Source organism: Quercus lobata, chromosome 3 (assembly GCF_001633185.2).
Source record: "Quercus lobata isolate SW786 chromosome 3, ValleyOak3.0 Primary Assembly, whole genome shotgun sequence".
NCBI classification, from domain to species: Eukaryota; Viridiplantae; Streptophyta; class Magnoliopsida; order Fagales; family Fagaceae; genus Quercus; species Quercus lobata.
In genome coordinates, this window is record NC_044906.1 from 59,297,320 (window position 1) to 59,369,408 (window position 72,089).

At 33.3% G+C, this 72,089-nt stretch overlaps 4 protein-coding genes across 5 annotated transcripts; 1 reads left to right on the forward strand and 3 right to left on the reverse strand.

Annotated features, from left to right (window-relative positions):
- Positions 1–9,888: 9,888 nt before the first annotated feature.
- On the reverse strand, positions 9,889–16,350 carry LOC115978963 (purine permease 3-like). The gene is made up of 2 exons (XM_031100892.1): positions 15,547–16,350; positions 9,889–10,537 (listed from the first exon to the last, which is right to left on the reverse strand). Exons 1-2 carry the CDS (start codon positions 16,258–16,260, stop codon positions 10,193–10,195), a joined length of 1,059 nt encoding a protein of 352 aa, XP_030956752.1. The 5' UTR covers positions 16,261–16,350; the 3' UTR covers positions 9,889–10,192.
- A 24,038-nt stretch (positions 16,351–40,388) lies between these two features.
- Positions 40,389–43,252, forward strand: LOC115982526 (axial regulator YABBY 4). Its single transcript, XM_031105149.1, has 7 exons — positions 40,389–40,611; positions 40,728–40,871; positions 41,030–41,150; positions 41,244–41,292; positions 41,369–41,444; positions 41,577–41,666; positions 42,602–43,252. Exons 1-7 carry the CDS (start codon positions 40,531–40,533, stop codon positions 42,677–42,679), a joined length of 639 nt encoding a protein of 212 aa, XP_030961009.1. The 5' UTR covers positions 40,389–40,530; the 3' UTR covers positions 42,680–43,252.
- Positions 43,253–43,286: 34 nt separating this feature from the next.
- On the reverse strand, positions 43,287–44,678 carry LOC115982527. Of its 2 annotated transcripts, XM_031105150.1 has the most exons (4): positions 44,417–44,657; positions 44,089–44,194; positions 43,857–43,934; positions 43,287–43,548 (listed from the first exon to the last, which is right to left on the reverse strand). In XM_031105150.1, exons 1-4 carry the CDS (start codon positions 44,513–44,515, stop codon positions 43,490–43,492), a joined length of 342 nt encoding a protein of 113 aa, XP_030961010.1. In that variant the 5' UTR covers positions 44,516–44,657; the 3' UTR covers positions 43,287–43,489. The 2 variants fall into 2 exon arrangements, with proteins under 2 accessions (XP_030961010.1, XP_030961011.1); XM_031105151.1 differs by lacking the exon at positions 43,287–43,548 and having other exon boundaries at positions 43,864–43,956; positions 44,417–44,678.
- Positions 44,679–49,736: 5,058 nt separating this feature from the next.
- LOC115982528 (DNA-directed RNA polymerases I, II, and III subunit RPABC5) lies at positions 49,737–53,590 on the reverse strand. Its single transcript, XM_031105153.1, has 4 exons — positions 53,445–53,590; positions 53,226–53,284; positions 50,098–50,192; positions 49,737–49,991 (listed from the first exon to the last, which is right to left on the reverse strand). Exons 1-4 carry the CDS (start codon positions 53,478–53,480, stop codon positions 49,966–49,968), a joined length of 216 nt encoding a protein of 71 aa, XP_030961013.1. The 5' UTR covers positions 53,481–53,590; the 3' UTR covers positions 49,737–49,965.
- Between the last annotated feature and the right edge of the window lie 18,499 nt (positions 53,591–72,089).

Genomic DNA, 72,089 nt, shown 5'->3' on the forward strand with positions numbered 1-72,089 from the left:
TCTTGGCACGTCTTCTGAGCCCTAATAATATGCAAGTAATTCAAGTTTCCTAATAATGCCAATCATGATCCTCCATATGCCAAGCAAATCAACTAACATCATCACCACATACACCATCAGTGACATAACCCCCTAAATCTCCTCAAGGAAATTTGCCATATAGCATTATTTTTGGAACAATTTAGTTAATTGTCAAGTTTGCAAAATATCAACTAACATCATCACCACATACACCATCAGTGACATAACCCCCTAAATCTCCTCAAGGAAATTTGCCATATAGCATTATTTTTGGAACAATTTAGTTAATTGTCAAGTTTGCAAAACTATTTTGCAAACTAACATCTTGAGAGTTTGAAACTCATGAATTTTTTTAGAATTGCTTAAATAGTTAAATGAGAAATGAAAACCCAAATGATTTTTTTTTATTACTTATGAATTTTTTATTATATAGAATTAAAACCTAGATGATGTTTCTAAAAAGTAACTAGTAGCTTTTTTTTGTTTGGAGAATAAACTAACTCATATCTAGGGACGAAATGGGTAATTAACCATAATTTCCTAACTATTCAGTTAGTAGTTTAAGTTTTCAAACTATATTTTTTACTAACATCTCGAGTCTAAGAAACTCGATTTAGGGTCTATAAATCGAGTTTTTGGGACTTGATTTTTATGAGTTGTTCACGTTTGATGTGACACTTTTTCCACGTGGCATTTACCTGGAAATCGAGTCTCTAAGACTTGATTTCTAACCCAAAAATAATAATTATTAATGACCCAAAATGCAGAAACAACAAAAACGCGGAAAGAAAGAAAAAAAGAAAGAAAGAGAGAGAGAAGAAGAAGAAGAAGAAATGGAGATGCAAGCTTGCCGACCCAGGCCGCGCCAAACTCAGGCCAAGCGCGACCCAGGCCTCTCTTACTGCAACCCCTTTTTTTTTTTTTTTTTTTTTTTTCTTCTTCTTCTTCTTTGATGAACACATATTTTCAGGAATTGCTGTTGCTGTTGTCGTTGTGGTTTTCTTTGTTTTCTTTTTAGATGTAAATCGAGTCTTAGAGACTCGATTTCCAGGTAAATGCCATATGGAAAAAAGTGCCACATCAGATGTGAACAATCTACGAAAACCGAGTCCCAAAAACTCGATTTATAAACCCTAAATCGAGTCTCTTAGACTCAAGATGCTAGTAAAAAAAATATAGTTTGAAAACTTAAACTACTAATTATAATGTTTGAAATTTAAGGTTAATTTCCATTTTTCTCCCATATCTTACATTGGTGCATAATAAAACTAAAACTGTACTAGTAGTTCACTTCTTATGTTGTGCCACATAAGTTTTAGGGTCCATTAAGTTTGGAGATAGAGAAAAGTGAAATTATGAAAAATATTTTAGTTTTCTTCATTTATGTTTGGTTGAGCGATGGAAAAGTGGAGGGTGAAAGATTTTCTTGTTTAGTTGAGAAGAAAAGTGATAAGATAGAAAATGGAATTCAAACAAATTAACTTGATGAGGTATGATATCAGTAAGTTGTATGCTCCAAACACGATGGTGAATCAACAATTTGAAAAGAGAGGAAAAGACTATCAGAGTGCACTAGTGTGGTGTCGGCCAAGGATCTTTTGATAGTTAAGTCAGTATTTCTCTCAATGACTGAAAAATAGGAAGTGGATGAATAGTTGTGCATGCCTTTGCTTGGGGAGGTCTAGTCCTTTATATAGAGAACTTGGAGTAGGTCTGCTAATTAGGTGCCACTACCATTGTTGGAGAGGTGTGCATGGTTTTGAAACTCGGACCATTCATCGAATCTTAAAAGGAAGAGGTTTAAGGTTTTTGAAGTTGGACTGAGGTTGAACCATGATGATGTCATAATTAATTTAATAATTATTTAAAATATAAATTAATATATTAAATTAGTATAAATATAAAATTTGACTAAAATAAACCAAATAAATATAAAGACCATCTTTCAAATGTATTTTTCATATCACAACTTCTATTATAGTGTTCAAAAATCAACACAATATTATCAATTGTTAAATAAAAAAACAAATAATAATAATAAAAGAAAAAGAAAAATTATTTATTTACAATATACTTTCAAGTTAAGATTTAAATTATAGATTAATTAAATGCTTACAACATTATACACTTTTATGCAAATATGTATAATATTGTACACTCATTATAAATATATACAAAATTTTTAGCATTTTTTAATCTACAATTACATTGATAGTACCAAAGCAATAAATAAATTTAATATATGAACTTACAAATCAGTGGGAATTGGGGGAGAAATTATAATGTTCTTATAGTAGACCACATCATTTTTGCCTAGCAGTCCACCATTCTACTAAGATACTCCCACATGTTTAAAATTCTTTTGACTCATTTTATGATAAAATTTGAAGTAAAAGATAAAAACATTAAATGCTATCTGTTTAAAAATAAAAAATAAAGAGAGTGCGAGGGTGAAACAAAATTTCTAAAGAGAGATACCGTTTAATTTCACAAGAGATCAAATTGAAATCTCTTCTTCCTCTTGATGATATTAGTTCTACAGCATCATCTTCTCCCTTAATCGGTAAGTTTTGGTTTTCCTATATGAACTTTAAGCCAACTCTTTATTTATTTATTTTTATTTTACGTTGAATCGTAGGTTTTTAGAAAGGGGTTTCCAGTTGATTTTTCTTGGTATTATAAAAAATAGTTTGGTTTTCATTCCTTCAGTTTTAAATGGATATATTTTTTTAAAGTTCTTATGGATGTAATAAATTTTTATTATTTTAAAGAAAATTAGAGTAGAAATTTAATTTGGGAAGAAACTGTTTGTAGATGTGGCCACGCAGGCCCAGATATATATTGGGCCTTAGGCTTGTCTGAGGAGCTAGGCACGGTGGACCGAGAATAGATCAACAGCAAGGAAGGAGCAAGACCAAGAACTTCACGAGCAAGCTATGGTCGCGAAGGCTGGGAGAGGTAAGCCAAGGAGGAGTATCACCTCTGCTAAACAAAGAAGGGGTTAGAAGGTGAGTTCCGCTATCTAGAGTGACATTCCAGGAGGTTCTGTTGATAAGGATACGCAGTGTGAATTACTGGACAAAGTGGGAGTTGAGAAATATCTAAGAAAAAACTGCTACCACCGCATTTAATGCTCTGCAGTTAACTCTCTAACCGCATTTATGTGGAGAAAACTCTTGAACAGTGCTATCTTGGTTACCCCAACTCACAGAGAGCCTATGAGGGTGTCCCATGGGACAAGCACTCAAGTGGTGGCTTGGACGATCGACAAGTGGAGGGCCAAGATCAATCGAAGGAAGATATATAATGGAAGAGACCCTTGAGGAATAGGGGAGGGAAAGAGAAAGAGAGAAACACTGTAGTAATCAGGAACCAAATTTGTAATCAAACTTGTGAGAAATATATAAGAATTGATCTCCTTAGACTATGCCAAGGACGATTTACTTTAGTTTAAATCAATTTTTCTTATTGTTCATGTCATTTGAACCCACATTATTTGTTTTCCAACTCATTTTAGCCCAGTTTTCCAATCCACTCTCTACAAATTCATTGTTTTGGGTTTTTTGGGCCTAAGTCCATCTATATTTTTTGCTAGGAACTGAAATCCGGTCCTTACAGTAGATATATGGGATGTTTTTCCTTAAATTTTTGTATATACCCTTTTGATTGAGTTTATGAACCACTCTTGTTCCTATTCAAATCCACTGGTGATTATTGTTTCTTTAAAGTTTGGTTATATTTATGAGGCTTTGAGTGTTTCTGCTGTGATTCAAACGAATTCTTTGTTGTTGGCCATTAAAATCTCTAGAGGCCAAAAAGGCTGTAAAATTTTCTATTAAAATCAATAGAAAGATCATATTAGATTCCAAAACTTTCATAATCAATAGAAAGAGATCAAAGAAAAATGGCCAAGAAAAAGCCGTATACTAAGAGACATGTTTTTAGCTAATTTAATTTTATTGTCTTTCTTCTTTGCACAATTACTGATATTTCTCTCAATTTCTTTTATAGATGCTGGCCCATATAATATGAAGCACAACACATTTAAGCTCAAGAATGCTGATATGCAACAGTATAAACTCTGTTTACAGAACAAGTGAAACTTAAAGTTGTTTATCATATTGTGGACCTTAAGGGTTAAAAGTGAGATCCAAAAGAGTTAAATGGATAAGGAGATTAATATCTGCATAGTCTGAGGCTAAGGATAGTTGTCTATATAAGTGCAATAGGGATGGTGGTTAGGTGAGAAGAGCAATGCAGTCTCCATGGATAAAAGCTGCATTTCTGAAGTGCTTTCTCTATTTACAAATTTGTCTAACTGTTCTTTCAAATGGATATGTAGAGAGACAAATCGTGCTTCTCATTTATTGGCTACCTAGTCTCTTAAACATAGGTTTTGGGGTAGTTTTAATATTGATTCTGGACCCAAGGCCCTTCTTGATGTAGTTTTTGAGGATAGCAGCGAGTCCTCTTCTTTTGTATTGCCTTGATGTTCACTGCTTTTTATTTTAATAAAATCTTCTTCTCTTAGCAAATAAAAATGACACAACACCTTGCCATGAGACAAATTTTTTGGCTTGTGGCAAAGAGGGCTTTTTAGAGTTGCTTTGTATATTTAATTTACATCCTTCACTATGCCACGTTATACAGATTGTTCGAATTGGCCAAGTATATATATATTGGTTGTTGAAACAACTACAAATGCAAAATCCATAGCTTTTGTTTTGTTACCAACCAAGAAATGAAACCATTGTGTTCTCAAAACTCATTGTAACATAATTTGTTGGTTTGGGTTTTTTATTTTAATTGTTAATTTTTTATCAACCATCAGAAATTATACTAATTGAGCTAACTGGAATACATATATATTAGTGGTTTTGTTTTATTTTTTTTGGTACATTTTGAATTTTCCTTTTTGATTATGTAGTTGTATCCACTGCATGCCCGATAACTTGTTTTATTTTAAATTTCAAAATGTTTGATGAAATTCTTGGAAGAAAATTGTTACTCACAATTTATATATTGGTAAATGTGTTCTCTCTCTCTCAAATGAATTATTTATTCTGTATTACTATTTAAGGGGGTTCTCCTGTTTATATTCCTACTTTTCAATGCCTAAAGTATCCTCAAATCTGCTAGTTTATAGAAAGTTTAAATAATAGAGTTACACATAAAAACTTCTAAATTTTAGACAAATTACAAAAATAAAAAACAGTTTCTTCCATCTACGTATTGTATAATAGTCCTAGCTTTAGAAAAGAAAAAAAAAATGGTAAATTACAAATTTAGTCCATATCCTTTTCACTATATGTATTTTGTGATTGGTATGATGAATTATTTAATAGTTGTGAGACGTCCTATTTTAGTACAGGAACATTTCAAAATAAATATGTTTCTTTTGAAGTAGAGTTAATGTATTTTATCAATGGTATGTTTTGTAGATCATTAAATAAAAGAACAGCATAGGATTGAGAATACAGAGGTCATGAAGCAATGAATTAAAATGAATTTCGATGTTTGAAATTTTAAAAATGAAGGAATAGAAAATATACATAAAATTTTAGGTTAAATTGCATATTCAAACCTTTAACTTTGCCTAAAATTTAATTTTATCCATTTATATTCAACTTCGTTCAATTCAGCCTTCTAACACTGAATTTTATTTTATTATGTTCTTCCGTTAGTGTTTGTTAAAATCACACTGATAGTGTATTAAAATCACTTGTTTGATCAAATTCCCCGCTGAAACCTTGTTTCTTGACCAAATACTTTCTTTCTTTCCTTTGGACGTTGAGTTCATAAGATTTCAGATTCATATTTGGTGGTGAGGTAGAAATTAAGATGCCAAAGATTTTGGGTATAGAGGTCACAACCTTGCAGAAGATTATACCAGTTGGGTTAATATTCTTTTGTCCAATTCAAAGCCACCCCATCTTTGATTTTCACTAAAGCACAAATCCCACTTCTGAAAATCTCCATTTTCTTCTGAATGCAATTCGTTCACTTTGTGCTTTTGCATTGCCCTTGATGCCATTTTTTTTTTTTTTTTTGCTGCTAGTAATTCACCTGGGTAGTTTCAAAGTGATTTGGGCATCTAAAAGAGGCTCTGGTGGCAAATAAATGGATTTCTATCTCCATTTGAAATCAGCAAGGGATTGACTCGCTGTGCTAATTTGATTGAAGGAAAGTGAACTCAGGCCATAAACACTGAAATCCGATTTGGGTGTCCTTAATTTTTTCTTCAGTTTCCCATTGTTCTTCTATTACCATTTTGTTATTTGATTTTTTTTAATGTAATATGCCATGTGTTTGAGTACATGGCAGAGAAATAATATTTTACACGTCAACAATGTCTCTTAACAATAGGGGTCAAATTGACACAGTTAAAAGATCAAGACTAAATTGACACAATGTGTAAAAGTTAGGGACTATTTATATAATTACCCTATTTTGTTTTAGTAATTTCTACTCAAATTAGAATGATTAATTTTTTTTTTCTTTGATAGTTGGGAGTCCTAGTCTTTCAAAATAAAAAGGATTGATAATAACACTTAAGGTAAATTTCAATAAACTATTCTAAGGTTTGGGCTAATCCCAACTAGGTTTAAGACTTTTAAAAAATGATCAACTTAGTCCTCAAAGACAATTTAGTCTTTAACTCTGTTTATCACCATTACTTTATTCTTATATTCTTTTCTCTCCCCTCTTTCTTGTCTTAGATCCCTCTCTTCACTCTATTCTCTCCTTCCACACACACCCACTGCCATTCTTAATATTGCTGGAGCTTGAGGCTTCTTCTTCTCTCTTTCTCATAAAAGTCTCATCATCTAATGGCTCATGGTAAGGTGTGTTGTATATTGCTTGTCTACTCTTTTATCTGTAACAAATGAATGCTAGTGAGTTTTAATTCTTATATTCACTTGATTTTGTGGATCTGGAACAAGTTTTTTCAGCATTTTATTGCCTTGGACAAAGCTCAAAGAACGTCCTTGTGCACACAAATATGTTAAACTGAGAGTAAGAATTCATTAGAGTAGAGATCTGGGTCCGCGATCTAGCTTGCTGATCTTCCTACTATTGTTGTGTAGATATATGGCCATGCTTGAACGAGCTTGTAAGATGCTTGCTGATCAATTTATTGGAGGTTCAATTTCAATTATTGACACGGAAGAGTTGGTGAGTAAGACACCAAGAAATTCTTCCATAGACCCACTTGGCTTTCTACTGTTTACACTCAAATGCTGCATCTTTGATTTGGCTGAAGCCAAGATGAAGTACCAAGGCATCAACATTGAAGAGAGGGGTTTAAATCTGAGATGAGAAAGAGGAGTGATAATAGAAAGTGAATAAAGTAACGGTGATAAATGAAGTTAGGGACTAAATTGTTTTTCAAGAAATAAGTTGGTCATTTTTTAGAAGTCTTGGACTTAATTGGTATTAGTCCAAATCTCAGGATAGTTTATTAGAATTTATCATAACATTTATGACAACCTCTAGAGTACTCACATCAGTGCTTGTATAATAGAAAAAGTAACACATTGTAGCCAATCAAATCCAAAATTCACTTAATTCTCAAAAAAAAAAAAAAAAATCCAAAATTCACTTACATCAATTTATGCAAAGTTGTGTAAAAATATAAAGTTGCTACATTAACCATGTAAATTTATATTGACATTATTTATTTTGTATTTAGTTTTTTATTCTTTTTTTACATATCTCAAGGATGAAGGAAGTGAGTAGATAGTGGTTGTTGTGTGTGAAGCAAGAGAAACAATTTAAAAAATAATAAAAATTGATATTTTAATGAAATGTAGTGTAAAATATATAATTTGATATGAGATATTTCATTGTTTTGAGATGTGAATATGTAAAATAGAAAAAAAAAAAAGGTTTTTATGCTAAAATAAATATGAATTTTTGGACAAGTTGATGCGAATGTTCTTACGTAATCAATCAAATAAATAGAGATACTGGATTTAAAAAACTTTTGATCAATTGCATAGAGATATTGTAAAAATAGTTTGCTATCCTAGAAACATTTACACTTTGTATCATTGGTCATTAAAAACTACTCTACTACCAATGACCACCTGCAGGGATATTTATGAAGTACTTGCGGCATTGTATGTTGTTATGACGTTAACCCACGCCTTTGCAAGGTCAGATGTTTTTCTTTGGGTTCGAGTTGGATTGTCAGGTCCAGGCCAATTTTGTCATGTCTAACAAGTATGTTGCCAACTTGTAGTATTTCTTTCTCTCTCTTCTTCTTTTATTTGTGGAAAAAATTAACGGATACTTTAAAGGTATTAGTTTATAAAATATTTTTAGAATTTTCATGGAAAATGGAAAAAATATTAAGCTTGATAATTTATGTAAATGGGGAATGACCTAGTTCTAAAGTGACCATCGAGAGTCTTATAGTTTAATTGACACTCTCCCACGCACAAAGTACTTAGGAGGGGTCTAAGGAGAGTGAAATAATTCGAGTTCCAAGATTGGCAGCATATTGTAATTATCTTAGCAAAAAAAAAAAAAAAAAAAAAAGCTTCCAAAGGGAACAAACAAACTTAGAACGTTACCTTAACAAAGTAAAAAATATTAATAAATTTCTTACAATTGACAAGAGTATAAAATTTTTTCCTTTTGAATAGGACTGCCTTATTCCAACTTTGATTGTCCTTTGCGAGACTTCTAGGTTGAGTTGGAGGATTGCAAAATTTCATAAGGGAGATATTTACGATAGAAACCATGATAGAAGGGTATCCTACCAAAGTTCATGGGATCACACTTTTGTAATAATAAAAAAAGGATAAATTCCATTAAGCTACCTTGTGGTTTGGGGTAATACTAACCAAGTTCAAAACATTTCAAAAGTGACTAACTTGGTCCTTAAAAACAACTTATCCCTAGACGGACCAAACACTGTTACTAATTCTCTCTTCTCTCTCCTTCATCCCTCTTTCTCCCTCTAACCTAACACTGGCTACTGATACACTTAGAAAAACCTACAAGAACCCTTAAATAATCCTAAAGTACCAAAAAGAAAAACAACACAACAACAACCCAAAAATACCAACCATCTTTAAATCCATAAAAACAGTACCAAAATCTCACTTAAGGTGCTCTATAAAGGCTAAAAAAGAGCATATAAAAATCTCATTCAAAACCCATAAATCCCTTTGTAAACCCCAATTGAAATCTCCTTAAAAAACCCAACAGAAACTCCAAAAACCTAACAAAAATCCCAGCCGAACAACATATAGAAAATCAACACAAATAGCACTCAAGACCATTGAGTGACTGAGAAACTAGAAAAAAAAAAAAAAAAACATGAGATCGGCGTCAACATCCTATGAAGAACACTGTCCAAATTCGAAATCCAAGATGAGGAGAGAGTTTGTTGATGGCAAGATCCAGATTGAAGCACCACCATGTGGGTTCCGATGTGAGATAGAGAGAGGGACGAGAGTCTGTTGATAGCACTGATGGCATCAAATTTGTAATGGGAATTGAGATGGTCCTAGCGTGGTGGTGTTTCTGATGCCGATTTCACCAGTGACTAGGGCTTGTTTAGAGAGAAAGGGAGAAGAGAAAGAGAAGGACATGAGACAGAAGAAGAAGAAGAGAGAAAGAGCAAATAATAAGTAACGGTATTAGGTCTGTTTAGGGACCAAGTTTTCTTTAGAGACTAATTTGGTTAGTTTTGAAATATTTTGGACCTGATTGGAATTAGCCTAAATATCAGAGTAGCTTAATGAAATTTACCCTAAAATAAATGAAGAACAAGAATTTTGTTTCATCAAATTTGAGTGAATGGACATAATACACATTTACAAACAAGCAACCATACTTAAAAGAAAACCAACATGCAACAATGCAAGCATTCATCATGTATTCTTAAATCAAAAAAAGAGTATAACAATTTCCAACTATATTCTTCATCTTGATCCTATTAACCACTCTTGCTCCCACATGAATTTGCATATTAGATAAACAAGTAGGACATCCCGAGTATCTGCTTCAAAGTTTTCCACATGCAAGCCAAATTTAGAGCTTTTTCCCCCTGTGATATTATCGGATTCAAGTGAAGCGAAGCCATGCTTAAATACCTTCAAACTTCAAACATATCCTACTATATGTGAAAAATCAAGAAATACAACTAGTTTTGTTATCATGGACTGGGAATATTCATAGGTACTTGTGTCTCTACCAGATTCTGCTTCTTTTTCTCGTTATCTTTTATCTCACCATAAAAGTATGAAACAAACCCCCACAAAGAAAGTGCAAGAGCAACTCCTTTTTCTGCTTGAAATTTTTCTCTATAGAAAATAACGGCTAGGATCTCTATCACTGGGAGATGAACCGCAATAACAATTCCAGATAGCAAAGACGAAGCACAAAAGATGATTCCCGCTGCTCCCATGAAGAAACACTGCCAAAGAATTGCACTAAACACTATCACCACGTAGTACTTTGTTTCCCCGAGCTCAAATGCCCTCGCTTCTCTTGGAATTGCCTACAGAATTATAGAATTCACACCGCATGAAATATTCGTAGCTACAATATTATGAAATTAAATCATTAAAATTTCACTTGGGTTGGATTTAAACTACATGTTGTGATATACCATCACTGTGTCTTTACATAACATACAAGCCACAACTCTAGACAGTGTTTTATTAGGAGAATCTATTATGTTTCTAGCATCCAAATTTTCAAGAATGTGATGTTTGAGAATGTAATTATGTTCATGTTTGGCTTAATTAGGAATTTGATCCAGTTGAGCAACCGCCACTAACTACCTCCGTACACAACTATAGATCCATTATTCATACATGATGCAACTTCACAACCTTCACATTGAACTGTCTTGCACTCATGAACACTGATCATAATTGATCAATCACCATTGAAATTTTTAGGTACATATCTCTATATTTGAGTTATTCCTAAGAATTCTAAAGGAATTATTTTTTCTTCTAAGAATATTTTTAGGCTTATAAACCTCTCTCCTTTTTTTTTGAAAAAGCATATAGATACTCATGGAAAAAAGTTTTTAGTGGATGACATAATGGTGCTTTCTAATTAAATATCAATATAAAAAGCCCACCGACGTAAAGCCCTTTTTAGAATCTTATAGTATTGATGACAGTGATTTTTTTTTACAAGTAGTAGTGCCACCCATTGACCCGTGATAATCAAGGCATATTGGACCGACCTTATCCACATATTTAAGTACGGAAAAATATTACTCATACATGGTACATTAGACTATTCATGTAAAACTTCTACATAAAGAGGTCTCAACGCCACTCATTAAAGGAAAAACATTGTCTCACATTAGACTACTCAAGTAAGACTTTCTACATAAAGAGGCGGCAGTGCCACTCATTAGAAATGCCAAACTAGGGGTAATTTAAAAAATTGCAGTACCAACCAAACCAACCATGCTTACAACAGGCTCATGACCGCTTCAAGCAACGGTTGGTGACTATTTTTGCAAATACAATGCTGCTAATGTAGACATTGGCAGGGGGATTGAAAAATCAATAAAAACCCCAAGGGGTTAGCTTAGTGGTTCTTAAGGTCTCATGATATCCATGAGATATTAGATTCAAAACCTCTTGTCAACATTTTGGAGCTACCTCCATGAGATTCCTCTCTATAATAACCTAGTGTGTGTGGGATGGGGGGATTGCATACACCTGAGGGAATAGTTAGATAGTTGAAGAGGTCTAGACACCCTCGTTTGTAAAAAAAAAATGATAAAAATCACATTGAGAGAGAGAGAGTGAGAGAGAGAGAGAGAGAGAGAGAGGCATGTGGTCATAAGGGGGGGGGGGGGAAGAGTAAACGGTTACCCAATATACTTCATGTAGTTTGCTTAATAAACGGTTGTATTGGGTTGACACAAACATGATTCATTTCAATTTGTTTAATAAATTGTTGTATTTTGTTTACACATACAAAACTCATTTCAATCCATTTTAAAAATAAGACATAAAATAATAAACATATTTTTATATTTTGTAAGCACATAAATCTATATATATCTAAAAGCTGAAGTGCAACATTTATTATTACTATGCCCCAGTTGAGCCACATCAGCGTCCCTGTCATTTTCATTTTTCCTTTTAATTTTTCTATAATTGTTTTTAACATTTATTTTTTTAATATTTACACTTCTCAAACCTTTCTCATTCCCTTACCTTTTCACCTCCCCACCACTTCTCCAATCTTTCTCCCTCCTTTACCTTTTCATATCCCTACTACCCTTTACATTAATATCATTCTTCCTCTTTCCCTTTATCTTCCTCTATTTTTGTCTCTTTTTATTTACACCCTTTTACTATAAATTTGTCACTATCTTTTGCATTTTATGCATAGTTTTCCCTCACAATAAAAACGTTCTCTCTCTCTCTCTCTCTCTCTCTTAGTTTTTTAGTCGAATTTTTTTTTTCTTGCATCTTTGCTTTAGATTGATAATTTTTTATATTCTTTAAAACTCTTCTTTGGGTTAATGCGATTTAGTTTTGTTTTTAAATTTTTTTTGTTTTTTGTTTTCTCTCTGATTGTTAAATGTTATCCTATTGTGTTATAAAGAATTAAATATAGCATATAAAAATATAATATTATTCTATTACATAACATGGTTTGGATAATTTGGTATTTATTCTATTACATAGCATGATTTTTTATAGTGCTCAATTTAGATGTTAAACTATGAAACTTGACTAATTTTTGTTTATTTTATAGTCATTTGTGGTGGACAAAGTACTAGAAGTACTCTATAATGCCATTTATTTAGAGAAAAGCTTAAAAGTTAGAAAAATTTTAGAGGGTGGGGAAACCTTTCTCCCTTCCTTACCATTTCATCTTTTTGTTACCCTCTACATTAATATCATTCTTCCTCTTTACATTTTCATCTCTCCACTACCCTTTTTCCCTTAATAATTAGATGGGTGACAAATTTTAGTTTTTGCAATTTTATTTTAATTATTATTATTACTTTATAACAATGCATGCATATATAGAAATTTAATTCTTAGATTTTGCTAATAATTGTTTATTTGGTAGTAATATGTTTTGGGTGGATGAAATTACAATTTTTGCAAAGAAATAACCTTAATAGATTATCAACAACAAATTGTTTTCCTAATTGGCCCAATTAATCACTGTTAAGTTTTATTAAATTTTTTAGTTACGTTTTTCAGTGTTTTGGATTGTAGGCAAAAGAAATAAGGTTTGAGATTTTTTTTTTAAACTAAAAGAATAATTTTCAAATTTTATATTCTTTTTAATGATTCACAAAAATGTTATAAATAACTTTTATTAAAAAATGAATATTCTCGTCAACTTGCATTTTGAATTTCTGAGAAAATTTTGATTGTTTTCATTTTGGTACAAAAAAAATTTATATTTATGATTTATGATTGTTCATATAATAAATAAAAATATGATTACAAAATACATTACTCTTTTTTAAATTACTTTAAATTGTTAAAAAAATCAATAAAACCACCATAAAAATAATTATCACATGCAACGCACAGGTTCGCGACTAGTTACAATTATTAACAAATAAATTCTACTTGTTAATAACATTAATTAATAGAAGTGCAAGCATCATTCAATCTAAAAGGTTTTTGTTTAACCTAACAAAATTCCACCCAAATTTACAAATACAGAATTTGAAGAAAAATAAAATGAAATAAGCTTTTATTTATTTTTCTTTGTTTTCAATAAAAAGGTTAGAATTTTTATAATTTCAATGATGAATTTTTCAATATTACCAATAAATTATTTTAATTACTTAATTCCATATATAAAATTAAAAAACTTTTGAATAAAAATGACATTTATTTACATAAATTATGAGAAATTACATTTTACTCTCCTAAACTTTACTACTTTTTAAGCTTATACCCCTAAACTATGAGAATGCACATTTTACTCCTTAAACTATTACCCAGGTAACAATTGCTCCCTAATCTATTACTTGTGCAACATTTTACACCCCATTCCATGGGTTAAGTTTTGTGAAATAAGTGTGCATCCTCATAGTATACGGGGTGTAAAAGGGAGTATAGTTTAGGAGGTAAAGTGCATTCTCATAATTTATAAGGATAAGTGTAAAATAGGTCATAATATAGGGGGCTAAAGTGTAATTTCTCCAATAAATTAAATAGGTTGGTATCAAAACCGGTCAAGCCAATAATAATTTGAGTTATTTTAGGCTGTAGGATATACAAAATTTACCCATTTTTTAATCAATTTGCATTGAGTCAACCAACTTTGACATAAATTTATTTAGACTATACATTAAATAGCAAAAATAAAAACATGTCATATTTATATTAGTGGATTAAGTTAAATATTGTCACCCTTTACGAAGAAATTTGAATATGAAATGATTTTTCCCCCTTTTTTTAATGGCGACAATCAACTAATCACAAATATCGAGAACAATGCTAGTATCCTAACAAAACTCACAATTTTGTAACAATTTGCTCAAATGATAAGTTGTGAATAGTGGAGTTGTAAAACAACCACTTTTACTCTACTACTCATAAATTGTAGCGTAGACAAGTTGTGACAAAAACTATAAGTTTTATCGTGACACTTGCATTATTATTCTCCAGTACACTATCCAATACTTAGGGCACAGAGGAGATTTCCAATTTTGGGGAACTCATTGCATTGATGTGATAGAAAGGTCCCTAACCCATGGAACACCTCTAAGATTGATAAGCACAAAATTACTGCAATGTTTTAATATTGGATAAAGTCAAAAAATAGTGATAGAAGTTTGCATTACAGTAGAAAAAGAATAGTAGTCTTTTTAAGGCTTCAGTTAATGTATACCCTTAAGGTATTCATTAATAATTCATTTTAAGAAAGTTTTTATAAAAAATTGAAAAAATTGACAAAAAAAAAAAAAAACTCTTTCATAAAAGTTTTTTAAAATAGTTTAGTAATAAATGCCTAAGAGGATATGTTAGTAAAATATTTTTTTTAATCATAGGATAGTAAATTGAAATATTATTGTCATTTTAAAAAATTAACATTTTGAAGCCACGACAATTGTATAAGACAATTTTTGCTAAAAAAAAGTATAAGACAATTTCTATTATTATTATTTCTTCGATGGATGTGTGTATATATATATATATATATATATATATTAACATGGGATTAATACTTAATTTTTTATTTATTTATTTTTTTGGCTGAAGTGCAATGTATACTTAATTATTCTGCCAAAGAAATTTCTGACATAATCTAAAGTTAAAAATATAGAAAATTAACTTGTCCTATACTTTAATAATAGAAGAAGGAAAAAACTCCCTTGTCCTATTCTCAAAAACTATTGGTCAATGAAAATAATTAGGCCAGCGAAGAAAGAGAGAGGCCAAAGATGTATAATCCATTATAATACTATTATAAATTAAGGATTATTCTAAAATTTTAAACTATTAAAAAAAATAATAAATTCAATTATTTAACTTTAATTCCATCACTTACCTCGAAGTCCTTGTTAATCAGCATCCCTATGGTGCAAAAAATAGTTGCAAACAAACTCATCACCATCTGAATCTCCATCACCAATGAATAAGTGATGGCCTGCTTGGCCTTCTTGTAGGTCAATTCCACCAACGGCAACACAAACCCATATAGTGCTGAAGCACCTATTGTCATGAAGAACCCAGCAAAGTACTCCTTGTTTGATTCACCGTTAGGACGATCATTGCTCGTATGTAAAGCCAAAACACCAGCTCCAATGGTGAGCAAAACCACCGCGTTGATGGAATAGGAAGTGAACTTTTGCTTCACTAAAAGGAAAGCAAAGGCAGCAGTGAAACCAAGCTGTGAGGCAATGATTAAAGCAGTTGTTGAGACAGGAAGGCGAGCCACGCCATAGGCGTAGAGATAGTCATCAAGGCCTGTGATGATTCCTATAACTGCGGAGGCAATGAACAACGGTGGTTTCATGAAGAAAAGCTTGGAGCTTGAGCCTTGTTTGGCTCGGCGGTAAAAGTATGTGATTATGAGAAGGAAGAGAATAATAGGCCAGCCACCAGTTTCAAGCCAACTTGAGAGCCAAACTCTTTTTCCGCCATGGATGAAGTAAAGTCGCATTATTAGAGGGCCGCCACAATTGCCTATAAATAATAGGATGCAGTTTAGTATGAGAAGAACTATGTTCATGGTGGGCTTTCCTTGAGCTTCCAGTTCCATGATTGTAGAACTCTCTTTCTCGCTCTCCGTGTTTGTGTGTCCCTAATCTCTTTTACAATAATAAATAATAGAGTAGGGGTGAAAAGGCAGACAAAAGACATGTCAACAATCTACGAATTTTAAAGGGGACAATATATTTGGATATTTGAGTATATATTTTTGAGACCTACTAATGGCTTAGTTTTTTTTTTTTTTTTTTTTTTTTTTTTTTTTTTTTTTTTTAATGAACTATTTTAAAAAAGTTTTGGTATCATTTTTATTGAAAATATAAAATATTGTCAAAAATCAGTTATATTTTTATTTTTACATAATTTTTTTTTAAATATTTACTAAATTAACTCCTTTAAAGTATTCATTAATTTTTTCCTTTATTTTTATATGTGGGTTATTCAAAAAATGCACGTGATCATCTTCAACCATAATTTGAACAAGTTGGTTTTGTTCAAAGTTACCATCTATATGTTCAGCTAAAAAAGAGTTATTATATATATATATCAAGCAATAAATTTAAAGCTATCGTTAATTTCATAACATGTTGAAGTGATTGACTAGTGACTAGCTACAGTAACATTTATTCCCTATTTTTAATGGGACTCTTCATTTTTTTTTTTTTTTTCCTATTACTTATAATGAATCATTTCAATGTGAAATTAGGTATTTCTTAGTATTATTGATATATCCAACATGATTAATTAGGATCGAAGAGTTATTGGTACAAAAAAGAAACGACTATGATGTGTGGCTAACAACAATTCAAGATTCCCTTGGGGCTTCTTGCTGTTAGGTGATAACTAGTCTTCTGACTAAAGCAAGATATATTGTGGTCCATTCTTGGGATATTATCGGTTGTTTGTGCTAGCCAGAAAAGCTTTCGGAAAGTTAAAATAATAATCGTAATGCTTGTCCTTGTCATTATTTAGGGACTTTCAGATTTTTAAGACTTTGATCCTTCTCCTTGTTTGTATGTTAAAAATACTTAATATTAAAAAAAAAAAAAGAACACTCAGATTTTTTTAATTAATTTTTCTGTAACATTACCTTCCTACTATATATCGATATGTATTAACTTTCATTCTTTTTAAAATTGACATGGATTTGGATATGGTAGAATGCTTTCACTCCATCTTTAATTTCCATCAGATAATTTATCATGAAACTCCTAGAATTGTTGTCAAGATTATTGAGATTGAGAAAAAAGAGAGAGCAATTATAGAGCATAAATAGAATTAATGTAGAATTGGCTAAGTCCACAACACAAAAATTTGAGTGTATATTTTTATTATGTTGAACTATATATGACAATAGAACCTAATATTATAATGAGATGGGTACATCATCATCATCACGGATCTTCTTTTTGTTCTTTTCCGTAATTTTTTAAAATTACTTTAGTGAGTTGTTCTTCTTTTCTTCTCAATTATTATAGTACAAATGTATTTTTGTACAATGATATATAGACTGATGTGGGTATATTTTGGATTGATTGGGAAAATTTACATAATTATTTTTTGTGACATTCAAAATTTCTATTTATTTGGAATGAAAAATTTACAGAATTTAGGCGAAACCGAGTATGGTTTTCACTCAAGCAGATTGATGGATATGGTTTAATTTTTATTGTCAAATAATTTTTGATATTTTTATGAAATTTTCTTAGTCTTAGAAGTTATTTTTTTTATCTCCTTAATTGTAGATGTTTTTAGTACTTTCTTAATCTAATTGGAGGTTTTTTATTTTTTATGGCACTAAATCAATTAGTATATGTTTTTAAGAATATTTTTACTTGGAAAATAAGTTTCTAAAACTTTTAAAGAGGCTTGCAATCTATGAAATAAAAATAGAAGTTAAGAATATTGTGTATGTAGATGTTAACAATTATTCATCTCATCCTCTTTAATTGAACATTAGGATTCCAATCTCATAATTTTCTATCCTTGATATGAAACATTAAATTACGTAATGAAAAATATAAATCAAAATTAAAATTAAGACTCCAATCATTAACATCCTCAATTATCCAAGAAATATATGAAACACAAATTTAAAGAACTACTTAATTAATATTTGAAATAAATTGAAAGTCAACTTTAAAGTATTCTCTGTATCTTCTTCCTTTGTTTCTTCATAGTAGTCAATGAATAATTCCTTTTGCTTTCCTTGATTACAGATATTTGTGTGAGTTGTACGTTCAAGGATGAAGGGAGACTTGGACTAGGGGGACAATACCCCCCCCCCCCCCAATTTTTTTTTTAATTAATATATACATAGGTACTAATTTTAACAATTTTGTTCTATAAAATCACATTTTTAATATTATCATTGATTCTTTTAAGAGTACTACTCTAGCCACAAACTTTTCTATAACATTTTTACAAATTATTGAGGTAGTAAAATTTTATTAGTTTGCATCTGGGCTCATCACTTTTATCACATTTTTACTTACTAATAATCACTCACTACATTAATAATTTGTAAAAAAAAAAAAAATTTGTAATTATAGCATTTTCCTCTTTTTAAGAAATTTGATAATTATGATATCCAACGAACATTTATTATAATCGTAATGCCAAGAATATTGTAGTTTTGTCACCTTTTGAGTATTTTTAAATAAAATATTTAGGGTTTAAATTCTCTCTTCTCTATTGCAACTATTGAATTACAAACAAATGAAATCAACAAATACTTTCAATGGTCTTTCTTAGAATTTAGAATTTTGAAATTGGAAATGTTTTTTGGTTCTTAAAGTAGAGACTAAGAGACTAAGATTGTCTATCTATGAGTTTTTCGTATGTAGAATACAGAAGCTCCTCTGACTTACCCTCCTTAATTCTCCAACCATGAAACTTGCTCGCTTTCTCCCCCTAGACTGTGACATATTACCACCATCAACATCCACAAAATTGTGTTGTTTAAAAACAAATTTGTGATAAAGAAATTAGGTTGTGAATAATCAAGAGAAAGAGGATGTAGAAATAATGAAATTCGTATGAAATTCAAATTTTGACTGGGCCTAAAAGTAGGGGTTTTAATTAACTAGCAGATGGAGATGATAATTTTGGCCTTAAAACTCATCAACCTGAAGGAGTGTGGGAATTCTCCTTTTTCATCAAGTTGTGAAACACGACACTTTTCTACTACTATTTTTGGTAGGTGAATTTCCACGCAACAATTGAAGTGTTTAATACTAATACCGATTATCAACAACGACAAGTCATAAGATATATAATTGTTCATGTACCGGCCCACGATTATTCTTACTTTGGTAGAATATGACTTAGATGTTGGTTGAACTTCAACAAATACAAATTTTGAACAATAGTATGTTTCACATCAAATGAGAGGAAAAGATTTTGTTTTTTGTTGTTGTTGTTGTTGTTGTTGTCTTTTTAATGATGGAAAATATATGCCAATATTGATGTCAATGAGACTAACATTTCAGCTAGGTTACAAATTACATGTTAAGCTTCCTTCATCGAATCATCTATTTTATTTATTATGATATGTGAACTTTTCATCACCTTCATATTTATTTTTCCCAATTATGCTGCTTCACATTCTCTTGATATTTTATTTGATAAAAGTTGAATCCATCCTCATGTAACTTCCAAATCCAATTGGCTGGACCATAATCCAATTGATGACCGTGGTCTGCATTAAACACTTCAAAAGTGACATGGAAGTTCTCATACCGAAAATAGCTATAGAAAAGTGTAGTTTCCAATATTTTGATGTAAAAGAGAATTCACACTTACTTTTGGACCAAAGAGTTTTAAGTTAAAAAACATCATCTCCATATTTATAATGGTAGTTGTTCTTTAGGTTGTTGATGATTTGTGCATAGTGCTTTCTGAACTCCCGAGGTGTCAATGTGTAAATTAGATTGAATATGAGTGATTGAACGAGTAATTTAATTGATATGTTATAGGAGAGATTAAGCATTCAATATATTCTAAGATCATAACGAATCAAAGAGTTTGAGCATTCGATATATATATATATATATATATATATAAATATCATATTAAATCTTAAGAACTTGTCAACGTGCAATGATTCCAACATGCACATGGATAATCCCAAGAACACGTGTTAAAAATATTAGGTTTCACCTCTAACCCTAGCTAGAGATTTAGCCACACATAGTTAGGCAAAAGAAATCAATAAAAACAGTGCTAAACCTCTAAAAAAAAATAAGAATAAAAGATTAAAAAAAGTTCTTGGACTTTTCCTCCTCTATTGTGTCAACCTCCTCCAAAAGCAAAAGAGAAAATCCCACAAATTTAGGATGTAAAATCCATGGCTTTTGGAATTGTATCCGCTGTCAACTTCCATCCCACTTTTGACCTCCAAAACAATTTTTTTTTTTGGAATTTGTGTTAAGCTAAAAAGTTGAAGATTTTCTACTCTTGGACATTTGTGTAACAGGTTATGGCAAAAATACTAAAACAATGCAAAATGTATCCATATTAGGATTTTCCAATTTTGGATTGAACGGATTTTTTCATCCCTTTTTAATTCCAACACTTTTTTTTTTTTTTTTTTTGTTTACTTCTTTAATGCTCAAAAGTCATGTCCCAATTGATCTTGACCCTTGGATTCTCTTGGTTGCATGTCTGCATGATTAGTTGACTAGTTTCAATCTCCCTTAAGATAAAAATACACATTGAGAATATATATATATATATATATATATAAGAGATATCATTTAAACTCATATATTTACGTGTAATTAATCGTAAAATTTTTGTGATATTTCCTATTGAAACTAAAATAATAGCATAATTTTAAGCAATCAACTGGGACCCGTGGAAGTATTGTTGCTTATTAAATCTCCAACTCTTTCGGTTGCATTTGTGGGTATTTTAGACTTCTTTGAGGCCATTGATCAGGGTAGATTGGAGACATGAAGATTTCTAGGATGGACTCCCACCATGCGTTCTTGACATTTGTACAAAAAAATATTTCATAATAGATAAATAACATTGTTGCGAAATAGTGTACCAAATGATCAATTTATATTGATTGATATGAAGGTGAGTACAGTTATCTATATAACTCTTTAAAATTATAGAATAAAATAAACTCCTCTGTTTCGATCTCTAAGAAGCTTTAGAATCCAAAGAGCTATGTAGCTTGATCTTGAATCGTGCGTTATTGTCTACGAGTTTGATGAGTAGTTGAACGTATGTACTTGATTTGATGCGAGGCAAGTTGGATTAATCTCGTACCAAATCAAAGGAACATGATGGAAAATCCTTACTTTGATTTGAAGAAGTAGGAATGAGCCTTGATTTTGAGGGAGCAGTGATGCTCTTTTGGACTTAGAGATGACTCTTTATTTTGACAGAGTGTCGATAGGGTTTTTCTCTCTAAGTGTCTATCTTTTTTTTCCCATACGAGAAGCGTATATTTATAGGCGACTCAATGGTCATTGATTTGTAATTGTCACTCAGTATTTATTGAGATTTAATTACAAATTTTGAATTTGAATTTAATTTTGGTCATGTATTTAACAAGAACTTTCCATGTGCATCTTTTATTCTGACGTTGCCACATGGCTTTCACATTTCACACAACCCCATGGCTTGGACACATGTCATTTCTATGTGTGTTGTAGTAAGTGATGGGCTTGCCATGTGGCTTGATTTGGTTTGTCGATTATCTGCTATTGACACATCATCAAATGGAAATTAAGTGGATCACAAATATTTGAACATGATCGATTAGACAAATGCAAATACATCATAAAATTTTGATGTCTACCACAGCATTAGCAATAGCTAGCCGAAGCGAGGAGCTAAGGTTCCTAAACCGGCTACTATTATGGGAACGCCGTATGAGTATATAATGTATTGTACCGTCCTTTAATAGTAGACTTATTGAGTTGTAGTTTTTTTTTATTTTTTTTTATTTTTTTTTATTTTTATTTTACAGTTTGGGTTTTTACCCTATAAAGTCTCTATGTGGGTGTGTATATTCTTCACTACATTGAAAATGTTTGTCCATGAACAATGTCAAACTTGAATCTTGATTGCTTAATTATCCAGTTAATATTTGATTAAATTGATTAAAATTATTATTAAGCTATTGTAAGAATCTAGCCTCGTTTCTTAATATCGTATTAAAATTAAACCATTGGTTGCTATTGCATTTTGCAAATTAAAGCTTTATTATTCTCAGTCACAATCATTAGTAGTAGCTGAAAAAATAGTTATGTTTGCCTTGGAATGACGTAACACTTATATTTACAATACATGATATAGTAATAGTAGACTTCAATAATATGTAAATAGTACGTAAGTAGTACTCTTTTGTTTTTTTGGATATCAAAATAATATTATTTAAAACCGAAAGGGTGTACAAGAAATTACCAATAGTAAAGCTAAAAACAATTAAACTCAATTAACCAATTTTACCCAAAACAAACAACCTAACCCTTTAAAAAATTTTAAACAAAATAATTTTGTCCATACTTGGATGCACACATTAAAAACACAAAAAAAAAAAAAAAAAACCATTAGCTGTTAAGCAACCAAGTCGGAAGCTAGAGCCGTCGTATGCAACCAACAACAAAGTTGCCCCTCTAACTTCAAGTCTTGGCTCTGTCCCTGTGTATGTTGCTTTCAACATCAACTTTTTGAAACTTTGTAGAATCATCATCTTGTTCACTTGATAAGTTGCTGTCACATTCATTTGAAGTATCACTAATGTAAGCCTGTCAATAGAATAGGTTGGGAAATGTATTACAACATATAGAAGTAAGATATCAAATTTGTAATTTTGCTATATTAAAAAAATACACACTTTTGTCATTTTATCAAGCTAAATTGCTTTGTCAACTTCTACAACAAAGTCAAAAACTTTTTTGACAGTGTAGAATTCTCATCCATTTTGAGATTATAGTTATTCAATCGTATTTGGAAAACAAATTCTTTTCCATTTAGATTTTCTATTTGCACAAGTAGGACAATTTCTTCAAGCACCTAATAGAAGCAATATTTTTTAAATGGTACAATCAAATAAAGATTAGTAAATATTAAGCAATAATTTTATCTACCATAGTCTCACCTCTAAACATTTTTTTCAAAAGGTCTTTTGTTGATATGTTGAGTAATTTTTCATCTCCGGCAGTAAAAGATGTGGAAGATTCCTAAACTGTGTCCGATTCTTTTTCTTCCCAGGTTACCCTTCTATTATCCAATGATTAATAAATTTGCCATTTTACTATCCAAGCTTCATTACCAATGTCTTCGGTTCGTTTAGTTTACAGTTACATAGCCTTCCTTTCAGGAAATTTGGCCTATTTATATAATTTTATTTACCAAAGGGAGAATAGTTTACATGACCCTACAACTCTAGTTGCAGATTGGTGGCTTAGAAATTTGATGACACAACAACACACGTAAGGGTTGGTAGAGAGAGATAAATACATTGCGTACAACAAAAGCATTCAGGTCATAGTTGGGAATGGCCAAACACTTCCTATCAATCACATAGGTAATACTCCTTCATACCAAATACAATTGAGGGTTGCTACTAAATTTGTGAGCTAAAGTAAAAAACTCAATCCAACACATAGAGTAGAGTCCTACAATTTTAATAGCATTATGCCTATGCAATCCGTGGCTTAATTGAAATTCATATGTAAATTTTGTGAATCAGTGTAGATTGGTTGTAAAAAAGTGTAAAACAGTGCAGATTTTACATAGAAAAATAGTGTAGAACAATAACATTTTAAAGAAGAAATCTAAATTTTATTCATTGAGAAATTTAAACAAAAACAAAGATAACCAAGACAAAACCTTTAAACCTACATTGCTCCACTTACAGAACTTGACATACGAAATAGGGGGATTCTTGTTTAAAAAAAAAAAAAAAAACTGATTTGTTTAGATTCAAATGCATGTTAAGAAAAAAATAAATCCCAAAGGCAAAGCCTATGAGTAAAATCACATACCAACCAATACAACAGAAAAAAATTAAATTTTGATGAACGAAACAAATAAATAGAGGAAACGATGGAGAAGTAGAGAAGGAGAAGGACATTTGTTGGAGGATCTGAATTTTTTGGGAAGGAGAAGGAGGATTTGAGTTCTGCGTTTGAGAGATATGAGAAGGACATTGGGTTTGACTTGTGTTTGAGGGATATGAGAGGATGTGTGTTTGATTTGTTCTTTGTTTTTCAAGTATGTTTGAGAGATATGAGAGGATCTGTGTGATTCTAATTTGAGTTTTTTGCATTGAGATATGAGTTTTAGGGAAGTATTGGGTTTTGTGGTTTTGTTTTTGCATTTGAGAGATTATTATTTTTTTTTATTTTTAATATGTCTGATGTGGAATAATGTGAGAGTTCCAAATCCTACGTGGCAAGCTCTAAGGAAGTCAATAAAAGGTCAAATATTGGTTAGAGGCTTCGGTTTTATAGTGTGTGTGTGTATATATATATATATATATATATTTTATAATATAATTAAATTTAATTACAAATAAAATAGTATTAATAACTTAAAAATTATGGCAAGTTTTAAATTTCTAAAATCTCTTAGTAGTAATATATATATATATATATATACACACACACACACACACACACATATATGGCACTTAAAAATCTTTCCATTATACTTGCTAACATGTAGAGTAGGAGAAGTGCTAACCATATATAAATTTCTTGCATATATAACCCAAAACAAATTCCATAAATTACAAAAATATAAGTATCTAGACTGCAATGTAAATATAAAAGATTACCTATATATAAATTACCAATCATAGTCCTTCTCAAAAAAAAAAAAAAAAAAAAATACCAATCATAGCCATTTTAATGTTTCCATAAGTGAGGAAATAATCAACATAATCTATTAAGAACACCAAATAATAAAATAATATCAATAATTAAGATGAATTTCATTATCCAAATTTTTTTATAAAAAAAATTATAGCATTTAAGCAATAATTGAACTATGTTAGTATCTAGACCTTCTAGGATACCACACTCAAAATAATTTCAAAAATAGATAAATAAAGGTTCATAAAGAGAAAACAAATATTGTATTGCAATGTAAATGTAAAAGTTTTAATATGAATTGCCCATGTCTAGCCATTTTGATATTGACATTTGCGTTTAGCCATTTTGATATTACCATTAGTAAGGAAATAATCTACACAATAAATTAAGAACACCAAATCAAAAAATATATATCAATAATTAAGATGAACTGCATTATCTAAAGTATGTTAAAAAATCATAGATTATAAGCAATCATTGTACTACATTAATAGAAAAATAGAAACACAAGAAATAAAAATAAAAAGAACATAGCTCTTCTCACATAAAGGTAATTCTTCTCACCAGAAAAGCCAAATCCTTCCTTTTGTAGTTCTTCACTTAATTTTGATTTTTTTTTTTATTGATTAATTTTAGCATTCTTAAATAGCAAAGTAGAGTTGTAGTAGAGTTTTAGTTCAACTCAATTTCTATAAATAAGGAAAATTTGAAGAGAGAGATGGATTGCAGCATGCATGTCTTGTATGTAGAATGAAAGTATGAAACTGATACTTCTTTCTCGCAATTTAATTTATAAGCTAGATCTAAATGACTACATTTTCTTCTTCCCAAGAAAATGACTACATTTCCTTGTAGCAATGGAATTGAGTTATGTATCATAACGTTAGTACTCAATAGCTGATCTACTTTAAATAGTGCTCTATCCACATGTAAGAGAAGTAGTGTTCTAGTTAAACTCTATTATATTAAATCCCATTTTAACTATATAAAATTCTGTTAGGTTCTAAAGTTTAGGACTTTATGTATTTAGAACTCTAATGTGTATTGTTGGCAAACCATGATCAAAACAATGTGTTTAGAAGTGTTTTAAGCTAGCTCAAAGTTGTGTGTCAATGTAAAGTTGGAATCGAGTTAAAGCAGGAAGCATTGTGCCTTTCGACCTGGCTCAATCGATCAAATGACAGGCTCGACCGATCGAAGCTCGGGCAGAATGCTTTTCTGCAGATTCGTCCAACTCAGCCCTATTTGTTTTAAAACGTTTTTAGGGTTTCTTATTTGTCCTAAGTATAAAAGGCAAACCCTAGCCACGTTTTAGTGTTGCTCATATTTGCGGTTTGTGTAAATCTCTTGTGAGATCTAGAGGAGTTTTCCTTTACACAAGTTTAGGGTTTTCAAGGAGAAGATTTATCTACACCTTGATGATCAATTCAGTTGCTGCCATTAAAACTTAAAGAATACACAAGTGGGTGTGCTTGTAGCTGGTGGGAATCCAAGAAAGAAGGAGTCCGTGGATTCGGAGTTTGCACGTGGTCGTGTTAGTAAGTTCTACTGGTTGGTAGCAATAAGAAGTTGAGCGTGGGGGCTTGCAAGTCTTATTGTATGAACTTCGATTCTTTCAAGATAGTGGATTCAAGTTTACCTTGAGGATAGCTAGGTCAAATCCTCCCTAGGTTTTTACCGGTTTGGTTTCCTAGGTGATCATATCTTGTGTTATTTATTTTCCGCTGCTTTGCATGATTTGATCTTTTATATTGTGATAACCTAGATTTGTTTAATTGGACTAAGTAACAACTTGGCTAATTACCTAGGTTTAATTAATTGTTTAAAGGGTCTAAAAACTGTCAAGTGGTATTAGAGCGGGTAGCTCTTTTGTTATTGATCCTTTGATCACTGAGCTGATCCTTGACCTCTGTTGTCATGGAACACGGACACTATCTAGTTATTCCTCCTCACTTTGATGGGAATAATTATACTTACTGGAAAGTAAGGATGAAAGCATTCCTGAAATCTATTGATGAGAGGGTGTGGAACTCCGTTGAATACGGATGGGAGAAGCCCACTACTCCTGTTAGTGAGTGGGAAACTTCTTAAAAAGAACCAGCTTTGTTTAATAGCAAGGCTATGAATGCGATTTTTAACGCTGTTTCTATGGAGGAATTTAAGAGAATTTCGAATGTTAAGATCGCTCATACTGCTTGGAATATCCTCCAGATTGTGCATGAAGGCACAAAGGCTGTCAAAATAAATAAATTGCAGCAATTGACTTCTAAATTTGAAAGCATTAGGATGTCTGATGATGAATCTTTTGATGAATTCTATGCTAAATTGAATGATATTGTTAATTCTGCTTTTAACTTGGGTGAAATCTATGATCAACCTAAAATTGTTAGGAAGATTCTTAGATCTTTGACTGAGGACTTTAGACTCAAGGTGACTGCCATTACTGAAAGTAAGGATGTGGACTTCATCCCTGTTGATGAACTTGTAGGATCTCTTCAATCCTATGAGTTGGATCTACCCAAAACTACCAAATCCAAATCAATGGCTCTTAAGTCAGTTGATGATGTTGAAGGTGGTGGATTTGATGATGAGCTCTCTGCTATAGAGATTGCCTATCTTGCCAAGAACTTTAGAAACTTTCTCAGGAATAGCAATAGAAAGGCAAGAGGCACAAACACTGTTGAACCTAGAAATTTTAGGAAGTATGATCCCACTAAGGTTAACAACAATGATAAACCTAAAGAAAGAGTAGGTCAAGCTTCTAATAATTCCTTAGGCTCTTAGTGTTTTGGATGTCAAGGGTATGGACACATGAAATCTGAATGTCCAACCTATTTGAAGTCTAAGGGTAAGGCTATGACTGTAACCCTTAGTGATGGTGAAATTTCTGATCATGAGTCTGATTGTGATGAGGATGAAAACTTCATTGCTTTCACTGCTACTGCTGTAGTTGATGAGAGCATATCTGTTGAAGAGAATCCTTCTGATGGGGAACTCTCTGAAGATGCAGATATTCAAGAGGCCTATAACAAACTTTGCAAAGTTGCTGCAAAGGATGCTATGAATGTTGAACTTGGCTTGAAGAAAATTGAATCTCTTGAGCTTGAAAAGAAAAATTTGCTTGTTAAATTGTTTGATGCTAATGATCTTTTGAACAATGTGAAAACTAAAAACATACTTTTGCTTGATAAAGTTAAATCTTTGGAACTTGATTTATCTGTTGCTAGATCTGCTAGTTCTAAACTTGATCAAATGCTGAGTGTTCAAAAGTCGTCTTTTGACAAAACTGGTTTAGGTTATGTTGATAGCATCTGTGTGTTCGCTCCCCATTCCACTAAGTTTGTTCATTCATCTTCTTCTTCTGAACCTTCAGTGAGTGAGATAGTGAGTGAAACTGTCAAACCCTCTGTGAGTGAGGTTGCTAAACCCTTAGAAAGTTCATCATCTAGGAAGATTAGGGTTGATATGAAAGAATTTAAGCCTAAGAAGCTTACCTTATCTAAGGACAAGACACATGATAAGCCTGCATGGGTTTGTCACTTTTGTGGAAAGACTGGACACATCCGTCCAAATTGCTACAAGCTGCAAGTTGCTAAGAGAGCAAACAAACCAAAAGTACCTGTGCCTTAAGCACTTGATCTTATGGTACTTATTGGTGATTTGGTAAAGGCTTTAAACCTTTATTCCAATTCTGGAGTTGGTAATCATTCTCAAGTGAATAAGAACTCCAATGCTCGTGGTGCATCTAAAAGGTTTTGGATGCAAAAAACTCGACCTAACTGAGTCTTTCTGACATAGTCCATGTGCTTCATTGCTCTACCCTTTGTGACCATTGTTCTTTAGGGTTTTTTTTTTTTTTTTTTTTTTTTTTTTTTTTTTTTGTCTCTAGGATTTGCATAGCATAACATTCATGCATTTCATTTTAGGTGTTTTTTTTTTTTTATTTTTTATTTTTTTTATTAAAAAAAAAGGAAGAAAAAGGAAGCACATTTTGTTTTGCACTATTCTTTCTTGGTTTTTGAGAACAAAGTTGGTCAATTTATTTTCACATAACATATCTTTTGTACCTTGTTTAGCTTTGATGCGCTTATTTATTGCACTCTACTAGTTGAAGATTTGTAGTGCATGTTGTGTGGGAAAGATATGTATGGTTTTTTATTACTATGTCTTAATCTTGAAGTAACATGTTTTTAAATGTTGGACTTGAACTTTTAGAGAAAGGCATAAATAACCATCTCACCACTGTTCACAAGCCAATCATGAACACCTTAGTGTATATCATAAGATTTTGTGCTCGAGAAAGTGTAGCACATGTACAAAAAGAATATAAGGTGAAGCCTCGATTAAAGTGCTTAATTCTTAAAATCAAAATTGGTGTGTACTTTTAGGCTTGATGCCAAACTCACATAACTTAAAATTGGAATGTATATTATGAGGCATAAATACAAGAAATTTACATGATTGCAAGCTTATGATCTAGGAGATGTGGGAGTTATATGATGTAACTCTTTAGGTGATAGTCTCTTTTAAATTTTTTGTGATGAATTTTGTAGACTTTATGATTAATTGCTATTCACATATCACCTCACATGTATCTCAAGGTTTTGCTAGTCGCACACACTACACAAGTTACTCTTTGTTAAATATTGTACATGTTATTGTGTGTGTTTATGGTCTGACCAACCAAGTTATTGCAAAAACTTTGAATTATGTGCAAACTAAATTTGTTGCTTGAAAATTTGTGGAGAATGCAAGAAATTTTGTTTTTGGGAATATTGGGCTTAAAATCCTTGATTTTAAAATCATATCATCTCATACTCATGCATTTTTATTGCTTTGAGTTAAATCATCTTGTTTTTCAAAAATTGTGTTTTTCCTCAAAAATGTGGTGAGTCTCTGTCTAATTCGATCGGTCCATTCTATTTTTCAACCGATCGAAATTTTTAAAATTTGAGAGAGGGAGTCTCTGTCTGCTTCGACTGATCGAGGCTGATTTTCGACCGATCGAAACTCGTGAATCAGGTTTTTTAAAAGACAGATTTGGACTTTTTCAAACTTACTTTTCAAATAGTTCTTTTCTTTTCTCTCTCTCCGCGTTGGCTCTAGGCTCCACCATCCAATTTTTGTCGTTTTCCTTCAAGATTTTTGCAAGGTTTTTGTCCTTAGAAGCTGGTAAGTCCTTTTTGCCCTTCTTTTTCAAGTTTATTTCTTGATTTCATACATTTTTCATGCATTATCATGGGTATTTTCGGCACCTTCAAACATATTGGGGTTTTTGATGATTCGAACCTATTCTTGTGAAATTGATCAATGGGTTTTTGTGCTATGATGCTATAATGATGTTCCCTATAGTTTAATTTGATCAATTTTGTGGTTTTTGAAAAATTGAAAATTCTAGGGTTTTGAATTTGATCCGAATTGGGGATTTTGTCAAATTGGCTTAAATTGATAAAACTGGCTTATCTAATTGATGTATTTGGTCATTATTGTTGTTATTATATCATGTGTAATAATCAATTCGTCAATATTTTTCAAATTGATCAAGTGGTTTTTCAAATTTTGGGGTTTTTGTGTTAAAACTCTTAATGTTCAAGCCAATTTTGTAATTTGAACCTTTTGGACTTAATTCACTACATTAGAACATGCATCATGACATTTAAACTTGTTCATGCATCATATAAAGTTTTATTCTATATTTTGTTTTTGTGCTAACTTGTAGTCTGCCCTTTGGTTTTGGTTTTGTGTTTTTTCCGCTCTGTGTTTTGATCCTTATCTTAGCACAATGCCTAGGAAAACTAGAGCTCATAGGACCACTTCCACTTCCTCTGAGTCTCCCACTAGAGTTGAGCTGTTTAAGAATGATAAGTGTAGAGAAGCCTATGACACCTTGAACTGTAAGCGTAAGATCTGGTCTGAACGAGTTGTTGTGTTAGATGCGCTTGATCCAGCCATTAGGGCCAATTTTGAGCCTAGAGGTTGGTTGCCTCTCTTAGAGATAGATCATCCACCCCCGACTGCCCTGATTAGAGAGTTCTACTCGAACCTCTCTTGCCACATCTATGATTCCAACACCTTAGTTAGGAGTTGGATACGAGGTGTAGAGTTCACCATTACCCCTCGGGTAGTGGTTGAGGCTCTTGGGGTGCCGGTTGTTCGGGATGCTGACTATCCCTATGATGAGTCACCCTCATTAGACGTTGTCATGTCTTACATCATTGGGTCATCTATCCAATGGGGTTCTGATCCTCGGATCATGTCCGCTGAGCTTACCAAGACTACCTATCTCTTCTTTAGGATTGCGTGTCATTCCTTGTGGCCTATCTCTCACTTCGACACCATCCCTTTAGAGCGATGTGTGTTTTTATACGCCTTTGCTTCTGGAGCGTCTATTAGTTTTCCTCACTTATTCCTTTGTTTTTTGAACGAGGTTCATAGGAGTTCTGCCGTAGGGCATGCACTGATTCATCCTATTTTCATTCATAGGATTTTGCTCTACTTAGGTCTAGATGGTTTTCCGTCTGGTGAGTCTGTTCATGTGATTGCTCCCATAGGTGCCACCTTTCTTCGTCAGAGGGCTGCTCAGTTGAGAGTTGCTCCTTCTCGTACTAGAGGTGTGTCATCTAGTGGTGTTCCCCCTCATCCCTCTTCTACAGGTACTGCTGCTGCTAAGACTTCAGGTGCTGCTGCTGATGCTGATATTCCTCCACCGACTGTTTCGGATGATTCAGACATTCGTCGCACGTTGGATCATGTCTTAATCATTCAGGCTGCTCAATGACATATTTTGGTGGACGTGCTTGATAAGATCCGTGCCTTGCGTGCGGAGTTGGCGCAGTTTAGACCACCTCTCTTTTAATGATGGATATCTTGTTTGCCCTTTGGCATTTCGTCACAAAAAGGGGGAGTACTTTGTAGAGTTTTTGTGTTTTTGTTTTTAGGGGGAGTTTATTTGTTTTTGGTTAGAGCATGTGGAGTTTTAGATTGTATCTAGGTGCTTCACTTTGTACTTATGCATTTTTAGCTCTTACCTTGTTTTTTTTGGGATATTCTTGTTAGGGGGAGTTTTATGTTTTGTTGGTACTTTATTTGTTTCTTGTTTCAAACTGCTTATTGATTTATATTTATGAGTTATTCATTGATATATGTCTTTATTTGTGTGTTGTTTGAAATCAAGAAGTTATTTTGTTTACTTGTATTGTTTCCACACATGTGGTTATTTGTTTAGTGTTTCAGGAAATATACAGGTTGATTCAATTGAGCTGCTGTCTACACTTGCAACTGATGGATAGTAGTTATGATTGAATTTGGTTTATGAGCATTATTTTGTAAAGGGTTTTTCATTTTGTAAACTTTGAGCTTTTCAGTTGTGTTTTGTCACGGATTGCCAAAGGGGGAGTTTGTTAGGTATTAAAGTTTAGGACTTTACGTATTTAGAACTCTAATGTGTATTGTTGGCAAACTATGATCAAAACAATGTATTTAGAAGTGTTTTAAGCTAGTTCAAAGTTGTGTGTCAATGTAAAGTTGAAATCGAGTTAAAGTAGGAAGCATTGTGCCTTTCGGCCTGGCTCGATCGATCGAAACTTGGGCAGAATGCTTTTCTGCAGATTCGTCTAACTCAGCCCTATTTGTTTAAAACGTTTTTAGGGTTTCTTATTTGTCCTAAGTATAAAAGGCAAACCCTAGCCACGTTTTAGTGTTACTCATATTTGCGGTTTGTGTAAATCTCTTGTGAGATCTAAAGGAGTTTTCCATTATACAAGTTTAGGGTTTTCAAGGAGAAGATTTATCTACACCTTGATGATCAATTCAGTTGCTGCCATTAAAGTTTAAAGAATACACAAGCGAGTGTGCTTGTAGCTGGTGGGAATCCAAGAAAGAAGGAGTCCGTGAATTTGGAGTTTGCACGTGGTCATGTCAGTAAGTTCTACTGGTTGGTAGCAATAAGAAGTCGAGCGTGGGGGCTTGTAAGTCTTATTGTATGAACTTTGATTCTTTCAAGATAGTGGATTCAAGTTTACCTTGAGGATAGCTAGGTCAAATCCTCCCCAAGTTTTTACCGGTTTGGTTTCCTAGGTGATCATATCTTGTGTTATTTATTTTTCGCTGCTTTGCATGATTTGATCTTTTATATTGTGATAACCTAGACTTGTATAATTGGACTAAGTAACAATTTGGCTAATTACTTAGGTTTAATCAATTGTTTAAGGGGTCTAAAAACTGTCAAATTCCATTAAGAATATGATATTTGATTAGAAGAAAGAGATAATGTAACTTTAGAATATGTATTATAGGTAATTAAGTTGTATCAATTATTCCTATACAAAAAAAAAGTTGTATCAATTATTCCTATACAAAAAAAAAAGTTGTATCAATTATTCTTATATAATTCTTTCTCGGGTTTATATCAGTCAATACACTATTTTTTTTCCTCTTCTTTCCTTTTCTATTTCTCCAAAAAAAAAAAAAAAAAAAAAATTCGTCCATTGTAGAGCTTCATTCTTCTTATATATCCTCCTTCTTGGCATACTGGCCTTCCACTTGTACGCTGCAAAACTCTTCCTTTGATACTTGTCCCATCAAGGCTCTGTTGAAGGCGGTAGAAGGGGTTGCTAGCTGTGAAGACATTGTTCAGGTGTCATTTCTTCATTAATGTAGCAAATAAAGTTGTTACAGAACATTCAATGCGGAGTGGTAGGTATACCCGTTCAAGGAGCTTTCTCCAACTACACTGTTCCTCTCCTAGAGTGCTATTTTTGTAAGGAATTAACCTGAAATTCCCAACTTGTGAGAAATTAAAAAAAAAAAAATTAGAGAAAACATATGCCAAAGAAAAACAATCACACGCACAAGACAATATTTACATGGATCGGCAATTTGCCTACGATCACGGAGTTGCAGGGATTTCACTATTATCAAGGAAAATACAAAGTGCGGCTACAGTGTTTCACACTCTCTCAAGACGACAACAACAACAAAACCCTAATCACAAAAAATGGTTTTTACATCATACACACAGGATTCACAATGGGCTACAAAACGGGTCAAAAATTTTTCCCCGGGGCGTTGCCTCAGACCCCCAAGAGGCTTGTTTATGAGCACTCCGGCTTGGGCCTATCAACCCATGCCTCCGCTCCATGGACTAAACTTCAGAAAATCTTCCATTAAAAACCATGCAACATTATTCGGGTCGGGTCGTCAATCGGATCAAACACAACTAGGCTCCACAAAGCCCAACAATTTCTCCCACTCGAGCGCTCATAAGATATTATGCACCATCCCATCCTCTTCTCGAGTAGACCAACTTCTCAAGTTAGAGGCACTTTACAAATGAGTTGGTGAACGGCATCTTGCTCCTTATTCTTCTCAGTCCTCGAATACCCCACAACTATAATGAGATGTAAATTTGTCAAAGGCTTTGGTGTGTGTGTGTGTGTGTGTATATATATATATATATATATATATAATCCAAATGCAAAAATAAAGAGTTTTAATTAAACTATTAATTCTTTTTGGAATTACTTTTATTTGGATTTCCGGTAATGATTACTTCTCCAGCAGTACGCACAACACCAAAATATATAGTACTCACAACACCAAAACCTCTCTGCACTTATCTTTTGTTTCTATATACTTTTTGTCTTTTTCGTATTTTTACTTTCAAAGCCCATGTGTTTGTGTATGTTCTTTCTTTAATAGATTGTGTGTGAGTATGTTTCTTAGTATTTAAGTTATGCAAAAGTTGTGAAGATGCCTCCCTTTTGATGAAGGGTTGCTAGCAGGGGCGGAGCTAGAAATTTTTGTTTGGGAGGGGGGCCAATTTGTGTTACTAATTTGTTGTCTATACAAACTTCCATACATATACACAAACACATACATCGATACACACACACACACAATTTAGGGTCCGTTTGGATACAGCTGAAAACTGAAAACTGAAACTGAAAACTGAAAAACACTGTAGCAAAATAATTTTTAAATGTGTGAATAGTATCGTGGGACCCATTTTTAATGAAAAAGTTGCTGAAAAGTGAAATTTGTGGGTCCATGAACAGTACAAGATGTGCTGTGATTGGTCCAAAAAATTTGAAAAGTCAAAGTTTGCGGCTACTGTTCATTGAACAGTGCATGAACAGTAGCCGCAACACCCAAAACGCCCCAAAACGCGTGAAAAAAAAAAAAGTTTTGGAAAAACGCAAACGCAGGATTGGGCAGAAAACGCCCAATCCAAACGCAACCTTAGTATCTTTCATAGTGAAATCCTTAAAATTAAATGTTTTATAGAGTTAAATTCATCTTTCACCATATTCTATGGTGAAATCCTTAAAATTTTCATTTTTAATATAAGTTACTTGATTGTCTATCATTTTTAATATAAGTGTTCAGACATGAACGATCCAAAACTTTAAAAGATACAAGAACACATTTTACAACAAAAAATGAATTTGAGAAAAAATACATTTTTTATAACTACTATGACCAATTGGACAATTTTTCTTAAGAAAATTATTGGACTAACTCAAATAATTGGGGGGGCCAAGTCCTATTTTTGGGAGCTAAGTTTTAAAATATTAAATATTTTTATAGAGTATAAAAATATTTTCAAAAATTTAGGGGGGGGCATGCCCCCCCCCCCCCCCCCCCCACCCTAACATGTAGCTCCGCCCCTTGCTAGTTTGTTCTTCTCATAACTTCTGTAATTCTCAAAAATCCTGTCTTATTCTTTTTCCCTATCATACATTGATAGATTTTTTTTATTGCTTAATTTTACACATTGGATTAATTTGCTGACAGACTTAGTCTTATTAGCTAATATCAACTAAAGTTTTTTTTGGTCTTTCTTTGCGTTGCAGTTTTTATTGTATTTAATAAGTCATACTAGATGGCGCTGGCAAAGATAGTTCATCCTAGCTCTAAAATTAGAGCCAAAAGGTGATAAATTCCAGACAGATCAAATTTCCCTCCGGATCAGTTAACTGAATTGCCAGGTGAAATTCTTGAGTCCATTCTGTCACTATTGACGTTGAAAGAAATACAGAGGACAAGTGTACTCTCTAGAAGGTGGAGATATCTATGGACATTTGTGACTCATAACTTGGTTTTTGATCATCCAAATTTGCTATCTCCGTAGAAGAAAATGCCTAATTTGAATTTCATGAGTAGAACTGAATCTAGTTGGGTTAAAATTTTATCCTTTGCTAGAACTGACTCTAATTGGATTGATATAAAATCCTCTGAAATGTCTAGTTTTGTTAGTTGGGTGAATCAGGTATTGGAGTTGCATCAAGACTATAGATGAGTTTAGAATTTCTTTACATGAATGCGAGTTTCACACAGGAAATTGACAATTGGATAAGCTTTTCACTAAAAAAAGAGTCAAAAAGCTATCATTGGATTTCAGGCCCATTTGTTTTATTCACTATATTTCCTATACTCTTAGAAGTCAGTTTCTTCATAGTTACAGTCTTGATTCTTCAACAGACCTTTATTTGTCATTTGTGGATGTGAATGGGGAGGTTCTGGATTATGTTTTATCTAATTGTCCATTCATTGAAAGATTGCATGTGGAGAGCTCAAAATCTCTAGTGAATTTAAAGATTTCTGCCCCTTTGCCCAAGCTAAAGCATTTAGAGATATTAAAATGCTCCAAACTCACATTTTCAGATTTCTACTATAAATCTTGTTTCTTTCAAATATTGTGGGCTTAGGAACACAAAATTCCTTCTAGGGGATGTGCCCAATTTTGTTGATCTGTCTGTGAATTTTGACTATGTTCACTATTTAGCTAAAAACAAATTAATCTTCGATTTCATCTTATCTCTCTCAGCTGGAGACATTTGGGCTATGCTTCCTAATCGAGGTTAGTCATAACTCATAAATAACTCCATTATGTGTGTGTGTGTGTTTTTTTTTTTTTTTTTTCATAAAAAAAAATAAAGTTTATGAATGTGGTCTAATTTCTTGGTTCACTTGTTTATAGATCTCTTTCGTTCCCCAGATTTCCAGAGTCAAGAAATCTTAGGGAATTGAAGTTGTATTCATATCCAGATGTCATGAATATTCTCCGTATTTGCACTTCCTTGCTAGAGGCATTCCCCGTTTTGCATAGACTTGTGACCAAGGTAATGTTTATAAAATTATAGAGTTGTGGTTTTATTGAGCATGCATTTTATTATCTATATTTTCACTTTAAAACTGTTTTTTCCTTAATATCGACTACGTACGACGGTTCTTAGTATATATGCATATGTATTGTGTAACCACATATTTGCCTTAATCAACAATAGATAATTCCCAGTGGTTTATTGTTGTTTTAAATGTTTTCAAAATATACAAAAAAAGTTGTTGTGAAGTTTTATTTTATCAAACTTTGGAAACCATGTCATTTCTACTTTCCTTTTTTAATATCTATAGAGGTTATTGGGTTGGTTTAAATTACCAAGTGTTAATCAATGTTATATCACTACCTTTTTAATGAATGTGCTTCATTACAAATCCATCCTTACATAATATTATCTAATTATACCATCCATGCTTGCAAACTATAAAATTTTGCATATAACATGGAAAAATTAAAACCTTGTGACTCAATTAGTTCCTCTGATTGTTTGCAATGAAAAGGTTTAGGGTTCAAATCCCCCATTCTTTAAATATTGAATTACCATTATGCATAGAACATGTGTTTATGGATTATTAGATAATAAATAACATTTGATTAGCATGGCATGCATAACATTGGTAAAAAGTTATATTTGGTGTAACTTCATCCTAACCACATGTGTGTGTGCGCACATGCGTGCTCCACCCTAATTATGTGTAATGTGACCCCCATGTCTAGTGAAAGTACAACTATCTCATTCTATTTTGTTTGTTGGCTTAGTCATTAATTTGGTGTGCAATTGTTGAGGGCCTTGAGGCTCTCAACCTGTTTGTTGTGTTTGATTATTTATTTCCTTTGTTGAAAGCAAGTATCGTGATTTAATGTTTTTTTTTTAGTGTGTGTGTGTATCTGCTGCAAATAAAATCATTCATTCCCTTTCTCAGCTGCTAGTATTTTATTGATGAAATTATTAATAGTTTACATGTCTTTTAACTAGCATAACACTGTTACTTCTTCGCTTTGACAGTTTATTCGGCAAAAAGGCTCAATGAAAGAAAAAATAGAGGTGCAAAGGAATAAATATCCACACCAATACCTGAAGATGATTGAATTGATTGGTTTTGTTGGTTGTACTGTTGACATGGAGCTTGCCTTGAATTTAATCAATAAAGCTGTGTTGTTGGAGAAGATAATTATTGATACACAATGTACATGTGTGGAAGAAACATTTCATGTTTCTAGTGGTGATACTATAAGAGGACGTTTATTTCATTGTAATATGGTGAACATTACAATTCTAGAATATGAAATTACAATGCTTGGTTCGTTTATTTGTACCAATGTTCTGAATACTGTTTTGGTTTATTCAATAGAACGAAATATTTCAATACTAGCTCATTCGGCGTACCAATATTTGAGCTGGATTGTTCCTATTCTATTTTTCCTACGTGAAATATGTTTTATCTTTACAAAACGGAGTATAAATAATGGCTAAGATCAATAAAGGGACCAGCTTTGAAAGAAAAGAAAGCCTTAAGAATTTGGGTGAAAGTGCAAATGGATGAACTTTTGGCCAGAAGTGACTAGAAAGACGTAGATGAATTCAGAGTGGGAGAACTGTACTAATTAAATGAAGGACTGTTGCCGAAGGAGCCACAGGCAAGGCTTCTCAACGTGGTTGTAAGGAAGGAGCCTGATTGGGATGGTCATGTAATAGAAAAAGATAGAGAGACTGCTGGGATACTCATTTATTGAGGATATCAAAACATTAATAATTTTTAAAATATTAATGATATGGCAAATAACTTAATTTAACTGTTAGATATCTTTAGAATTATTCAGTGGTGAAAAAAATATGTAAATCTTATGAAGCCACATTAAATGTAACTATAATTTCAAAATGATACACACGGAAATACATTCGTGCTTAAATATTCTGTTTTAATAACCAGAGGGTATCCAAAACATTAATTGCTCCCAATTCCATTGCATTTGTCGATAAAATACGTTAATTCATCATGAAATACCTTGTCATGACAAGATTATCTGGTCAAAATATTTTAATGAGCTTCTATCCAAGAATATTGTTTAATTAATAAGCTCAAAACAACTTATGTGTTGATTCCTATCAACAATCCAAAGTTCCATTTTTCTCAGCTTTTCTTCCGGCTGGGGGCCCATCATAAATTCAACATCTGTCGAAATTACTCCTCCATGTTAAGAACTGGTCCCTCTACAAGTCTAGATATTAGGACAAAGCCTAGGATTTTTGCCTAATAGCAAATTTTTTCTTTTTTTGTTGCTAAGATTGCATGCATCTAGCCTTCTCCAAAAAAAAAAAGCTAGATGCATGCATTGGCTAATTAACCACTATATAAATGCTATCTTTTATGTACTTATTCTTTGAACAATGGCCCCATTATTTTAGGGATATATAAAATAAAAGTCCCTTAGGATCATGCATTTTAGGGGACTTGTTTATGAACCAAAGTAAAAAATCCCAACTTTGTTTCTCTATCTAATTTTTGACATTTTGATTTGTGGTATCTTTGAGCTACAACTCATGTGCAAGCACATGGGTGAAAGTCAAGAACACACAGTAAGGTGGTTGTGAATGACAATGATGAGTAGATATTGGCATTAAGAACCTAGCTAGAAGTGAAAAAGTAAAGAAAGATGGGAAATGACATAAACAAAGATAGCACAGAAAGTCCGGGTGATCCCTTCTCCATTGTCAATTATATTTGCTTTCTTTCAGGAAAGACAAATCCTAAGATGCCTCTTTTCCTTCTGCATTCACCCCATGGAAACTTCCCCTCACTCATTTATGGTAAATGTCACTGCACTTTCACTGTCATGTGAGACAGAAAAGAGAGTGCCCTAATCGAAGAGAAAAGAGGGTCAATAAAAGAGACAGCAACACATGAAACAAACAAGCACTACTGTAATCAATTTTCCTACTGCCATGCATGGAACTTCCAACCTCTGCAACCTCAGAACTAGTAGAAGTCACCCTCTGATAATTGCAAAGTGAAGGGAAAAAAAAAAAAAAAAATTCAACAGTTCAGGGGTGTGAGTGTAATTTGTCTATTGACCCCCCCAAAAAAACATTCTGAATTGCTTTAACATGTAATTTACTCCAGCTACTCATCAATGAAAGTACATTTCTTCTAGTAAATAAAAAGAAAACTGTACTAGATTTGAGATAAGCATTCATCAAAAACCAATAAAATAGTTTCATTACAATCATCCCCAAACTCCTAAACATCTATAAATCTCACAGGTCCCCTCTCTCCCTCTCTCACATACATACTAAGAAAAACACGCACGCACACACACACCTTCACATCCAGTCACGCGCACACCGAGACATACATAGAAGATGTCCACTCTCAGTCAACTCTTTGATCTTTCGGAACAAATATACTATGTACAATGTGGTTTCTGCACCACCATGTTACTGGTAATGGTGACTGCAAGTTCTCTAGTTTCTGCACTATGTATATATATGTATGTATGTATCTTCTTTTACCATATTTTTCTTCTAGTTTTTTGTTTTCATATCTGTCTAAAACGCAGGTAAGTGTGCCATGTAACAGCTTGTCCATGGTGGTCAAAGTCAGATGTGGCCACTGCACTGCCCTCTTTTCTGTCAACATGAACATGATGAATGCTTCTTTGGTACCTTTCCAAAATCTTTGGAACTGTCTTAACCATAACGAGGTATATCATACTGATTGATTAGAGACTTCACTCCTTATGAATGTTAACTTATCTCTATACCGTACACTTCAATGTCACCGTCCACAGTCTTTGATGCTTGTTGTTAATCCCTGTTGATCTATAATAAGTTAGTGTTCACATGTGAACTGCTTTCACAGAAAAAGCAACAAGATTGCCCAGATGCACAGAAGGTCTTGGACTGGCATGGTACATCCATGCTGGCCTCTTCTGACTATGAAGAAGATGATATAATCTCTGTCAATCACATCGTTAACAAACGTAAGAACTTTTAATTGTTGTTATAGTTTATTAAATTCGCTTCTGTGGTGCAAATCTGATTAACATATTCGATTTGGATTGGATCCTCTATAGCCCCTGAGAAGAGACAACGAGCACCATCAGCTTATAACCAGTTCATTAAGTAAGATTTTCATTTCAAACATTATCTCTATTATTTAACTTGGGATGTATTAAGTGAATATTAATTTATATAACAGAGAAGAGATCAAGAGGCTTAAGACTGAGAATCCAATGATGGGTCACAAGGAAGCTTTCAGTGCAGCTGCAAAAAATGTATGCTTTCGAACCAATTGCTGGGATTCATTGTACATTAGACAAACATGATAAAAAAGTTAAGAAAACTGAAAACATATGAAATTCAAGGGGAGCCTAGACTAAATCCTATAAATGTTTGTCTATTTTCAGTGGGCTCATTTCCCTGCAATTCAGTACAAAGGAGATGGAGACTATAGCCAGAGTGAAGAAAATGTGACATTGGGCGCAGAAGTCACTGAGGTAAAGAGTTCAATAAAAGTTAAACATCTGAGCAGTTTCTTCCCACATTATGTATGAGGCATTTCCAATATTGGTAAACATAAATTACTGTACGTTTTTCTCCTAAGCAAATTAGGGCTGATCCTATATTAGAGGGACAGATGCATGATCTCCATGTAAAACAGTCTAAAAGTAGAATGTGTACATGCATTGATGCATTTTGATCAAATCACACAAAGGCTAAAAACTTATATGTCATCTTAAATCCATTAACGTTCTGTATGTAAATATTTTCAGGAGCATTTTTGCACATCTATTTAGTACAAAAACTATTGGAAAATGCTAAACTTATTACAATTTTTATGAGAAATAACTTACAATTTGAAGTGGCAAATAAATATGGTTGGTCCACATTAACAATAAAATAAATAAATTTCTTAAATACCATTTTGTTGTTTGTTTAAAAATTAGCATATCAGTTTGTAAAACCTATCTTGTAAAATTTATAAAATTTATAGTATGCTATTACCACTAATAATTATTAGTAATCATTTGGTAATGGTAATGAAATCCTTCATGGCAATCAGCTCAATATGAAATCCAGAGTTTGGATTTCTAATGGCACTGTCCTTTTGTCTCAAGTTTCTATTGATCTCCATGGTTAAAAGATTTATAATAATTGGTACTGATTTACTTCATGAAAAAAAACCATGTCATATTGACCCTACTGTACTGTGAGCAAGGCTAGCTATTGTTGTAATACTCAATTACTCGTTTCACTTTTACAGATAGCTGGTCACTTTCTTTTGCATTGACTGCTATATGTCAAATTTATTACTAGATTACCTTTAAAAGAATTTTGACACAATGGCAAGATTCCAAGGAACCTACTGTGTTTGTAGTAATTTTATCCACTGAAAATGAGTGCATGACTTTCTGTAATAAAATTTTTTCAGGTCCATGAAGCTGGCAAAGGTTTTCGTGAAAGAAAAGCCCTCAAGAGATCCCACATGGGCTACGACACACTCGTTTGAACAAGTCTACAAAGATTTCTATAAAAAGAAAGCAGTTTCTATTTCAGGGTTAGTGTTAGGATTAACTCATATGCCTTAGACTAGTAGAGGTATAAATGCTCATGGGAATGAGGCTTTCACTGCAGTTGTAGAAGACTCGTTGTCATTGATTAGAAAACAACCTTTAGCTTACAAATTAAGGGTGCTTAACTATTGAAATATTAAGTCTAAAAGACAAATTTTCTCTTAAAGCTCTATATTAGACCCAAAGAAAATAAGCTTAAGGATATATATGATTGTCGTTTGGATTTGGGGCACATGCATTTGCATGGATTCTCTTTGCTTGTTGTCAAGGGCTAATTTCCAAAAGCTTTTTCTTTTTCTTTTTCCGAGATAGATTATGGAGGTGTAAATAATGAAGAATGACACTTCAGTACTCGTGTCAAGAGACGTTTACCTGAGACTTTGTTAAACACATTTCAAACAAATGATGTGGTTTGGCAGATTCGTCATATAGTCTTTGTAATTAACTTGGCTAATGTTCCTTACTTTTTTGAATGATGTGGTTCAGCAAAACCAGAAAGTTTTGTAGAACCATACACGTAAGTGACATTGACAACATTAGAGTGATGGTAGATTGAAATTTTTTAATTAATTAAACAAGTACGTGACACCATGAAACCTAGTGTACATATAGCTTCCCCTATACAATACCCTATAGAGCTTCCAAAATTATTTAAAAACATTAATTATTATCTTTAACCTAGCATTCATTATCTTGAAACTCTAATACATTGCTAATTTTGAGTTTGTGATCTCTTCATATGATCTTCAGTAAAGTTTCCACGGTTTCCTTCTTGCTAATTTTGGTGCCCTTTGAATATATCTACCTGAAAAATAATATATGAATTCATGTAAATATACAATTAGTATTTCAACCAAAAAGAAGATACAATCAATACACGATATCTTTTCACTGCACTACAATTTGATAGTATTTCTGAGCAAAAGTTTGGTGTTGCTACCAAGCAATATTCAATTAATGGAGTAAATATAGATATAAAAGGGATGAAAATTTGAATAATCATCTATCCTTTCATGCCACAGCCACAAATTTGTAGAACTAAGTTATTTATAAATCAAATAAAATGCTGAACATGCAACTTCTCAAAAGAAATGAAAAGGCCAAGTGTCTTACTCATTAAGGGTCTTGGAGAAAGAGAGTGAAAATATGATTGAAAGAAGTCTTTATTCTCTTTCTGTAGCTCTCTCCACACTGTAGGCCAAGCATGCATTAACTTCATCAGAACAGATGGATCATACACAGGCACAAGTAAGTACACGTGCACTTGCACATACAAACATGTTCACTAAACACAGACATGGACACAGAGAGATAGAGAGCAAGAGAGAGAGAGAGAGAGAGAGACCTGTAAGTGTGATGAGTGGGCGAATGCTAGCATGCTCTGCAAGTGCCTTTATACATTGGTCTCTATTCATGTGAAGGAGCAAGCATCTTTCTATAAGATGTTGAACCTGTTTTTTACATGCAAAAAGCATAGTGTCCATAAACTTCAATTAATCCATGACCTTTTTTTTTTATGATGAAACTTGATACTATTTCATATCAACAGAAATATTAATATAATAGGATGTCCAGACAAAGCAAAGATTCTAAACAAAAATATATCATCATGAACATTATTTTGTGCAACTTAGATGCTTTGCGGAGAGAGAAAAAAAAAGAGATTCACTAACCATTCTTATGTAGCTGTGGGGGTGGCAATGCAAACAAGGATAGGAATGGTGGTTATGGTACATTTCTCTTGAGTAGAATTGGACAAAACGAGGAGACATAATTGAAACAAATAATAGAAGAAAGAAAAGTGAGAAAACAAACAAATGAAAAAGTGCAAAGGTAGAGAAGATATTTGGTGGTTTATATAGCTCAAAGTGAGCAAGTAATAAGAAAGAAATTTGTTATCCACTGATATCGAAGTGAAGGGCCAAAAAAGCACAAGAAATCCAAACGATAGCTCACCTCATCTTCAAGAGATAAGAGAGAAAAAAGGGATTTTTTGGAGATTGAAATATTTTATTTCGATTATGACAATTGAATTGAGTGGCCAAACTTATGGTCACCTAGAACAATCACCTGAGGCCCTGGTGCACATATTTGCTACCCATTTTTGGGACCTACATTTTTCAAGTGCCATGAATGTGCCGGTGGTCCTTCGAAGGTATAATGATGCTCAGGGGCAACTTGATTTAGAGATGACAATTACATTGAATCCTGACCATTCAATTGTGGATATCCTTAGTGTACAAACATTTGCCACGTTTTGTAATTAGAAAAAAAAAAAAAATGATATTCTTCGTTAGAATTAGATTCATTTCTTGATTTATATTAAATATTACAAATCTAAAATTGAAAACAATGTCATCTCATTTAAAATTTTTTTAAATGTGACCATCTAAATGAAATCTTAATCGTGAAATAAATAATCAATTTCCAAATGAAACTTAAGAGTAGCATGGGTCCTCCTATCAATGGAGCAGTGAAAAACTATCCTCTCAATTACCAAAAACAGCTGCTTTAGCCGAATCATATTACCTGAGGTCATATTACTAAGTATTTCTACTATGTTCAGGAGAAAAAGAGAAAGTATTTCTATTGTGAGGTTCTTTAAGTATTCATTTTACTTTTGCACCAAAAAAAAAATAAAAAATAAAATAAAAATGAGGCGTCTTCTTTTTTTGTGGTAAATATGCAATATATCATTAAGAAATTAAGAGTGTCAGATACAGACTGAAGACAAACATCATTAGAAATATCAAAATCAACAACAATAAAAAAATAAAAATAAAAAATCAAGAGAAGTGTGTAAGTACAGTACAAAGTTCTCAGTTAGATTTCTCCCCCGGGACACCAAAAGATCCGCATATTGATTTGCTTCTCTAAATACACGGTTGATCTCCTTGAGTGGAAATTGTTGGAGGAGCCATCTACAATCTTGAACAAGGACTTTGAAAGTAGGGTTTATCTTCTAAGCAATTTGTAAAAATGAAAAAATAATGAGTCCATCCACTTCTAATACAAGAGTAAACAATCCAATGTGTAAAGCAAGATGTATCTCATCTCTTGAAGCCTATAACTCTAGAATTCCTCATGTTTATACCAAAAATTGTAAAAAATTCTACTGCATTTTGAAAACAAGATCGAATGGGATCAGTAGGTTGCCTATCCAGCTAGAACATCGCGTGATTCCTATAAAGCCAAAGGGACCATAGGAGAAGAATTTCCAAGGTAAATGAAGTTTATGCGTTTAAGGTGAAGTACTGTGAACGTATAGTTGAAACCAAGCCAATGTTTTTGAGGGAGATAAGATGAACTGATGCAATCAGCAAGTATACCCAACCTGTTCCAAAAAAAATCCATAAATGTTGATATTCCTGAAGATAGTGTACAATTTATTCCACATTGTGCTCGCACAATAGGCATGATAGCGAAATATTGAATTGTCTTGCAGCTAAAAGCTTATATAGTTATATTGATTTCATATAAATGGAAAATGCTAAACTACGATGCAACAAATTTTAACAAAAGCTCCTGCGCCAAAGGCTTGTAAATTTGTTAAACTCCCCATAATTTATAGGCGTATGTGTTTCATGTACTTTTAAGAGTTCTATAGCTAGCTCAATTGATGCTTCATGACATTTCCAATAACGATGTACGAGTTTCAAATCTTCTATCCCCTATTATAATTATTTAACCACCAAAAAATATGTGCTTCCTTAGCCAAATAATGGTTAAAGGCAATGTGGACATTTTTTGAAATGAAAAACCCTTTTTTTTCTTTCTTTTTCTCTCACTAAGATAAGATAAAAGATATTTTCTTCTCATCAAGTTGTAGTTCGAAAGATTTATGGCCATGTTTTTAGATCTTTCACATGCAATTTGTTTCCCATAACATCGTCAATGGGCCTTTTGTCTAATATTAAGGGCCCGTTTGGATGAAGGGGGAAGGAGGAGAAGTAGAAGAGAGTAGAGTAGAGTTGACTAAAAATAGACTAATTTTGAGTTAAATCTATTCTATTATACTCTACTCCTCCTTTACCCTCAATCCAAATGGACCATAAGGGAAAATGTCTCATCTCCTCCATCATTTTGCCTGATCCCAAGAGTTAAATGGATTTATTTCTTCTTTTATGTAATGTTGTCTTTCTCTTCTTTTATTAAAAACTAATCACAGATCCATGCGATGTACAGAAAAATTTGACAATTTTTTTTTAAGTGAAAAATTAAAATAGTATATGAGATTTATAAGTATTAATCTCAAGTCATTCTTAAAATAATGTGATTATTTTCTAACAAAGTATAGTTATAACAATATATAAAGATTTTCTAAATTTATCTATATTTGTTATTTGAAAGTTTTTTTTTTTTTTTTTTCAATTAAGGAAACATATATAATACATTTTACATTCGATTATTATATAAAGTGAGATATTTTGCAAATAATATAATGTGTGGTTGAAAATTTTTTTTCTAGTGCTCCTTATAAATGGTTCATCATCTATAACTATTGGTTCGTTTGGATTGAGGGTAAGTAAAATAGAGTAGATTTAGCACAAAATTAACTTATTTTTAGCCAACTCTACTCTGCTCTCTTCTACTCCCTTTTCATCCAAACAGGCCATATATGTCTTGAATGACCTAATAAGGAAGTAAATATAAGTAAATTCATCACTTATACTAGAATAAAAATACAAGCCTTTAATAATATAAGAAAAATGTAATTTTATAAAAAAAAAAAACTTACTTACATTACACTAAGAATGTGATATAATTGTCAATGAAGTAACTTTTATTTTTACACAAACTTCTCCTCCCAAAGTATCATTGAAGTGGACTGAATTGATTAAATTGAACCAAACAGACAGAAATGGACCAAAGTATACAAAAATGGACCAAATAGATTAAAGTAGACTGTGTATGTCATAAGATCTTGCTTCATGCTGAATCAATCAATATCCAATCAATCTTTCTCAAAAAAAAAAAAAAAATCAATATCCAATCTGAATCTTACACTAGCTTGGTTTACTGCAAAGCAAGGAAAAAAAATTCAATTTTTTTCTGTCTTTTTGTTAGTAAATAAAAAGGGGGGGGGGGAAGACAGAAATAAAATAATTATAAAAATAAAATCCTTAGAGATCCTCCAAAAAAAAAAAAAAATTCCAGAAATATTATTGCAACAATAGAAGTTATTCAAAAGTATCTTTTCTTAGCCTTTTCCACATAACCAAAAGAGATGTCATGTGTAATTGAAACATTATTATATATATATATATATATATATATATCAACAATTCAAACTATACCACTTTGCGTGCAGTGTCTCTTTGTAAATTCACCAAATATATGGAAAATTGGAATTCGACAAGTTTGTTATAAGATTTGACATTTATTTTATATATATATATATATATATATATATAATATGTACCTACTTTACTTTAGCCAGACGCATCTTGATCTGAATAGACTTTGATTATATTTTTGAATTAATGAGCCGGGTCATTGAGAAGAAAAGCCAAGAATAATACTAGTAGTAATTAAGGTACGCACAAAATGCCATTGACTTAAGACTATGCCATCATTTTTGCTTTGTCCATTTAGCGACAAATCGGTAGTCTAATACACGTATTCCACCATTATTGACCAAAATTAACTTGCTCTCAACTCCAACCCATGATTTTGAAACACATGTGACAGGGCTGCATATTCTTTCTACTCGATGGAACAGAACACGACTGTTTGTTACTATTTGCTAATGAGACATGACATTTTCTTTTTTTCTTTTTGTAACAAGACATTACTGGTGACTAAACGAGTTCAAACTTCAAACTCTTCTTTTTATGCATTTTTTATAGTTTCATATTCATATTCGTTAGTCAAATTTAAATTAGGTGGAATCCTCTTTGGTATTCAGCCACTATCCAAGCAGAGAAATCAGACAATTTCGTCCCATGACATGACATGACATGTTAAGAGGACTTTTTTTTTTTTTTAGTAAAATAAAGTAAAAAAAAAAAAAAAAGATTTCTTACAAATTAAGTGAAATAATATGTCAAACGAAAAGGTGAAAATGTGTTAATTGCTTCAAGGAATTATCATGACAGATTTGAGAGGACAAATCAGGTAAATATTTTATGAATTTGTTATCAAATATTACAAATTTCTTGCACCCATCTAAAGATGTGAGATGCCCATTATTGGACTTAGACGCCTATGCTTAATGCATACTTTACGCATTATATTAAAGGGAGATATCATTTGATGAGTAGGATTGAGATTTCATTAGGTTGTCCACGAGTCAGTTTGAGTTAAGTTTATGTCCAACTTACAACCGACTAGGCCAAATTGGATGAAGAAATTTTGGACCCACCACAAACCGGTGAGAGAGTTGAATTGGATTGGCTAAATTACGTGTCAAGTGACAGTCGGTTCAATAAAAACCGACAATTACAAAGCAACACTTGAAATTCTTCGGATTTGTTGGTTTTCACAGTCAGGTTGGGTGACTTAAGTTTTGAAGGAGTAAACCAACCACCTGACCTATTTTGAGGGTGGGGCCCCGTTGTCAACCGCTAGAGTAGTCTATTCTTACAGTTCAAATCCAATCAGGTGTGATATGTCAATTGGTAATGGATTGGGTTACCAGGTGGCTTGGACACCCTAAATTTCATTAAAAACAAACACCAAATATGGGTTACAACTTATGACACAAGAGATGCCATTTGATACTACTTAGTACATACAGTCAACATTCACACGGAAAGGCGGAGAATTAAGGGAATGTTTGGTACATGCACTTAAAAACTGAAAACATATGTTTGAAAACATGTGTAGAAATACGTGTAGATGAAAAAGTGTGAAGAAATGCGTGTAATATTGTTTAAAAATTGAAAACATGTGATTGAGTGGGTGTACCAAACGGGACCTAAGTGCCCTAATAGGATCCCAACAAATATGTGTGATAATTCACATCAATAACAAATTATTTCACAAGAAACATTACTGCTAAAGCAACAAACATATTTTAATTTAGTGGATAGGTTCATACACATTAAAATAATTCATAAAAGCAACAACAGAATTGTCTTGTACATCCCATAATATTTTCACTTGTGTCTGGCTACATCCTATTTGACCAGTACTTGCTCCAAACAAAATAAAACAGTTAACCTAGATAGACATTCACATTTGGTAAAACAAACTTCTGCTCACTTGCAGCCCCCATTCATTAAGTGTTATCATTCCTCTCCAGAGCTGCAAAAAAGTGGATATGTAAGTGCCAATAGAGCCATAAGAATTCCCCTAAACTGAAATGTTAAGAGAGAGGAGAGGAGAGGAGAGGAGAGGAGAGAAGGATTACTATTGTAATTAAGAAGCTTCTCAATGAGGTCAACATGAGTCATAAGCATTCGCCTGCAGCAGTATCGGACCAACCCCAATCCATCAAGTGCATCTCTGCATACCACATAATTAAACATTAGTGCCACCAACTAATATCAACTGCAAATTCATGTTTATAATCAAAAGTAAAACAAGGTAACACCGCCCACTACCTGTCAAGATCATGCTCCAAGAATTCAAAACTCAAGCATATTTCTTAGCCGGTCAAATTGTATTTTTTAGTGTTTAATACTCAGAGAATACACATATACGTTCATAAGCACAGGTACAAATGACTTACAAAATTCAGCCAATATTGATCAATAATGTCTATGGACCCAAACCAAATGCAAGTGCATACAAAATAAATAACCCGTTTCACATATGCTTTCAAATTCTCATAAATTTTGAGGTGCTTCTTCACTAACAAATTTTCTTAACAGTCTCAAGCATTAAGTTTCAAAATCACAATTATAACTTACAGTGTCATAGACAAACTCGCACCATAATCACCCACAACTACACTACCATACGCTTAGAGATTCACATCACCAAATTCGTCTCAGTGATCAAAAAAGATTCACAACATATAGTCACCACCCTTATTTCCTTAAAAAAATTAACAATAGTAATAGTCAGCACTCTTATTTTCTTGATAATTCATATTTTTCATGGCACTAAGAACACAGATTACAACTCAGAGCTATGCTGGCCTCATGGAAGCAGCACAACCCACACAACAGAACAGAACGCAAACAAGACAAAGGTGTACAGAGTACAGACTGCACTTTCACAAACAACCAGAACAAAAGGCTGTTCTAACTTCACTAACAATACTCAAAGCTATCTAAGAATACGCCAATTTGCACAGAGATCTTGCTTAGGATTGAGTTGGACACTTTGCCGCTGCCCCTTACATCCCTTTTGATACCTTTAAAAATTAGTTCCTCAGTCTGAACCTCACGCCCATAGGTTATGTTATTTCTTTGAATCCACAGGTGGTAAACTGTTGCCCACCAAGCCAATTTGCAGAATAAAGGTGATGTTAGTGGTGAACCAAGGTAAAAGTGATGTTACTCTAATCAAAACATGCCGTATTAGCTGTTGTGGAAAAAATTGTGAACAATATGGTGTCATAGCATTTTTTTTATGAAAATATTAAAGCTGCCATAACTATTACTACAAAAGGCTGACAAATTGATATTGCCAAGTGTCTTTTTCTCTTAATATATAGACAGTGGAAAACCTTAACCAGATGAAGCCTAAACTTTTGCTCCACTGGAGCATCAAAAGGTGAAGACAAGGGTTTGTCAAGAAAATATGAGAATAAGGGCTGTCAAGAGTCAACCCCACTATAACAGTAGGGATAACACTACCATTGGGTTTAGTGAAATCTAACTTATGGCACTTTGCACTTGTTAGTTACAGACAATAGCTACTTATATTATTAAATCCTAAAGGAATCCTTAGGGGTAAAGAAAAGAGTTGTGAGTGCCTAAAATTCAGTGGTGCTTTTTCTTTGGTACTTAGCACCCCAGCTTTGTTTGGGTTTTGAATCATATCCACCCAAGTCACAAAGATAAATGCTGAAACAAGCATCTACCATAGACACCGAAAATGACACCATGCAAAAGATAGAGAGTTATACCATAAAGAGAGAGACATACAGAAAGAATATGAGTTTTAAATGACCTAATCAATTGAAGGAAGACTGTCTATAACGCTTAATTGAGCCAGGAAGAGCAAAGCAAACATCCAGACTCATTATTTTGGATGTTTCTTAAATATCAACTCACAAGCAATGCAATATCTTATCATTGATAAGTCCAAAATTTCCAAACCACAAATTAAAAGGATGAAAGTTTCTTGCCTATTCAAATCATATTTAACAGACATTTCAATTCAAATTACCACATGAAATCTATATAACAATTCAATATAATGCAGATAACTCCAGTAATTGTCAGTATATCTAGTTTTGCAATATTTCATTTCACATCAACACTGATAATCATCGAAAGCAGCCAAATTGTCTTAGTAATTTCAAGATTTGAATATAAATGCATAAGGTCACAAGATAATATTGCTTTGAGATGCTTATCGCATTCAGTTGGCAAGAAATTAATAAGAATTTTTGAAATCCAAAATATGGACTTAGTAAATTTCAGATTAGAAAAGAATTCTTCTTTCTTTTGTAGTATCACAGAGGAATTTGTAGCAACACAAAAGCTTCTCCTACCAGGAATACCAACCCACTTCTAATGATTTAAAAATGAAGCAAAAGTATAGGCTTTAACTGCCAAAAAAACTATGCCAATTCTAAAAGAGCTTAAAAAGAAGCTGAAAACAGCCTTGCCAGATAGGTGCCTTAACAATCCAAGCACATGAATATATGCCAATACAATGTCCAACCGGACATATGCAATGGTTGGATATCTGAAAAATGTTCTCGCTCTTTAAATTATTTTAGTAAGTTAAGGAATATTAGTTTTGCAAAAGGAATTGGCTAGGAGAACCCACTGAAGCACAATGGAAAACAAAGGGAGAGAAGTGAGAATATTAATAAATATGACAGGAAAGCATCACCAAAAAGTGAAAATGCACTTTCAAATAAAAACAACAATAGATGCCAACCATAACTAACAAAGTTATCGATGATCTACAAATGGGTTCTTCTAGGGACGCAACAAAATGTCACAACATTTTCACAACAATTGATGTGTCAATTCACCCTAAGTTAAAATAAAATGAAATATTATAAAATCTTTATACCGGGACCCACCACAACTCAAAAATAAAAAAAAGATGCTGTGAAAATGTTGTGAATTGTTGTTGTTTTCGGCTACTATATATAATGGAATAGTATATATAACATTGCCAAAGCAGCATTATTGTAAATATCACTGGGTTATCAATCACAAATTCAGTACATTTAGCAAAAAAAATACCGGGTAAAAAAAAAAAAAAAAGTTCCAAATAATACAACAAGATGTTATTTTAGTTTAACATGTCATGTATTTATCTGCATAACCATTACAGTTTGCAATCATATGAGTAAACGCTTATAACAATAAGTCCCTAACAAAATAACGAAAGAGGTTCTCTCACCCTTCAGAGTAATCTGACTGTAGAAGGTCAAGATATGTGTCCCATTTGTTTCCAATTACCTATACAACACAAAAAAATAAATAAAATCACTGACTTGGTGGAACATGAACAAGAAAACCTCCTTAACCAAATCAACAAAACCTCACTGTGAATAAATACTATATTAAAAGGTATAAACTTGGGTTTTACAATCAATAACAATGTAAGGAAAGTAAATACCTTGCCGCAGGTAAAGCAACGAACTGGAATGATCATCTTAGCGGTTGCCTTAGGTTGTTCCTCTTTCTCTTCTCTTCTGTTCTGTGTCTATGTGGTTTCCGTGGGTTCTACAGGGTTCTAATTTCTGAGGAGGTTTATGGTAAAGTGAGTGAGGGCGTCCTTGACTTGGTCATTTGTTTTAGGCCGGTTGGATTTTTTTGACCCACCCGGCCCATTCATTTTATGATTCTTAAAAAAGTTTTTTAATAAATGAAAAAGTTAACAGATTTTCAAATAAGTGCATGTTTTCAAAAAAATAAAAATAATAATAATAATAATAAGTGCATTAGTTTAAGATTTTTTTTTTTTTTGAAAGCTGAGTGATATCGAAATTTTCCTAAAATGATCCATTAATAAATATCCAAAGAACATCCATTAATTGGACCTTTTAATAAAAAAAAAAAAAAAAAACTCTATATCTACAAATTTTCACAATAAATCCTAAATGACATGTTATTTTTGGTGTAAAAAAGTAATCTCAGTGATAGGTTCAAATTTAAACCAATAACAACTAATCAACTATAATTTGTTGTGAAAATATTGTGGACATAGCAATTTTCTTCAATAAACTACTAATTTTTTTAAAAAATGCTACTATTAGGATTTAGATAAAGTGCATTAATTTAAGGCTACTAAACCATACAATTGTGAGATAAAAAGTTAAGAAATGTAAAATGGTGAAAAAGTTCAAAGTTAAAAATTAAGTTTTTCTTAACGGTTAATATGGGCCATCGAAAGTGATAGAGGTCGCGGACGTGATTCTCTCTCTCTTGGGTATGTGTGGGTGAACTTTGTTGGTCTTTGGGTATAAATAAGTAAATAAAACCTCTTTGCAATTAACGTAAATTTGAAAATTGATACTAGTCTCACTCTGCCTCTCACTCTAAATTGTCTTATAAATTAGGAAAGGAAAGAAGTATATGTCTTTGGCGTGAAAATGTAATCAACAAGAAGGATGAGTATGTTTACTGGGTTTAAAACTTTTAAGAGCTAAATGACAAATATATCCTTATGATGGACTTGTGGGTGCCAAATGCCAATTGCCTTTGAAAATTGAAACGAAGGAGGTCTTGGTCTTGGACCTTGGAGTGGGGAGGTGTTTTTGGGTAATACGCAATTTATGCATAGCGATTAGGCTACGGGGTGTCAAACAACTTTACCAATTTGTAGATCAATTATCACTTTCTATGTTCAATCTTGCTTTAAAATTTTTCTAAAGCTTATAAAATAAATAAATAATAAATGTGTTGAACGTTAGATTTTAAACTTTATTCGGACTTCAATTGAGAATAATTAGACATGACAAAACGGTCGGATTGGGTTAGGTCAATTGGGCTACAGGTCAAAAATGGGTCATTTTAAGCAGGTTAAAACTAGGGTCGAGTTGACCTGTATTTTTCACATGAATTTTATTATTATTATTATTATTATAAAGAAAACGACATGTATTTGCCATTTGAAAAGTCATACAACAAATTACTTGATGTAAAATGCATTACTTTGAATTCACCAATTATATCAAGAATGAACTACATTTATTAATACTTATTCAATAATTTTAAAATTATAAAAATCCTAACATTGCTATCTAAAACAAAATAACACAAAGATAAGTAAAACAAATACACAAGTTTTATTTTTACACAATATCAACATCCCAAAATATAAAACAAAATTACAAATGACTTATTGGATAATTCATTTGACAAAGAATAAAAATATATAAGAAATTTACAATCTTGAAAATTAATTTTATAATCTATTGTCAATTGTGGTTGACACTCTATTTCAATTTGAGATATACATTAAAGTTTGATTATTTACTTATTTATACATGGTCTCTTTTATGAATATCATATCATTGTTAAGCAACACACACTTTAGGAAATATCATAATTTATTTTGAAAAGTCGTTTATTTTGGATATAAATTGTTAAAAAATAGGTCTAAGCATTCATAATTTATGTTAATTTGGTACTTTGACTTCATTATTTTCATATTTGTGAATGTTTTTCACAAATGTCTACAATTTTAAATTTATGTTTTTAACTGTATTATAACCAGATTATCTTGGCATGTATTTTGCTATTTGATATTTAAAAATCTTTACTCACTACAGAATGCTCAATCATTCATCTTTCAATTAATTTGCATGTAGTTATGTAAATGTCTCAATTTTTTCCTTAAAGCTCACAACAAACAATTAAACCAATATTGTCTTAATTTTTTTTTTTTACCAAAAAAATAGGTTTTAAAAAATGGTTCGGATTCAGGTCGGGTCAAGTTGACTTGCAAAAAACACGAGTCAAGTCGCGGGTCAGCCTGTTTTTGCTTTGGGTAAAAAAAATCAGGTTTGGGTCAGGTATTTTTAGAGTCGGGTCAGGTTAGAATTTTTCTGACCTATTTTGCCATGTCTAAGAATAATTAGGGACAAATAGGTGTTGAGAAAATCAATTCCATGTCACCTCTTTGTCTCTCTATTTGTTTACGCATTTAAATTCTTCGGCTTTAATTTCGTCATTACTGACTTCTCTTTTTGATAAATACATTGTTGATTCTTTTTCTCTAACAACTTATTAAGGAATTAGATTATAAAAAAAAAAACTTATTAAGGTATTAGTTCATCAAAACTTATTAAGGAATTATTGCATTAAGAAAATTATTTGCTTCAATTATCTATATTGTTTTTTTTAGGGTGACTTATTCACAATTTTGTTGGATTGTATGTGTTGAGGAGAAAATCAGATATGAAGGCTATGCTACAAGTCATTTATTTTTTCAACTACTGCAGTTTAGTTCTTCTTTGTAATAAGTGACAGACACGTGCTTGACATGTGCTATTACAATTAGTGGAATTTGTTAATATTGTTAGGAGTTTGATAGTTAGTTAATTCGTACGGTTAAGTTTATAAATACACTCATTACACATCAATGAAGATCAATCAAGCATTTTCCTTTCATTGCTCAATCCCTAAATTCAATATGGTATCAGAGCCGAGTTAGTGCAATTTCCCTGTTTTCCTGACCTGTTTTCACATCAATCTCTCCATTGATGAATCCTTGATTTCATCTTTGATTAGGTTTTCTCCTTTTCTTTTCTTTGAGATTTGGTTCTTGATTTTCCAAGTTCAACAGAGGCTTCCACTCAAGCTTCTGTGCCTCATTAGGAAAAGCCTTCAAGCCCTTACCTTTGGCATAATGAAGATAACCCTGGTTCAGTCTTGGTGACTCAGGCCCTGTTTGGATTGCTCATGACTCATATCTCAATACTCATAACTCAAAATTCATTCTCATATCTCATATCTAATTTCCTATTTTTTCTTAACTCACTCCACAGCTTTGTTTGGCATCAATACTCTCCTCAGTTTTCAGTTTGACAAAAGCAATTTAACTCAAATTTGTGGAGCCCACTGTACTGCTATTTCTCTCTCAACCAAACCTGAATTAGCACCTCACCTCCCTTGACAAACCCACCATACCACCAACAAGTTCCCATGGCAGACTCATCGCCGGCAACACTACAGACAGAGTGACCACAAACCCATCTTCCTTTTCTTTAATTTAACTCATTCTATAGATTTTTTTTTTTTCTCAACAACACACAGAACACCACAAACCCACAATCACAACCCTAAAACACACCAATTACAACCTATAAAGATCTCAACAACACAAATTGGAACCCATAAATACACAACTCATAGATAGTCGCAGCAGAAATTTTGATTTCAATTCTTCCTTTCCACTACCAAAATGCTTCTTCCTAGATCGGTCTCACAGAAAATCGGTCACACTAAGAGGCAAATCGGTCTCATGGCAAATGAAGATTTAAAGAAAGAAAGAAACAAAAAAGAAATAAAGAAGAAGAAGAAGTAGAGGGAAGAACTACGCCTAGAAGAAAAAAAAAAAAAAAGACCCGTTAGTCTGACTTGTTGATTAGACCATTCATGAGGGTGGGTCCTACTTATTTGCTTGTTTTTACAATAATACCCTTGTAACTCATTTCTCATAATCTGAAAACACGTAAAATTATTTTCAGTTTCCATCACTCTAACTCAAATTTTTGAGTAATGAGTGATGGAAATTGAGAATAAAATCTAAACCAAACAAGCTGCCTTGGAGTGGGGCCCACAAAATTTGAGAATTGAGTTATGAAAAGTGAGAATTAAGTGATGAAAACAAGCTAACCAAACATGGCCTCAGCCTCTCACTGAGGACAATTATGCCACTTGGAGTTGTTCAATTCTTTATGCCCTTGATTCCAAGAACAAAACAGAGTTCATGGATGGCACAATTACAGCACTTGCCAGTACGTCAGATCCTTTGTTCCCAATTTGGAAATGCTACAACGGAATGGTCTTGTCATGGATTCTCAACTCCATGTCCAAGGATTTGCTTTCAAGTGTCATATACTTGAACACTGCTTGAGAAATCTAGATTGACTTAAAGAATAGATTCTCTCAAGGCAGTGGTCCAAGGGTGTTTGAGCTAAGGAGAATGGTGAGCAATCTTTCTCAAGAAATTCTCACTGTAAGTAGCTACTATACAAAGTTCAAGATTATTTGGGATGAGTTAGTCAATTACAAGTCTATTCCATCTTGTTCATGTGGTGTTTGCACTTGTGGTTCTATGGCTGCACATGCTGATTACTTAGAAGAGGAATGCACAATGAATTTCTTGATAGGTCTTAATGAATCCTTTGCTTTAGTTAGAGGCTAGATTTAGTTAATGAAGCCTTTGCCTTCATTGACCAAGGTTTTCTCTCTTGTTACTCAAAAAGAGAAACAAAGAAAGATTGGTTTTAGTTCAATTGTAACTAAATCTGCAGCTTTATTCTCTAGAAGTTCCAATTCCTATGGAAAGAATGGTAATGCTAGTAGGTCTGGTGGAAAGAAAGAGAGGCCTGTTCACATTGTGGCTTGCTAGGACATGTGGTGGATAAATGCTAAAGATCCATGGCTATCCACCAGGTTACAAGAACAAAGGAAATGGTCATTATGCTAATCAAGTATCTTCATCCACTAATTCTGGTATGGATGGTGAAGAGATTTTAGTGTTGTATCTCTTACTCCTTCAAAGTGCCAGCAACTTATTGCAATGCTTCATTCTCATGCTTTGGGTTCACAGCCTAGCAGTCAGTCCACATCAGAGTTCTCTCTTGGGTCACCTCAAGTAGCCACTGCCATTGCTAATTCTGTACAACCTATTCAGCCAATTTTGCCCAATATTGCAGGTATTGATTCACTCGCACATTTGTGTCTTGCTTCCTTCATTAGCCTAGACCATTCAGTTTTCTCTTCCAATCTTGTTCCTCCATCAAATCTTAAATCAACTGAGTGGATTATTGATAGTGGTGCAGCAGACCATATGGTTCATTCCATTTCACTTCTAATCAAAATTACTTCAGTTGCTCATGTTTTTGTCAGTCTTCCTAATGAAGAGTCTATCTTAGTTACACATGTTGGTCAGGTTCAATTGTCCTATGATTTGGTTCTTGATAATGTTTTGTGTGTCCCCTCCTTTTCTTTTAATCTCATTTCCATAGGCAAATTAACACATCATTTAATGTTGTTGCATTTTCTTGTTGCATTTCTATTTTCTTCAGGACCTACTTCAATGGAAGACGATTGGATCGAGTAAAAAGCAAGGTGGTTTGTACATTTTGTAACAATCCAATACATAGCTTTCAATTCCAATTCAGCTTTCTTCTTTCCTGCCATCTGGTTTGTCCTTTCTTGGTGCTGCCTTTAGTTACTCCAGTTCAGCTTCCAAAATTGTTTCAGTCTGTAACAATGTTTGTATGGTTTCAAAATTTGTTCTATGGCACAATAGGCTAGGTCATCCTTCATCATCTAGATTACAATTGCTTAGTTCTATAGTGCTTGATGTATCTTTTTCTAATTTTGATCTACCTTTGTGTACAGTTTGTCCACTTGCAAAGCAAAAAAGACTTCCTTTTCCTAATGAAAACAATCTTTGTTAATTCATTTTTGATATAATTCATTGTGATATTAGGGGACCCTTTTCTATTCCTACTATAGATGGTTTTAGATATTTTCTAACCATTGTTGATGATTGCAGTAGATGTACTTGGGTTTTCTTGATGAAACTTAAATCTGACACATAAAACATTCTTCAATCTTTTTTCACATATGTTGAAACTCAAATTCACCTTAAAATCAAATCTCTTCAATCAGATAATGGTCCAAAATTTTCAATGTCTACTTTTTTTTCATCCAAGGGTGTTGTTCACCAACAAAGCTATGTAGACACACCTTAACAGAATTCAGTAGTTGAGAGGAAACACTAGCATATTCTTAGTGTTACTAAAGCACTTAAGTCTCAGTCCAATTTAACTTTGAAGTTCTGGGAAGATTGTGTTCTCATTGCTGTATATTTGATCAATAGACTTCCTAGTCCATTGTTACAACACAAAACACCTTATGAAGTTCTTTTACATAAAGTGCCCCAACTCTCACCTTAGGGTTCATGGTTGTCTTTGCTTTGCTTCAACTCTCTCTAGAAACAAGACTAAATTTGATCAAAGGGCCAAAGCTTGTGATTTTCTTGGGTACCCTAGAGGTGTTAAGGGATACAAATTGTTAGACATAGACTAACTTTCTTATCTAAGGATGTTGTCTTTCATGAAAATATATTCCCATTCTAGTTAATGAATTTTCATATTTCTCCTGCTTTGCCCACTAGTTCCCTTTTTCCTGCCCCACCTCCTCTTGATTTAGATAGTGATCCACCTTCTATCACTACTACATAGATATCACGTATCCAAGAACCTGTTTCTACTCCTAATCTTCCTATTGTTCCATCTAATAATCCACCACCCTTTCCTATTAGACATTCTACAAGATTGCATAAAGCCCCTGCCTACCTCAAACATTTTCACTGTAAAATGGCTTCAACTTCTCCCTTATCCTCTTCTGACTTTGTCTTTCCCATTGAATCTATCATCTTAGACAATCATCTCTCTTTTGGTCATAAAGCTTTAACTCTTGCCATTTCCTCTGCCATTGAACCCTCTTCCTATGCTGAGGCCAAGATCCTCAATGGCAGGCTGCTATGGCTGTTGAAATAGAAGCACTTGAAGCTAATCATACTTGGGTTCTCACTGTTTTGCCTTTTGGTAAGGTTCCAATTGGATGTAAATGGGTCTTCAAGATTAAACATAGGGCATATAGGAGCATAGAGAGGTATAAGGCCAGGTTGGTAGCCAAAGGCTATACACAGCAAGAGGGTTTGGATTACTATGAAACCTTCAGTTCAATTGTCAAGTTTGTTACTATTAGGACACTCCTTGCTGTTGCAGCTGCTTTTGGGTGGCATTTGGCTCAGTTAGATGTGAATAATGCCTTTCTCCATGGTGAATTGGAGGAAGAGGTGTATATGCTACCTCCACCTAGGTTTGGTAGCAAGGGGGAGAATAATATGGTTTGCAAGTTGACAAAATCATTGTATGGCCTTAAACAGGCTAGTAGGCAGTGGTTCTCAAAGTTGTCAACTACCATTGTTGCTCATGGCTTTGCTCAGTCCAAGTCTGACTACTCTATGCTTACTAGAGTTCATAATGGCATTATTATCATCATTTTGGTTTATATGGATGATATACTAGTGGCCAGTAATGATTTACAAGCTGTGACAGATTTCAAGAATTTTCTAGATGACAAGTTTAAATTGAAAGACCTTGGATGCTTGAAATACTTTCTAGGTTTAGAAGTGGCATGATCTTCTAAGGGTATTAGCCTATGCCAAAGGAAGCATGTTCTAGAGTTGCTTGCAGAAGCTAGTGAACTAGCAACTAAGCCAGTCAAATCACCTATGGAACATGTCAAGTTGTCCAATTATCATGGGGAACTAGTGTCAGATCCTTCACAATATAGGAGACTGATTGGGAAATTGTTGTATTTGACATTGACAAAACCAGATATAGCTTTTAGTGTGCATCAGCTTAGTCAATTTCTCTCTTGAACAAGGCAACCACATCTCTAAGTAGCTCATAGGGTGCTTTAGTACTTGCAAGGAACACTAGGACAAGGCATTTTCTTCTTTGCTGCATCAGATTTACATCTGAAGGGTTATTGTCACTAGGGGATCAATAATAGGATTTTGTGTATTTTTGGGACAGTCTCTCATCTCTTGTAAGTCTAAGAAACAGCAGACATTATCTAGGTCATTTGTAGAGTCAAAATACAGATCCATGGCAGCTCTTGTTAGTGAGTTTGTTCGATCGATTGGTTTACTCAAAGACCTTACTTTTGATCACTCATAACCAGATCTCCTTTATTGTGATAGCCAAGCTGCATTACATATTGCAGCCATAGTTGTCAGTATCATACGGTATGCGATATGTAAGATATGTACGATACGATACGTATGTGCGATACGATACAATACGTACATACGATATGTGCGTATCATACGTACGTATCGTATCATATGTGCGTATCATAAAACTTTTTAGATTCAAATACGTATCGTATGATACATAGACAAATGCTTTAAAATGATATTTTTTGTTAAAATCTGTACTTTTATTTGAATCTAAAAAGTTGTTAGACTTGTTTTTAACACAAAATTACTAGTTTACTTAATTTAGCCTACTAAAATAACATATTCATAAATTTTTTTTCCTCTCTCTCCTACAATTGGACTACACAATACACACTTACCCTTCACTTTAATATTTACAAATTTATTTTATATACTATGAACAAATTGACAATATAAAATATTTATTTTTATCATTATTGTTATAAGTCCAAGAAACTAGAATGCCAAAAAAAAAAATTATAAAAAAATATTAAAATAAAAAGAATAAGAAGAGATAGTAAATGTTAATTACGAATGACGATGAAGAAATAAGTTGGCAAAATTATAAACATGATGATAGCATTGACTTAGGTGAGGTTGATTAGGAAATATAATGAAAATAAATAAATTATTATTTTTGGGTCATTTGTAATATATTATCACTTTTGAATTTAAGTAATTTGATTGTGTATGTTATAAACACATACTAGTTTTATTTTTTTAGTTAGCTTGTTAAATATTATTACATAAGTGATGAATAAATTAGTCATTAGTTGAATATATTCAAAATTTATAATGAATATACCCTTTATATATGTATATTTATAGTTTTTTTTATAAATTTTATTAAGTTTTTGTGTATTTTACGATACACGATACGAAAAAATTAAAAATCAATTCACGATACGATTTATGTTTTGACAACTATGATTGTAGCTAATCCTATGTATCATGAAAGGACAAAACATATAGAGCTGGATTGCCATTTTGTGAGAGAGAAGATACAAGTGAAGGTGATCAACACCTTTCATGTTTCAACCAAGCATCAATTGGCAGATTTGCTCACCAAGCCTTTGGTACATCAGTAGTTTCACAACCTTCTCAGCAAGATGGGCATAAACAATATTTATGCTCACCTTGAGGGGGAGTGTAGAGAAGAAAATCAGATATGAAGGCTATGCTACAAGTCGTTTATATTTTCAGCTACTGCAGTTTAGTTCTTCTTTGTAATAAGTGACAGACACGTGGTTGACATGTGTTGTTGCAGTTAGTGGAATTTGTTAATACTGTTAGGAGTTTGTTAGTTAGTTAATTCGTATGGTTAAGTGTATTAATAAACTCATTACACATCAATGAAGATCATTCAAGCATTTTCCTTTCATTTCTCAATCCCTAAATTCAATAGTATGAAGGTCAAATTGTATGAGTTTGGGTGAGAGACACTAATATATGATTTCAAGGCCAATTTGAAGTGGTTGTTATTTAGGTAGTGATTGTTATAAACTTGCTTTTTAAAAAACAAGGTTCCTACCTACATTTATAATATACATGAAATGGGTAGATTCTCATAAAAAACAATGTCTACACAATATGTTTCTTTTGGTTGTTATAAACCGGCTTTGTAAAACAAAGACTACCCTTATTTATTAATACTTGTAATACAAGTTGTTCCCCTCCCCTCTCAATTCCCTCCAAATTCTCAAAATTGATGTAATTAAAAATGAGCGGTTTGGGCGCCCAGGGGGGGGGGGGAAGGGGTAAGATAACCCTCCAAATACCCCTAAACCCCTCCCCCTCTCGCTCCTTTAAATAACTTCTAAACAAAGTTCATTAAAATCTTCCTCTTTCTCCTTCCCACTCCATCCAAACACACCATTCATGAATAAGAGCCACAAAGTTCCACCCTTGATTGCACCTTCATCATCCCAAAACACCATAATCATCATTGAATTGCTTTTGAATCCATATTCTTCACAATTAACTCCACTACAAGTCTTTCTAGGAAGCTTGGTAGTCATCATTGTAAATGGATCAGATATATGCATCCAACCAAATGACACAACTACTCCACAACTATCAATATGAGAAGGAATTTGCATATAGTTATAAACTCTAATTTATTCTTTATGAACTCTAATTTCTTAGTTATTATGCGAAGAGTCTTGTTGCTCAATGTTGAGGTTCAAAATGTAATAAGGAGCTAGGCCCTTAAAAAATGGGAGAAGCCCAACCCATGAAGATAGGGAAAAAGGAAGAAAAGCTTGGTCCTTAGAAATGAAGAAGGGAGGAGCTTGACCCATAGAGAGAAAAGAATAAGTTTTGAGCCTTAGAAAGAAAGGAGGTGCGAAGGGAAGCATGAGCAAAAGGCTTATGCAAGAGGTGACATCTAAGGGAGCCCAAAAGGGAGGCAGGCAGGCGTTGGGCTAGAATGGCATAGGATTTGCCAGCCCTAGGGAGGGATCCTTAAGGAAAGACTGGCATAAGGGATCCCAGACGTGGACAACTCAGAATGGCATGCTCATGGTAAAAGGTGGGTGTGAAAGACGAAGGGTGTCTTGTCGAAATCAGATGCCCATGACTAAGGAAAGAATGATAGGGACAGCTGGTGATTTCGGGACCAGCGCCTGATGAAGAAACCTAGGACCTCGGGAAAAGAAGAGAAGGAGAACCAAAAAGGAAGGTGATCAGGAGCCTTTCCGGCTACATTATCATCAAGAAGGGATCTACCCAATTTTGAGAAAAGAAACAAGTCATAAGAGGTCAACATCAGAATTTCAGAGCTTTAAGATGTCCTTTTTAAGGCCTTGGGGAAAGAATAAGAAACATTGACCTTGGAGAAGCATTTGGACTTACTTAGAAGGGATCTCCCATAAGAGGAAGTCAACAAGGGAGCTTTAGATTGTCAAAACCTAGAAAAAATGAAATAAGAATATAAAGGGTAAGGGATCATCCACCAAAGCTTTCAAATATGACATTGGTTTTGGTACCCAGCACACGAAAGAGAATGATGGTTGGTGTTAAGGAGCATCCAAGTAGCACTATAAAAAGGGCAAAGCACCAGCCAAGAAGGGCATTCAGAAAGAAGCACATAGCATAGTAGAAAGGATACTAGAAAAAGAGCTGTGAGCACAAAATAGAGTGAAGAGGGAGGTACTGTTAGGGATCCTAAGGTAAATACTTAAGGATACACTTGGATTCAAACTTCACAAGTCTTGGAAGCCCAAAGGGAGTTATCTAAATCTGTGATTTTTGAATTTTATTGAGCCTTGTGATATATCCCAAAAAAGTAGGACCTAATGTACTCAAATACTTGATATAATGAATCATAATCTCACTCTAGAATCCCCGACATTTTTTTTTTACTTGCACTCTTTTAGTTCATTTGCTATTCCTTAGTTATTCACTCAACCAATATGTGTGTGTGTGTGTGTGTGTGTGTGTGTGTGTATTTGCGTTGTGGATTTCATGTCTTGTGCATAGATTGGCTCATAAAATGGCCTAACAAAACCGTAGTGAGTCAAGCCTAGTCCACTAACCATTAACACCATCCTTTGGAAGTCCAGGATCCCCTAAAACATTGGGCTTGGGCACTGTCCAAAACAGTAACCCACATTAAAAGGCAACTTCACTAGGGACTGGGAAAAGGAGAGGGAAGAAGTAGTCCTTTCACAAGCATTGTTCCAAGACTAAAGAACAACAAAGGTATCAATTTGCCACTTGCGGCATCAGATCTTGTAGGAGAAAATGAAGTTGTGTCTAGGCAAAGGAACGAGAGAGAAGAACCAAATCCCATGGTCCGAATGGTAGAAATAATGAAGGACCTCCAGCAAGAGATCTGTTAACTTAAAAAAGGAAGGACCCGGGAGATCAGAGACAATGTTCCTCCACTTGTAAACAAGGAAAGGGCCCAGCTAAAGGGAGGATCAGCAGTGGGAGGGGGAGCTAATCCCCAGTACCTTACCTTAGTAGATGTAAACGCTCTCCTTGAGCAGGAAAGGGAGAAGCACTCGAGAATCCCCAAACAATTCTCTAAGGATCCCCCTTTTCCAACAGAGCTCCTTGGCAAGCCCTATCCTAAAGGGTATGAATCCCCAAAGTTCCACCCTTTTTATAGGAGAAAAGGGAGTATTGTGGAACATGTAAGTAGATTTATCCACATCATGGGTCCCTATGCCAGGTACAAGGAATTATGTCTAAGAGAATTTGCCAAGTCTCTGGTAGATCGAGCATACACATGGTACACCACCTTGAGGCTTAGATCCCTTAGGATTTGGGATGACATGGTGGAGAGATTTTGTGCAAAATATTATTCAGGTGAAGACAAAGTCACATTTGCAAACCTTCAGATGGTGAAGCAAAGGCCTGGAGAGGATTATGTTCAGTTCATCAAAAGATTTGAAGATGTTCCCTTAGATTGTTATGGAGACCATGAAGAAAAGGAGCTCGTGGGGATCTGCATATCCAATATGCTTTTTGATTACAGGCTCAATTTGGAGAATCTGTTTATAACTCAGTTTGCTGATTTGTTGCAAAGAAATAGGAGGACAGCCTTAGCCATAAAGACAAAGAGAGTACCAGTCTCTGAAGCCATGACAGCTTCAGTAGAAGAAAAGAGGAGGAGACCTGAGGGAAAAATGGCCGAGGAACAAGCAGTGATCCCTTGTACCACAGAAGAACTAAACCATGTCCTGGATAAATGGATAGGAGATGGGATTGTTAGACCATATCCCGTGTCCAGGCCACCAACAGAGGAAGAGAGAAAGAACCCATTGTTTTGTAAGATTCATAACTATGTTAAGCATGCCACTAAGGACTGTTGGACCCTTTGGAGGCTCTTTTGCAAAAAGTTAAAAGAAGGGACTCTAGAGCTCACTCAACGAGAACTCAAAGTATAGAGGAACCCCTTGCCCAATCACAAAGGGAAAAGAGTAGTGATTGTAGTAATCCATGGAAGCCCAGTTGACTTAGAAGCAAAGGAATCAGAGGGATCCTTTCACCCAAACATTGTTAAGACTTTCCAGAGGAACCCCAAGTTTAAGTCCCAGTTTAACTAGTTGGGATTTGGACCAGAGGCAAGGAGGATCAAGACGGAATACCTCATGAGCATAGCCGTAGATATGAGAGTAGAGTGCTTTACGTTAGAATCTCATGCAAGTAGAGCTTTCTTGGAGACTACCAATGCAATAACTTTCACAGACGAGGATATGGAAGTTGAGTACCTGAACCATCAAAGGCCTTTTTATTTGACAGCCACCATAAATGGCATCTAGATCAGAAAAGCATTGGTAGACACAGAAGCTTCACTCAACCTCATTACCTTAAGTACTTTGGAAGCTGTAAGCATGTTTGGTAAAAGGATACTAAGGGCTCCTGTGGAAATAACAGGATTTTGAGGAGCTGCAAAATCCATTAAAGGGTACATGCAGCTGGCTATGAGAGTGTGTCCCATAGTGGCTTTAACTCGATTTCATGTGATTAATCAAGAAGTTTCTTATCACATCCTGTTGGGACGGCTGTGGCTTCACAAATATCGTTTAATCCCATCAACTTATCATTAGTGGGTGAAGGGAAGATTGAATGGGAGGCCTATGAGGATCTCTGCAAGCCCTAGCCCTTTCAGTAGGGGAGAAGTAAATTTTGTGGAGACTATGTTTTATGACAAGCTAGCCCCTGATGATGAATGTCTTGCACCAGGGGCCCTAGAGGCTCCTGTTTTGGAAGAAGAAGAAGGAAGCAATACCTATGACTTGAGGGACCTCTTGGATAGAAAAAGGCAAAAGAAAGAAACCAGTTTGTGAGGATTCTAGGAATACGTGGTTGTTCGAGAACCTGGGGGAAGTTTGATATATTAATTATTAAGGTACGCGAGACTTGAATGCACCCCACAAAAGGGTCCCGGACCACCAGATTGTATGATGGCTTAAGAGGAGATCCTAGAGGACGTGAAAAAGGAAGCTTATATCCTACCCAAAGAAGAGTTGGAAGAGGTAAACCTGGGGGCTGACCCAGGAAATCCTAAGCCTGTTTTTATCAGCAACTAATTTTCAACACAAGAAAGAATGCATTTGGTGGAGTTATTGAAGAAATACATGGACATATTTGCATGAACTTATGAGATGCTTGGCCTGGATTCTAGAGTGGTTTATTCTCTTAATGTTGATCCAGATTTGTGGAATCATAGAAAAGATCAACCTATATCGGAGAATTCAGCGTATGGGATATTATTGACCCAACATGAGCAAGGATGTTGTTGTAGTACAAGAGAAGTTTTTGGGTTAAGATAGCTTGAACCCGGTTAATTAATTCAATTACCCAAGTTGATTAATTAGGTTAAATTACATGCAAATTTTGGAGACACCAACAAATCACTTATTAAACTAAATGTAGCGGAAATTAAATTGACATGGTATTTGTTGACAAATAGGGAAAACCTCTTGCAAGGCAAAAATCCTACCAGGTGATTTTAAGGTCACCATTTCCAAGAATCCACTAATCAACAATCAAGTGGTTACAAGTATAAGGAATCTTACCAACTACCCTGGCCTATCCTGAAATACCAACCTACAGTTGAACTTTGCTCCAATACCCAATTGGACTTGATCTTGTAGTAGTGTTCTTTCCCTTGATGCACAAATCTCCAATCTATGACTATCCCTTTACATAGATCCCAGTATGTGACTAACTTCGGCAACTTTGAATGATGTTGTTTGCTGCAAAGTTCTTTACTTCATCAACAATGAAGATTGGGAAGCACTTGATTACAAAACCCTATGGCGTACAAACGCAGTAGTTTCTTAAAAAGAAAATAAATCTCTAGTTCTTTGTATCCATATAAAATGGCTCTTAAAATAAGCCTTATATATGTTTAGGGTTGTGAGAAAAGAAACCCTAAACAAATACATAAGATTAGGCTGAATTTTAGATTTGGAAAACTGAAAATCATAATTCTTGATAGATTGAGCCGCTGTCGAGTTATCTATCGAGTTTCACATTAAGTTTCGATAGCAAACGTCTGTCAAGCTATCTGTTGAGACTTAATGAACAACTTTTCTTTACTTGTTTCTTGGACCAATCTTTATGTCTTTTAATATGAACACTTGATTTGCTTGAACAACATATTTTTTGATGTATTAAACCTATCTTAGATCTATCCAATTACAAGTAAAGTACATTTTGTCAAAAGATTAGCCAATTACATAAAATATGACCTTAACAATCTCCCCCTTGGCAATCCGTGACAAAACCACAAACATAATTATGAGAGAAGTATAAAACAACAATCTCCATAACTATTACATTAAAAGTACATAAGTCTAACTGTTAGGATATGTGCCCTTTAAATCCTATATTGTATGATGCTATGTATGACTTAATGTTGTAATTAATAATTTTTTTTTTATTATTATCTAAAATAATGGTAACATGAATATTTGGACATTATCATATAGTCCATGAGATATAAATCACAAGTTCTTTGTAAACTCTAAATTTTAGTTTGTAGTCGGTGATGAAATTGGGCATTTTATTTGCGAAGACTATAATATATCAACTAAGATGATTTGTCTTGATCATGGAAGTGGAGACTTCTAGTTGATATGTTTTAAGAGTTAAGATATATTGAACTGGACTGCTGTGAGATCTATTATTCTCTTAATGACTGTCAAATGAATAATAAATTTCACAACTTTTATTTTGATAGGCCAAGAATGTATTGACCCCTTGTGATAAATTAACCAATTAATTAGCCAAGTGAATTAATTAAGTTAATTAACATGCAACATGCGTGGTAGCACAAACAAATCACCAACTAAGTTAAATGCAGTGGAAAATAAAGTTAACATGGTGATTTGTTTACGAATGGGGAAAACTTCCAAGGCAAAAACCCCACCGGGTGACTTTAAGGTCACCACTTCCGAAAATCCACTATTAGCACAACAAGCGGTTACAAGTAAAGGAATCCCAGTAGTTTATACCAACCTACAGTTAAACCCTTACCCCAATACACAATTGGACTTGTGTTGCAATGACAATCTCTCATTTTCAATGCACGGCTCCTAGTCCATGACTAACCAATTGATGCACGGATCCAAGTACGTGACTACACATCAATTTGAGAAAGATGTTGGCTGCAAAGTTCTTCAGTTCATCCACACAATGAAGATCAAGAAGCTCCTTGGTAACAAAACCCTACGGCGTACAAACGCAGCAGCTTCTTCAAGAGAAAGACGAACTAGAGCATATGCCTCCGGTCACAATATGCTTGCAACAACAAGTGCAACAACCTCATGACCGCCCTTAAAATAATCCTTATATATATTTAGGATTGTGAGAAAAGAAAGCCTAAACACATATACATGGATATGTGTGAAATCAGATCTGAAAAACTGATTTTCGTAAATCTCGATAGATAGGGTATCTGTCGAGAAACTGTCGAACATCGGGCTAAATTTGCCTTTAAACCTCGATAGATACAATCTGTCGAGCTAGCCGTCGAGCTGTAAAATACAACACTTCTTCACTTGTTTCTTGGATAAATTTGCATGGCTTTAACTCTTAACTTAAACAACATGTTTCTTGAAGAATTAAACCATCCTAGATCTACCCAATTACAAGTAAAGTGCATTTTATCAAAGGATAAGCCAATTCTGAATGACATATGTTCTTAACATGATTCACATATGTCCTAACAATCTCCTCCTTTGGCAATCTGTGACAAAATCACAATAAATAAATGAACATATAAGAGAAGTCATAAATCACTCAACTCATACTCTTTTGTTGAATACAATAAAATATATCCTAACACAAACTTTTGAAAAACTTTGCAAGAAGAGAGTTCATGGCATGAAAGACTTTGACAACCTGTATTTCTAAAACATTTCAAAGTGACAATCTACATTTATGACTTTGTATTACTACAAATATTTTATGAAAGGGTTGCATGTATAATAAAGTCTTGGGATATAATTATTAATAAGGCCTAGAGTGCAATTATATTTATATAGTGGTATTAAATATAATTAATGGTAACTTTGTACTTGTCAAGAGTTGATAGAAAAGCCCAAGACCCATTGGAGTTAGAGTCTTATTTGTTCTATTTTGGTCTCACTCCAAGCCACATACTAAAGCCCAATTGGAATGGTCCAAAAGGCTAGCCCAATTAGATAATCAATTATAAGGAGAGAAACATACAATTTGATATAAGAATCAAGTGGTGTGTATATGAGTGTTAGCCACTCATTCTCTCCTTGGAAATTGATTGAAAGACCACACTTCTTGGACACAAGTGGAATTGAAGTGAAAATTAAAAGTGTTCACAAGTACTTCTAATCTTTGGTTTTGAATTTCACTATACTAAGGTACGCTTACTTGTTCTTGAATTCTGAAATTTACATAGCACAAGTTATCAATTGCGAATGAAGTAGATTTGTTAATTTTTTTTGCTGCGTATGTTTTGTATGAGACACAAACCATGTTTTTCCAACACTAACAACTACAATGAGCTTTTGAAAAACTTTGCAAAAAAAAAAAAAAAGATCATGGCATGATAGACTTGCAACTTGTCTTATCTAAAACATTTAAACAAGATTCATCAAGGCATCAAGTGTGAAACATGGACAAGTTGTATAAAAGAAGAAACATGTGTATAAAGAGAGAAAAGAAACAACACATGTGAGACAAAGGTGATGAAACATACATCATCATCATCATATATATATATATATATATATTAAAAAAATACAATGTATGTAAAAGTGGTCACAAGAGGATGGTACATGTAATGAGAAAGATACATCAAAACCTCACTATATCTCTCAAATACTCTCCCCCTAACAAGTTTATTTCTATGCTAGCTTTCCCCCTAACAACAAGACTACTCTCATATACAAAACTACTCCCCCCTTTTTGTCACGAGTGATAAAGGGTGAATCACTGAGAAGCAGTCCTCTCATCATCATACCTAATGTTGGGGACATATTTTTATGTAATTGACATATCCTTTGACAAAACGCACTTTACTTGTATTTGGGTAAATCTAAGTAGTTTCAAGATGATCATTACAAGTGGTTAAATTGAATACATGAAGATTACTCAAGAACTGTTCAAGAAAAGTGCAATTGACAGGTCTAGATACCTGCTCGATAGAAGCTCGATCTGTCAAGATTCATTAAAGCTCGACAGATATCTCAATCTATCGAGCTTACGGGTTTTCAGATTATAGCCAGCAACGTTTTATTCTAAAAGGCTATTTGTTTATGGGTTTGTATAATCCTTATAGGACTA

Bases quoted from the DNA above. Each gene is read 5' to 3' on its own strand.
- LOC115978963 (XM_031100892.1), bottom strand. From the start codon at position 16,260: ATGGAACTGGAAGCTCAAGGAAAGCCCACCATGAACATAGTTCTTCTC. The intron at 10,538-15,546 runs GTAAGTGATGGA...ATAATTCTGTAG, and splicing joins TGATTAACAAGGACTTCGAG to GCAATTCCAAGAGAAGCGAG.
- LOC115982526 (XM_031105149.1), top strand. From the start codon at position 40,531: ATGTCCACTCTCAGTCAACTCTTTGATCTTTCGGAACAAATATACTAT. The intron at 40,612-40,727 runs GTAATGGTGACT...TCTAAAACGCAG, and splicing joins TCTGCACCACCATGTTACTG to GTAAGTGTGCCATGTAACAG. The intron at 40,872-41,029 runs GTATATCATACT...CTGCTTTCACAG, and splicing joins ACTGTCTTAACCATAACGAG to AAAAAGCAACAAGATTGCCC.
- LOC115982527 (XM_031105150.1), bottom strand. From the start codon at position 44,515: ATGTCTCCTCGTTTTGTCCAATTCTACTCAAGAGAAATGTACCATAAC. The intron at 43,935-44,088 runs GTCTCTCTCTCT...CTTGGCCTACAG, and splicing joins CCCACTCATCACACTTACAG to TGTGGAGAGAGCTACAGAAA. The intron at 43,549-43,856 runs GTAAGACACTTG...ATTATTTTTCAG, and splicing joins TTCTCCAAGACCCTTAATGA to GTAGATATATTCAAAGGGCA.
- LOC115982528 (XM_031105153.1), bottom strand. From the start codon at position 53,480: ATGATCATTCCAGTTCGTTGCTTTACCTGCGGCAAG. The intron at 50,193-53,225 runs GTGAGAGAACCT...TGTGGTATGCAG, and splicing joins CAGTCAGATTACTCTGAAGG to AGATGCACTTGATGGATTGG. The intron at 49,992-50,097 runs GTAATCCTTCTC...ACTTTTTTGCAG, and splicing joins GAAGCTTCTTAATTACAATA to CTCTGGAGAGGAATGATAAC.